Source organism: Equus asinus, chromosome 18, assembly GCF_041296235.1.
Source record: "Equus asinus isolate D_3611 breed Donkey chromosome 18, EquAss-T2T_v2, whole genome shotgun sequence".
Classification (NCBI taxonomy): Eukaryota; Metazoa; Chordata; class Mammalia; order Perissodactyla; family Equidae; genus Equus; species Equus asinus.
In genome coordinates, this window is record NC_091807.1 from 28,256,209 (window position 1) to 28,328,297 (window position 72,089).

Genomic DNA, 72,089 nt, shown 5'->3' on the forward strand with positions numbered 1-72,089 from the left:
TGAGGAAGACAGGACCTGAGCCCATGCCCATCTTCCTCTACTTTATATGTGAGTCACCTGCCACAGCATGGCTTGACAAGGAGTGCATCAGTCCACACCAGGGATCCAAACCAGTGAACCCCAGGCCGCCAAAGCAGAATGTGTGAACTTAATTGCTGTGCCACCGGGCTGGTCCCTACCCATGAGTAATTTTGTTCATATCTTCTAGCTGTCTGTTTAAGAACTTTACTAAGGTAAAGTTCTCCACTATCCATAGGTTATACATGTATTTCTTTGGATTTTCTATTTTGCTTTTTTGATTGTTTTTCTTTTTTTATTTTATTTTTTAATTTTTAATCCTTCCAGAGTATTTTTTAAGTAGTATAATTGAAAGTCCACATTTATTGTTTTCTAGATAGTCAGTTGTATTAGTACTATTTGTTAAACAATCAACTTTTCACTGTATTGTACTACATATCTTATCATCTATTACATTCTCAAATGTACCTTGATATATTTCTAAATTATTATATTTCTTTCCTCTAATAGAAAACATATTCTTCTTTTTTATTATTTTCTTGATGAGTCTTAGGAATGTATTTCCTATACATTTAGAATAATTTTATTCAATGAAAAATCCAGTAGACATCTTAAGTTACATATTACTTTGGGAGATTTACACGTTATGATGTCTTCCCATAGAGACAAGATCTGCATTTCCATTTGTTTAGACTTGCTTTCTATAAGCAAACTATAGAAAGCAATATGTCTATAAGATATTCTATTATAGTATTTTTCAAGTAGGTCTTTGCCTCTTTCTTGTTATTTTTCTGAGAATTTTATAGTTATATCACGTTATAAAAATTACTTTTCCCATTTTCTACAACTAGGTAATTCATAAAATCTTTTTAAACATATTTTTCTGATCTCCATATACTTTATGAATTTTCTGATTAATTTTAGTATTTTTTTACTTTATCTTGAGTTTTCTATATATACAAGGATATAATCATCAAAAACATCTTGTTTTCCCAATGTTTTTGCGTGTTATTTTATTCCTTCTCTATACTTGATGATGATCATAATAGCTGCCAACCCTATTTTCTCCCTAATTTTAACTAAAATTGTTTTATTATTTGGCTGCTGTAGATAAAATACTTTGTTTTTCTTTTTTGTTAAGTTGCTTTATTATATTTAAAAAGTTTTCTTACTTTGCATTTTATTTCAAATATGTTTGGGTAAGAGTTATTTAATTATTTCAAAGACTTTTTCTCATCTATGTATATAATCAGTGCCAATATATCTATAGCTTCTATGTTATTTGCAATTATCTAGCTCTTGAGAAAGTGTGAGACACATATATTTCCAGAAAACAAGCTAGTGCTCTTACAAAGCTCTTCACTTTAATCAAGGATATCTGAGTTTTGTTTGCCACATAATATTGACTTCAGAAAAGATTTGCATTTCCACTGCAGAAGTCTACTCACCTCAAAATAATGCATCTATGACAATTTTTCATGATAAAATATGGAACCCTGTTTTAATGTTTAAATTACGTTGATTTAAATCCTTGTTACATTGCAAGTCTCTGAGAGTAAATTTAACTTTCTCATTACTAGTACTGATTCTCATGTCTTCAAAAGGCCCCCAAGTTGTAATTTTCTGACTTATTTTCAAATCCTCATCTGTCAGTCATTTCCAGAATTTTAAATTTTTTTCATTTAAGGGACACATTATTTTCTATTTTGTAGCTCTTTTTTCTCCTTAGTTACAATCAATTCTCTGGCTCCCATTCCAAGATTGCAAAAAATACGTTTTTCTTCTATTTTCAGGAGTTCTCCTCATAGAGAAGTTCTCAGCTATTACTTCTTTGAATAAGCTCTCTGCTCCTTTCTCCCTTTCTTCTCTGTCTTGAATACCTATCATCCTTATGATGCATTTCCTAATTGAGTTCAATATCTATCTTCAGATGGAGCTTTTTTCCCCTTCTTCTCTTAGTGTCTTGGGCCGGCCACTGCAAGGTCCCACACCCTAGATTGCTGCCACTTGGGGAGGGAGGACAGATCTTACCTCCTTCCACTGGTTCCTGGGTGAGTCCAGCACCTGCACCTTCAGACATATGGCTGCAATGATCTCTCAGATGCTTACTGTGTTGTGTGAATGTCCACTGTTGGTTTATAAATGCCCTCTTCATTGTATCTTAGAGGGGTGAGACTAAGGGAAAAGCTCATTCCACCATGATGCTGATGTCACTCCTGATTCAATGACTATATTTTTGTAGGTGTTGTGACCACTGTAATATATTTATGTTTAATTTTGAATCAAGAAGAAATAGAGAATCTGAATAGACCAATCACAAGTAAAGAGATTGAAACAGTAATCAAAAACTTCCCAAAAATTAAAGCCCAGGACCAGATGTCTTCTCAGGAGAATTCTACCAAACATTCAAAGAAGATTTAACACCTATCCTTCCCAAAAATTGAAGAGATGGAACACTTCCTAACTCATTCTACAAGGCCAACATCACCCTGATCCCAAAGCCAGATAAGGACAACACAAAGAAATAAAATTATAGGCCAAGATGGCTGATGAACATAGATGTAAAATCCTCAAGAAAATATTGGCAAACCAAGTACAGTGATACATTAAAAGGATCATACACCCTGATCAAGTGGGATTTATACCAGGGGTGTGGGGATGGTTCAACATCTGAAAATCTATCAATGCGATACACCATATTAACAAAATGAAGAATAAAAACCACATAATCTTCTCAATGGATGCAGAGAAATCATTTGACAAGATCCAACAGTGATTTATGATAAAAACTCTCAACAAAAATGGAATAGAAGGAAAATACCTCAACAGAATAAAGGCCATATATGACAAACCCACTGCCATCATCATACTCAATGGGGAAAAAACTGAAAGGCATGCTTCTGAGAACAAGAACAAGAAAGTGTTCCCACTCTCACCACTCTTATTCAACATAGCACTGGAGGTTTGGGCCAGAGTAATTAAGCAAGAGAAAGAAATAAAAGATATCCAAATTGGCAAGGAAGAAGTGAAACTCTCACTATTTGCAGACAACATGATTCTATATATAGAAAACCCTAAGGAATCCATCAGAAAACTATTGGCAATAATCAACAACTACAGCAAATTTACAGGTTAGTAAATCAACTTACAAAAATCAGTGGCATTTCTATACTCTAATAACAAACTAACAGAAAGAGAACTCAAGAATACAATCCCATTTACAATCACAACCAAAAGAATAAAATATCTAGGAAGGAATTTAACCAAGGAGGAGAAACATCTATACAATGAAAACTATAAGATGTTGTTGAAAGAAATTGATGATGACATAAAGAAAAGGAATATTCCATGCACATGGATTGGAAGAATAAACATAGTTAAAATGTCCACATTACCTAAAGCAATCTACAGATTCAATGCAATCCCAATGAGAATCCCAATGACACTTTCCACAGAAATACAAGAAAGAATCCTAAAATTCATATTTGGAAAAAAAAAAAAAAAAGACCCCAGTAGCTACAGCAATCCTGAGAAAAAAGAACAAAGCTGGAGGAATTGCAGTCCCTGACTTCAAAGTATACTACAAAGCTATAGTAATCAAAACAGCATGGTACTGGTACAAAAACAGACACACAGATCAATGGAACAGACTTGAAAGCCCAGATATAACCACACATCTACAGACAGCTAATCTTCAACAAAAGAGTCACGACTATTCAATGGAGAAAGAAAAATATTTTCAATAAACAGTGTTGAGAAAACTGGAGAGCCACGTGCAAAAGAATGAAAATAGACCATTATATTTCACCATACACAAAAAGTAACTCAAAATGGATTAAAGACTTGAAGGCAAGATGTTAAAACCATAAAACTCCTAGAAGAAAATAATAGGCAGTACACTATTTGACATTGACCTTAGAAACATCTTTTCAAATACTATGTCTACTCAGGCAAAGGAAATAAAAGGAAAAATAAACAAATGGAAATTCATCATGCTAAAGAGCTTTGGCAAGGCAAAGGAAACCATGAACAAAATGAAAAGACAACCTACCAACTGGGAGAAAATATTTGCAAATCATCTATCTGACAAAGATTTAATCTCCACAATATATAAAGAACTCACACAACTCAACAACGAAACAAGAAACAACCTGATCAAAAAACGGGCAGAGAATATGAACAGATACATTTCCAAAAAAAGATGTACAGATGGCAAATAAGCATATGAAAAGATGTTCAACATCACTAATCATTAAGGAAATGTAAATCAAAACTACCAGGAGATATCACCTTATATCTGTTAGAATGACTATAGTTACCAAGACAAAAAATAACAAATGTTGGAGAGGATATAGAGAAAAGGCAACCCTCTTACGCTGCAAACTGGTGCAGCCATAATGGAAAACAGTGTGGAGATTTATGAAAAAATTAACAATATGGAGATTTCTCAAAAAATAGAAATACCATATGACCCAGCTATCCCACTACTGAGTATTTATCCAAAGAACTTGAACTCAACAATTCAAAAAGATGTATGCTCCCCTATGTTCACCACAGCATTATCCACAATAGCCAAGATGTGAAAGCAACCCAAGTGCCCATCGACTGATGAATGGATAAAGATGTGGAATATATACACAATGGAATACTACTCAGCCAAAAGAAAAATGCAAAATCATCCCATTTGCAACTGCATGGGTGGATCTTGAGGGTATTATGTTAAACGAAATAAGCCAGAAAGAGAAAGACAAACTCCACATGATTTCACTCATATGTGGAAGATTAACAATGGACAAAGAGAAAAGATTAGCGGTTACCAGAGGGGAAGGGTGTTGAGAGGTTGGCATAAGGGGTAAAGGGGTACATAAATATGGTGACTGACAATAGCGTACAATTGAAATTTCACAATGTTATAAACTATTATGACCTTAATAAAATAAAATAAATATATAGTCACTGAAGTACAAGTCCTCATTATGGGTGCCATGCCACTTTCTACACCTGATCTGTAATCAAATTTCTGATGGCCACCAGTCTTTGCTTCTTTTAAAAACTAGATTACATTACTCATTCCCAAGTTAATTCACAAATATTTATAATGTGAAAAGTCTTTTCAAATCAGAGAGACCTGGGTCAGAATCCTGGCTCTACCATTTACAAACTGTACAACCTTAAAAAATGTTTTCAAGCTAATTGGGCATCAACTGAAAATGTGTGTGATAATAATATGTACCCCATGTATTTGTTCAATCTCTATTAATTGAACTTTAATGAAGGAAGCAAATACAACTGAACCCTGAGAAACTTAATTATCCTACTGTTAAACTAATTATAATGAGGTTGAGGCATTTTGTACAACAAATTGTTACTCAGAATACTATGACAATTCACTGGGCTTGGCATCATAACATATGTTCAACACAGTAATTATGAGAAGCATAGATCTTTTACCTGTAAAACTTTTGGCTTGAAAACATTGTATGGTTTCAATATGGAAAACAATTGAGATTCTTATTTCAAATTTTGGTATCACCAAAAGGATTAGCATCATAGGAAAACATATCTGAGAGTGTGACTATTTTTGAATATATTCAGAATTTCATATCTTGCAAGTGGAGACTTAAGTGAATATAAATGTTGATTATAAAACATCTATCACTAATTATAGAGAATATATTTAGAGAGTTGTGTGAATAAATATATTAATTAATCTCTTAAAGCTTTGATTACTGCTTTTCCTTTGCAACCTCCCATAGAGGAGAGAAATTCATTCTGCAAGTTTCCTACAATGGTTCATGTTATGCAAATTGCCTTTGAAAATATTGTTAAATCTGAATCAAGCCACAATATTGGGAATACATTTTACTTGAATTTTCATGTAAGGAAACTGAGTTTTAAGGAGTTGTAATGTTAGTAGACCAAAGTAACAAAGCTAATAAGTAGCAAAGTGCTATGCTTTTCTGCATGCATACTCCTGGTGGATGACCAACTCTTCTGTCCTTAAATGGTTATGATAATGAGACGTTTGTTTCTCAAAGCAACTGAACTATTATCACCACATCATAGCTCATAATCTCTCAGCAACCCATAATGAGGAGATCCCCATATCCCTTCAAGAACTGGACTACACTATTTATCAGCACATTAATTCCTGACGATACCCATGAGTTCTTCTGCAAAGACTTTACTGAATCGGTTCTCTCTCTCTCTCTCTTTCCCATCCTGTGGGGATCATTTTCTGCACAGATTACCACAATTCAGAAATACTGACTCAAAGTAGAGGCCTCAAAGTGTACCTCAAACCAATACTCTTCTTCTTGTCTCTGCAATAGAATGGGGTGTTGTGTTTTTTCTGGCTTTCCAGGCCATATCATCCTTATCCAGGTTGCCTAAACTTTACCTTAAATTATTCTTTACTTACAGAATCATTAAATTTCAAAGTAAAAGTGAATGATATGAATCAATTAATTAAACCTGTGTTCTGAATGCACAGATTTACTCATACTTCTCCAGTAAGTGCAGAGCCAAACTCTTAAGCAACTTCAGGATAATGATACCTACAAGACAGCCAATTCCATTTTCACACTCCTCTAACCATTAGAAAAGTTTCTTATCTTGTGAAGTCTGTTTGTCTTTAAATTCTACCCATTGGACCTAGTTCTCTTCAGTGGAAACACAAAGTAGAATAAACCTAATTCTCTGCCATGAAAAAAAAGCTTTTGAAATATCTGAAGAGACATGATGTAAAGAGAACATGGTAGGGAGTTCAGAGACAGACTCATATATATGTAGAAACAATATACAGTAAATGTGTGCGACCAATCATTGACAAAGGATAGACTGTTTTATAGGTGATGTTGGAGAAACTGGTTAAGTATAGCGAAAAATGAAGCTGAAGCTCAACATATAAAGATAGACTCCATGTGAATTAATTATCTTAATATGAAATATAACACTTTACAGTTATTAAAATAAAATGTAGACTATCTTTGATATAAGTGTAGAGTAGGTCTTAAACAAAACTACAAAATCACAAATCATAGAGTTAAAAATCTTTGTTCAATTATGCACACTATGGACAAAGATAAATAACAATTTAGAAGATGATATTTGTAATATCTAAAAATTACAAAGGAATAATATCAAGAATACATAACAAACTCCTACAAACCAATGAGAAAAAAACAAAAACTCCAATGGAAAAATGGACAAAGGATACGGAAGAAAAAACGTGAAGTTTAACACATATTTGAAGAAATACAAAATATTCAAAATTATTAGTAATCAGGAAAATATAAATTAAAACAAGGTGATAGCACTTTCACTTATCAAACATTAGAAGGTTAGATAATACCAAGTTCTGGTAAAGACATGAGGATGTAAGAACTGCAATTTTAGCGTTTGGACTGGTACAGACATTCTAGAGAGTAACCTGGCAGTGCTTAATAAAATTAACTATATACACACCATCTGTCCCTGCAGTTCAGATCTTGGGTTGATTCTCATGGAACCCCACAAGGGAATGTGTGTCCATTGCAGCAATACTGTGGTGAAGGGGATCTGGGGGCAGTCATGTGTGAATCACTGAGAGAGTGAATAAGAAAAATCTTGTATATAAACCATATGGAGTATCACACAGCAATAAAAACGTTCTAAATGTACACATAAATAGCATAGATGGATCTTTCTACATAAATCATACTTAGTTGAGAAAAAGTTAAAGATATATAATATCATTTATGTAAATTTAAAATATCAAATATAATGACTAACTCTCTTAGAATTTTGCAGGATGAAATGAGATGGTGCATATAAAATAACCTAAATTACAAAATGTCTGCAAATGATGGATGGGCGTGAGAATAGAAATAAAAGAAAAATAAGAGAATAAATATATTAAACAAAAAAATTGAAAAAAACAAAACAGAAAAGATCCCAGTGTGGACAAATGATAAGATGATGCAAACAAGGGAGCATAAGCTCAACCTTCTACACTTGAAGACAAAACATATGTGAAGACATCAATTGTGCCCCTGCCCAAACTCAAATTTCTATAAAGGCTTATGTCCATTTTACTTTTTGCTTCCCAATGTTTTGTCCTTTTCCTCTGAGAGTCAAGACTGATAGGGTTTTGGAACACAATGTTGGCTGACTAGCACAACCTCTGTCTACAACCCCTTTCTCTTGACCCATCTTCAGCTAAGAGTGGCCAAATAACATAATAATGGCCAATGACATGGAGGCAAACATATTTTTATCTCGGAAGTGTTTCCCTTCCCAAATAAGAGATAACGGTTCTTTAAAGGCCTGATGCTGTTCATCGTTTGTTCTTCTGTTTTCCTGTCTGGAATGTGAGCATGACATTGGGCATATACAGCAACCACTTTGAAACTCTGGTGTGAAAGTCACAGAAAGAGTGGAGAACAGGAAGAGAGAATGCTCCTAGCATTCACTGATTTCCTTGAACAATTGTAGTAGCTTTAGTCAGCTGACTCCAAGATCTCTTGTTTCATGTATTTCGAAAAAGCTACCTGTTTAAATTAATATTGTCTCCCCTTCATTACCAAGACTCAAACCCAGGATCAGACAAATCAATTGTGTCCAGGGCTAGTACATTAGCCTCATGACTAGATTCCCCCTTCTCATTGACGTCCCTATTCTAATCCTTTATCCAAACAAGGTATAAAGTTTTTGGTGTTATATTTGTGTTTATGCTTACATACAATATAATAAATAAACATATAAAGGAGTAAGAGATATGTAAAAAAAAAAACACTAATATTTGGATTCAACCAATTAAGAAACATAGTCTTATGCTAAATTGTGATCACCCAGCTTTCCAGAAGGCCACAAACCCTGGAATCAATGATGACTCTGATATAAAGGAAACCAGACTTCTTAATAAATAAAGTCTTTTATTAAGAAACTGCTATTTTTGCTCCATTTCAGTATACTCCAATTGTATAGTCCTCCTGCGCTTGTACAAACAGCCGGAGAAAAAGATCTAAGAATCTACATTTGAAAAATGATCAGAATAAGATCTTCAGTGATATGATGGAACTACTCAGTCTCTACAGTTGCAAACAGCTTCTTTGAAGTTAAATCAGGATCCCAACAGTCAGTAATAATTCTTTACTTTGGTGTGAAGTTAATGGATAGGGTGAATTTCAATTGTACTTGTACTTGGAGTGATCATTTTCAAGGGCACAGTATGATCTGTACTGATGATTAGCTTCAAGAGGAATAGTATCTTCTGTAGTAAAATGGTTGGTAGCCACAGTAGCCAGAGCCGTATCCAGAGCCATATACACCTCCAGAGCCATAGCCACAGCCATAGCGGGAGCCATAGCCACAGCCATATCTGCAGCCAGAGCCATAACCACAGCAGCCAGAGCCAGAGCCACAGCCATAGTGGGAGCCATAGCCACAGCCAGAGCTGTATCCACAGCCATAGCCACAGCCCCCACAGAAGTTTCCATAGTAGTTGCAACACATGGTGTCAGAAAGTAAGGTTTCAGCTGAGGTGTAGGAGGATATTTCTGAAGTCTGAGTATCATCCACTCTTCCAGGACCTTTATATACTTCCAGGGTTGAATGGGTCATAGCTCACATGGGCTCTGTTCTCTCATTTTATAATTATTTGCCTAAAATAAGCTCATTCTGTGTACAAACAATTTTGTTGGGAATGTCGTAATTTATTTACTGCTATCCTAGGAATTTTCTCAAGGCTTAAAATAAAGATACATTTTCTAAGCACCCAAGCTAATGCAACCATAATTTTATCTTCCATAATTGCCTTGCATGACAAGGACATAACACATCACCAAAATATGTTTGACCTATAAATACATGTTTATTATTTTGCTCTTTCAATGTCTTGGAAATCATCTATTAAATACAAAGTTCTACTCCCTGCTATTAATATCCCCTTCATCATCATATCAACTTGGTTCCTTTTTTTTCTTTCCTAAATCACTCTAAAGTACTTTTCATGGATTTGGGACAAGGAATTGAGTATTTCAACATGTTATATTCACTACCTGAAATATTCTCCTTCTCTGAAGGAAAGCTTATCTATTCTCTCTTTTTCCAGTCAGGTTATAACATTCTCTTCTTTCTCTGGGACAAAAATTTTTGTTAAACTCCTAATGGGTAAGTTATGTAAGAATTATTATTTATTATTTGAACAAAAAGGAAAACATTTCCAAAAGTTCTAATTTAAAATGAGAAAAATGCCTCGATTCAACAAGGACTTTAGCTGTTTGTTAAAGTCCAGTTCTTAAATGCAAGTCTTTGTGAGTTTTCTCACACTGCTCCCATATTTGTGCTATATATCCATGCTTCCCACTGAAATGTAATCAAACAATAATTAACACTTCCAGATTCTGCAATAATTTTTTTATTTTATTTTAACCTGTCTTCTACAAACATTATTTCAATAATGATACTTAGCTATACTATTTTGTTGGATACCTTGCAATCATGACACTAATAGACAACTAAAAGTCACCCTTTCCATGGTATTTCTTATTTATCCTTACTTTTAATTTGATAGCATCTTTTCCCATTGTTTCCCTGATGAATGGGCTTTTGGTCCATGACGTCTCTTTCATTGCCAAGTCTTTCGTTACTTTTCCCTAAGTTTTGGGCTTCTTATTGTTACTTTATCCTCCATCATTGCTTTTCACTTTACACACTAACTCCTCATGTCTGCTACCACTGATTCAACTACCAAATATGCACAAATGACTCCGGAAACTAAAAATCTCTGCATCAGTCAGGGTCTAATCAGGAGACAGAAACCACACAGTAGGTTAAACAGGGAAAGTTTAATGCAAAAAGTTATTAAACTATGATAAAAGAGTAATTATAAGATACAACTTCTATGTGGTACCCTATGGATGTGGGAGGGTATTCAAGGAAGAAAAAACTTGGAAGGGTAGTTCAACCCACTGAAAAGCAGAGAAGCTCACTGGTTTGGCCAGGCCAGAGCTGTTCTGCAGTCACTAAGCAAGCAGGAGACAACTTTCTGGAGTGCAGATGATGAAAAGCAATTAGCAACTGGTCTTGTGGGTGTGTAAAGGGTCTGGGAAGCTCTGGGGCACAGGCGGACTATGCAGGGGCCAACTTGTCGAGGGAATCTGGGTGTCTGTGAGAGCAGGCTCATGGACAGGAAGTCTTCAGGATGCTAGTTTCCATTTAGAGAGGGCCAAATAAAAGTTATTGCCCATCTGAAGCTCAAACATCACTGAGGATCTACCACATTCTGGACCCATGGCTGAGTGGAGCTTCATCAGATCTCCTTACATCCACACTGCTAATACCCCCCACTTCCCTCCAGTGCTGCAGCAAACAATGCTAGAAAACTGCTTTCTCTTGCAATGTTCCTCCAGCACCCCCTACTGAGAAAGCTTAATGCCGTGCTCACATTAAAGGAGAAATGCTTGAAGGAATCCCATCTGTTATCACAGAGCATATATTGAAGGATGAATTTGAAGCTGAGACAGTAAATTGATAACTGATACACCTCTCTTCTGAGTTCAGAAACTCGGTAAGAGAAATAGCTTTCCATGGCAAACAGATTGATTCATTTCCTGCCTGAGCCATTTACTAACTATTTGATCATGGAAAATGTCCTCAAATTTATAAACCTCAGTTTCTGCAACTGCTAAATGGGAATAAAAATAACTACATGTATTTAAAAATTTGTCAAAAGGTCTATAAAATATATATAAGAAATACAGAGTGTAGCACAGATCCTGATATAGAGAGAAGACTCAATATATCCTATTTCTTTCCTCCCTTTCTTTTATCCGATTCGAAAATAGCAACAGCTTTTCAAATATCGATATTTACTTGAACTGATATATTTTTTTTTTTTTAAAGACTTTATTTTTTTCCTTTTTCTCCCCAAAGCCCTCCAGTACATAGTTGTATATTCTTCATTGTGGGTCCTTCTAGTTGTGGCATGTGGGACGCTGCCTCAGCGTGGTTTGATGAGCAGTGCCATGTCCGCTCCCAGGATTCGAACCAACGAAACACTGGGCCGCCTGCAGCGGAGCGCGCGAACTTAACCACTCGGCCACGGGGCCAGCCCTGAACTGATATATTTATTATACTAAAAGTTTAAGGTTTACTTTAATGTTTGCTCTGGTTTAAACCATATGTGTGCTAATTAATGTTTTTCATAACGACTTTTCAAAAGCGACCCAACTCCCTTGGAAAATGAACTAACATGTGATTGGCTTCACTGCACCTTGCCTGAAGCATTTTAAATAATACTTTTGGAAAAATGCAGTATCAAGCAATTACATCACAGGGCTTGGCCTCATAGCATATTTTGAAGCTCAGTAATCATGAACATCTATTGAAATTATAAGCACCTACCCTGGGAACACGCCTATATATTTAATAGAGAGAAAGCAAATTTCTGCATTCCAAGATTGTCATCGGATTGCTATGTAAAAGTAAAGTCAGTTGCTGTTTGGAAGTGTGGCTGTATTGCGATTGAAGATTTCAGTACAGGTGAGCAATGTGTCCTTATAAAGGGGCCCCTCCTGATTCATGAGATCACATTCTAAAACTTCAATGAGAATCAGCTGATAGCAAATACACTTTTTCCGTCTTTACCCTATTTCCACTTAGACGTCAATTCAAGCTGAGTCAAAATGTGATTTGGTCCAACGTCTCACACAACTAGGTAGCATTCTCTATCTGTAAAATGCTTTACCAGCCGAAAACATTCCCTTTTCAGATGTCTATTTAAGCCTTGAAGCCATTTGGTGAAAGTAACAAATTTTGAAGTATAAATATCATTTAACAAAGGCTGAGGCTCAGAACGGTTCGATTCCAAGTCAAAATCGCATTTCCAAGTTTTCTTGGTCTAACATACAATATATAATGTTCTCCAGAGATTTACAAGTAAACTCTCCTTGAACAGTTTCAGTGTTGGGGAACTCTCAACTTCTTGTTTTAAATGCTTCCATTTTATTGTGAAATCTCTTTTTGTTAGCAGTTTCTATACAACCCAAATCTCTCAGAATCCATGATAAGGAGTTTCCTAGTGTAACTTAAGATCCTTGCATACACAATATTTCTTTCCCTGATTCCTCCCTGGTATATCCTCCATGAAATCTCTAATACAGCCTTTGGTTAATATAAAGTATTTCTATCTTACCTTCTCCCCAGTTGGAAGTTCTGCCAATACTATAGCCTTACCTTCCAAATATGGTTGCTATTTCTGCACCTCAGCCAGCATCCCTCGTCTCTCTCCTACAGGATAAGATATTAAAAAAATGCTCATCATCTCTAGCCGTCTTCCAAATCTATAAAAAGTTTTTCTTTTCACTTCTTTCCTATTATTTTTAATAATATTACCACTTTTTCTCAGAACATTACAGCTGACGCTATGCCTTGCAGGCATTGTTTAAATTATAGGATCAACTTTTCTTTTTTAATTAGAGTAGAAAGAGGTGTTAAGGGTCAGACAGATCTATCTGGCTCCTTGTGTTTTAATTTCTTCATAACATCCAGAATAAGTAGTAATGTAGCCCATACTCAGACACCCTGAGAGCAGGATAACCCCTTCTGGCACCGAAATCCATTTTGGGCTATTAGGTTTAGAGAACTGTCACATATTGAGAAGTTAGCCTCCTTAAAATTCCAAACATGTTCATCTAATTCTGGCTCCTGGAACCAGGAGACCAATATTAATCTATCTTCCATGTAACAAGTATTTAAAATATGGGGAAAAAATAGTGCCCTCATCGCAAAGTACTATGAGGTACACACTTTAAGTATTCCCTCTTTTAGCCTCCTCTTCCATTCCCCTCATGCTCTGAGCTGCCCTTGCACATTTCCAAGTCCAGACCATGCGATATATCCCCTCAACTATTCCAGTATCCTCTAAAAAAGACACTTTTCTTCTTTTCCTCCATAGTCCGAACTACACACATAGAAATGGTTTGAATTTGTATTGATATGAAATGTGATAAAGAAGCAGAAAAAGAATGAAGAGGTTTCAAACATGAGAACAAATGGCTGTATAAACCAATAAATATCTTAAGATAAAATCCAAGCAAATCTTAACTTATTGTAATACAAGACCCTGTGTGATCTGGCTGCTACCTGCCTCTACAGCCTTGACTCTTTCTGCTCTCCTGTCACATGGACGTCCTTACAGTCCCTAAGCACTAAATTCCTATCACCTTAAAGCCTTTACGCTTGTTGCCTCTGCCTGGATCATCCTTCCTCCAGCTCTGACATCTACCCATTTGTCAAATATCAGCTTAGTTGTCACTTCTTCAGACACTTAACACGATCTTCCTGTCTGAAACAGCACCATATGATTTTTTTTAAACTTTTTAGAGCAGTTTTATGTTCACAGCAAAACTCAGCAGAAGGCACAGAGATTTTTATATGCCCCCATCCTCTTAGCCTCCCTCATTAGCAGCATCTTCCACCAGAGTGGGACATCTGTGCCATTTTTGTATGCTTATTTGCCATTCCCATATCTTCTTTGGTGCGGTGTCTGTTAACACCTTTGGCCCATGTTTTAATTGGGTTATTTGTTTTCTTCTTGTTGAGTTAAGAATTCTTCGTATGTTTTGAATAACTGTCCTTTATCAGATGTGTCTTTTGCAAATATTTGCTCCCAGTCTGTGGCTTGTCTTCTCATTCCCTTGACATTGTCTTTCACAGAGCAGAAGCTTTTACTTTTAATGAAGTCCAGCCTATCGATTCTTTCTTTCATGGATCATGCCTTTGGTTTTGTATCTAAAGAGTGATTGCCAAACACAACATTATTTAGATTTCCTTCTTTGTTATCTTCTGGAAGTTTTATAGTTTTACATTTTACATTTAGGTGTGTGATCCATTTTGAGTTAACTTTTTTGAAAAGTGCAAGGTCTGTTTCTGGATTCATGTTTTGCATGTGAATGTCCAGTTGATCCTGAACCATTTGCTCAAAAGACTATCTTTTCTTTATTGTATTTCCTTTGTGCCTTTCTCTAATATCAGTTGACTACATTTTTGTGAGTCTATTTCTGAGCTCTCTATTCAATTCCTTTGATCAATTTGTCTATTGTTTCACTAATATCACACTGTCTTGCTGACTGTAGCTTTTCGGTAAGTCTTGAAGTCAGGTAGTGTCAGTCCTCCAACTTTGTTCTTCTCCTTCAGTATTGTGTTAACTATTCTGGGGCTTTTCCCTCTCCATATAAACTTTAGAATCAGTTTGTTGATATCCACAAAATAACTTGCTGGGATCTTAATTGGGATTGCACTGAATCTACAGATCAAGTTGGAAAGAACTGATATCTTGACAATATTGAGTCTTCCTATCCATGAACCTGGAATAATACCCCTCAATTTATTTAGTTTTCCTTTGTTTACTTTATGAGGGTTTTGTGGTTTTCCTCATAAATCTTGTACATATTTTTTAAGATTTATGTCTAAGTATTCTGTTTTGGGAGCTGCTACTGTAATTGTTATTATGTTTTTAATTTCACATTCCACATATTTACTGCTGATATGTAGACAAGCAATTGACTTTTGTATGTTAACCTTTTACACTGCAAACCTGCTATAATTTCTTATTTGTTCAAGAAGTTTTTTTGTCAATTTTTTCAGATTTTCTGCGCAGGCAATGATGTCATCTGTGGGAAATACAGTTTTATTTTTTCGTTCCTTATCAGTATATCTTTTGTTTCCTTTTCTTGTCTTGTTGCATCAGCAAAGACTTCCACTATGATGTTGAAAAGGCGGAATGAGAGCAGACATCTTTGCCTTGTTCCTGATCCTGGTGGGAAAGCTTCATTAAGTATGATATTAACTGTAGGTTCTTTGCAGATATTCTTTATCAAGTTGAGGAAGTTTCTCCCTATTCCTCTTTACTCAAAGTCCTTATCATGAATGGGTGCTGGATTTATCAGATGCTTTTTCTGCATTTATTGATATGATCATGTGATTTTTCTTCTTTAGGTTATTGATGTAATGGATTACATTAATTGGGTTTTTTTATTACAATAACATTTGTTTATAACATTATATAAATTTCAAGAACACATCATTATATATTTTGATTTCTGTGTAGATTACAACATGTTCACCACCCAAAGACTAATTACCATCCATCACCACACACGTGCGCGTAATCACCCCTTTCACCCTCCCTCCCCCTTCCCCTCTGGTAACCACCAACCCAATCTCTGTTTCTATGTTTGTTTGTTGTTGTTTTCATCTTCTACTTATGAGTGAGATCATACTGTGTTTGACTTTCCCCCTCTGACTAATTTCACGTAGCATAATACCCTCAAGTTCCATCCATGTTGTCACAAATGGCTGGATTTCATCATTTCTTATGGCTGAGTAGTATTCCGTTATGTATATATACCACATCTTCTTTGTCAATTTGCCCCTTGGTGGGCACCTATGTTGCTTCCAAGCCTTGGCTATTGTGAATAATGCTGCAATGAACATAGGGGTTCATGTATCTTTATGAACTCACAATGTCATGTTCTTTGGAAAAATATCAAGCAGTGGAATAGCTGGATCATATGGTAGCTCTATTCTTAATTTTTTGAGGAATCTCCATACTGTTTTCCATAGTAGCTACACAAGTTTGCACTCCCACCAGCAGTGTATGAGGGTTCCCTTCTCTCCACATCCTCCCCAACACTTATTGTTTCCTCTCTTGTTAATTATAGCCATTCTGATGGGAGTGAGGTGATATCTTATTGTAGTTTTTATTTGCATTTGATAGCTAATGATATTGAACATCTTTTCATGTGCCTGTTGGCCATCTGTATATCTTCCCTAGAGAAATATCTGTTCAGATCTTTGCCCATTTTTAAATTGAGTTGTTAGTTTTTTTGTTGTTGAGATTTCTTTCAACAATGTTTTATAATTTTCAGTGTACAGATCTTTCACTTCTTTGGTTAAGTTTGTTCCTAGATATTTTATTCTTTTTGTTGCAATTGTAAGTGGGATTGTATTCTTAATTTCTCTTTCTGCTACTTCATTGTTAGTATATAAAAACTCAGCTGATTTTGGTATGTTGATTTTGTTTCCTGCAACTTGACCATATTCATTTATTATTTCTAAAAATTTTTTGGTAGATTCTTTAGGGTTTTCTATATATAAAATCATGTCATCTGCAAATAGTAGCAGTTTCACTTCTTCCTTTCCAATTTGGGTCCCTTTTATTTCTTTTTCTTGCCTGATTGCTCTGGCTAAGACTTCCAATATTGTGTTAAATAAGAGTGGTGAAAGTGGGCATGCTTGTCTGGTTCCTGTTCTTAAAGGGATAGCTTTCAGTTTTTCTCCATTGAGCGTGATGTTAGCTGTGGGTTTGTCATTTATGGCTTTTATTATGTTGAGATACTTTCCTTCTATATCCATTTTATTCAGAGTTTTTATCATAAATAGATGCTGTATCTTTTCGAATGCTTTCTCTGCCTTTATTGAGATGATCGTGTGATTTTTATTCTTCATTTTGTTAAGGTGGTGTATCACGTTGATTGATTTGTGGGTGTTGAATGATCCCTGCATCCCAGGAATGAATCCCACTTGATCATGGTGTATCATCTTTTTAATGTATTGTTGTATTCAATTTGCTAGTATTTTGTTGAGAATTTTTTCATCGATGTTCATCAGTGATACTGGCCGGTAATTTTCTTTTTTTGCAATGTTCTCTGGTTTTGGTATCAGGTTTTGGTATCTGGTTTTGGTAATGTTGGCTTGGTAGAATGAGTTAGGAAGCTTCTCCTCCTCTTCAATTTTTTGGAAGAGTTTGTGAAGGATAGGTATTAAATCTTCTTTGAATGTTTGGTAGAATTCACCAGGGAAGCCGTCTGGTGCTGGGCTTTCATTTTGGGGGAAGTTTTTGATTACTGTTTCAATCTCCTTGCTGGTGATTGATCTGTTTAAATTCCCTATTTCTTCTTGATTTAGTTTTGTATGATTTGAAGAATTCATCCATTTCTTCCAGATTATCCAATTTGTTGGTGTATAGCTTTTCATAGTATTCTCCTATAATCTTTTGCATTTCTGAGATGTCTGTTCTAACTTCTCCTCTTTCACTTCTGATTTTATTTATTTGAGCCTTCTCTCTTTTCTTCTTGGTGAGTCTAGCTAAGAGTCTGTCAATGTTGTTTGTCTTTTCAAAGACCAAGCTCTTGGTTTCATTGCTTTTGTCCTTTTTTTTGTTTGTTTTTAGTCTCTATTTCATTTATTTCTGCTCTGTTTTTTATTATTTCCTTCCTTCTACTGATTTGGGGCTTTGTTTGTCCTTCTTTTTACAGTTCCTTTCGGTGCCCTGTTAGATTGTTTATTTTGGATCTTTCTTGTCTGTTGAGGTGGGTCTGAAGCACTATAAACTTCTCTTAGACTGCTTTTGCCACATCCCATAGATTTTTGCATGTCGTGTTTTCATTTTCATTTGTCTCCAGGTAATTTTTGATTTCTTCATTGGCCCAGTCATTGTTCAGTAACATTTTGTTTAATCTCCACATGTTTGTGGTTTTTCTGATTTTCTTCCTGTAGCTGATTTCTAGTTTCATATTTTTGTGGTCAGAAACAATCCTTGGTATCATTTCAATTTTCTTAAAGTTATTGAGACTTGTTTTGTGGCCTAATATGCGATCAATCCTGGAGAATGTTCCATGTGCATTTGGAAAGAAAGTGTATTCTGTAGTTTTTGGATGGAATGTTCTATATATATCTACTAAGTCCATCTGATTTAATGTGTTGTTTAAGACCAGTGTTTCATTATTGATCTTATGTTTGGATGATCTATGCATTGGTGTAAGTGGAGTGTTAAAGTCCCCTATGATTATTATGTTACTATCTATTTCTCCCTTTATGTCTGTTAATAATTGCTTTATATATTTAGGTGTTTCTATGTTGGGTGCATAGATATTTACAAGTGTTATATCCTCTTGTTGGATTTTTCTTTTTATCATTATGTAGTGTCCTTCTCTGTCTCTTGTTCCAGTTTTTGTTTTAAAGTCTATTTTGTCTGATATAAGTATTGCTACCCCAGCTTTCTTTTCTTTGCCATTTGCATGGAGTATCTTTTTCCATCCCTTCACTTTCAGTTCGTGAGTTTCTTTAGGTCTGAAGTGCGTCTCTTGTATGCAGCATATATATGGGCCTTGTTTTTTTATCAAATAAGCCATGCTATGCCTTTTGATTGGAGCATTTAGTCCATTGACATTTAAAGTATCTATTGATAAGTGTGCACTTATTGCCATTTTATTATTTTTCCTCTGGGTCTTTTAGTTGTTCTTCTCCATTTCTTTTTTCTTCTCTTGTTTTCTTCCCTTGCGGTTTGATGACTTTAGTATTATGTTTGGCTCCCTTTCTCTTAATTTTTTGTGTATTTATTTTTATAGCTTTCTGGTTTGCGATTTCCATGAGGTTCATGTATAGTAATCTACGTATATAGCAATCTACATTGAGTTGATGGTCTCTTTAGTTTGAACTCTGTCTAAAAGCTCTACTCTTCCTCCCCTCCTCTCACATTTTATGCTTTTAATTTCATATCTAAACCCCCACTAATTGATTTTTAAGTGTTAAGCCAGCTTTGCATAATTGGGACAAATCACACGTGGTTACGGGGTATAATTCTTTTTGTATATTGCTGGATTCAATCTGTTAATATTTTGTTAACAATCTTTGCATCTATGTTCATTTAAGATATCAGTCTGTAGTTTTCTTTTCTTGTAGTATCCTTATCTGGTTTAATATTAGGGCAAAGCTGGCCTCATAGAATGAGTTAGGAAGTATTCCCTCTGCTTTTATCTTCTGGAAGTGATTGTAGCAAATAGGTATAATTTATTCCAAAAAAGTCTTGTAGAATTTACCAGTGACCTCATATGGGTTTGGTGCTTTTTGAAAGGTTATTAATTATAGATTCAATTTTTTAATAGATATAGTCTTATTAAGATTGTCTATTTCTTCTTGTGTGAGCTTTGGCAGACTATAAGATTTTTCATAACAAATCAAGTTTATTAGTGATTATTAAACTATAACTTTTTACTTATTTATTTTTATTTAGTTATTTAGATGTCTGATTGGTTTTTTAAACTTTTGTCTGTCTCCCCCACTAGAATATATCCTCTGAATACAAAGATAGTCATTCTTGTTCAATGTTGCATTAGAGTCCACCACAGAAATCAAAGAAGACCAAAATATATGCAGAGGTATACCATGTTCATGGATTGGAAAACAACATTGATTGGCTGTCCATTCTCCCAAAATTGACGTATAGATTCAACTCAATCCCAATAAAAGTCTCAGCAGAATATATTTGTAGATATTTACAGGCTGATTTTAATGTTTAGGTGGAAAGCAAAAGAACTAGAATAACCAAAATAATTTTGAAAAATAACAAAGTTGGAGGCTTCACAACACCTAGAATCAAGAGTTACTACAACCCTGCAGTAAACAAAACCATGTGGTACTGGTGAAAGAATGGACACTAAATAAGTAGCAGATGAAGGAATAAATAATCCGAACAGTAAGCTAGCACAGTGGTTGGCCAACTTTCCAGAGAGGCCACAAATACTAATGTTAGTGATGATTCTGTCCCCCTGAAAAAATACAATTACTTGCAGGAACAAATGCAATTTGTTTATTTAAAAGTATGATTTCCTCCAACTATAAAGGATTTATGTTCATGGACAATACTAAAACCATAGAATAGGAGAACCAAGAATTCACATTTTGAACATTATCAGAATCAAATCTTCTGTCTTCTTGTAACATAACAGAAACATTTATAATTCCTTAATAACAAAGAGGTTCTTTGAAGTAAACATAGGTAGTATACAATCCTTACTTGACTGCAGAGATGATAAAATGGGGCATTCCTTGGAGGAAAAGAGTTAATCTTCAAACATTATTTCAGAGGTATAGGATATTCTAGAATGATGTTCTAGCAGCAAGAGGAATAACATCTTCTGTAGCAAAATGGTTGGTAAGTATAGCAACCACAGCCATAGCCAGACCCATATCCACAGCCATATCTGGAACCATAGCCACAGCCATAGCCACAGGCATATCTGGAACCATAGTCACAGCCATAACCACAGCCAGAGCCACAGCTATATCCACAGCCCCCATAGGAATTCTCATAATAGTTGCAACACATGGTGGCAGAGGATGAAGTTTCAGTTGACAGGCAAAAGAATGCTTCTGAAGTTTAAATGTCACCTATGACCCTGGAACCTTTCTATACCTACAGGAAGGGCCAGGGAATACCATCAGTTTTGTGATTCATGCAATAAATATTTACTTAATACCTAGTATGTGCAAATCTCTCCTGTCAATTGATAATGAGAGGACTTGGTCTTTTCACAGAGACAGCATCTGTCTTAAATGAACCCATTATTATAGAGTCTCCAGTTTTATTGGGGAACCATGTTTGTTTTCTACCACTCAAGTGTTCTTTTCAGCCAATTATAAATCTATAAGGAAAATTTCCATCAATTATCCAATAATCTGAACACATGATAACAAAAATAGATTTTGTGAAACAAGGCTCCATGAAAGGTAGGGAAGTTTATGTTTGGAAATGCAACTGTTAGCATGGACTTGACTAATTATCTTGGCCATCTTAATAATTGCTAATTGTTTTATAGGAGATTTCATTAGAGCTCAATGCTGTCCTATACAGAAAACCCTCAATATTTTATGTCATAAAATTTTTATGAATCCAAATACTCATGAATATAGTATTCTGATAACATATCACCCCAATAGCAATTCTTTCGATAAATTTTTATCGACTCTATATGGTCGTTCAGTTCAAACCAGAACAACACACACACGAAAAAAACATCCTTTGTAGTAACACTCTTGAATATTTTTTAAATCACACATTTCCTTTAGACATTTTAATCTGTTTGATCCCAATGAAAATGTGAAAAATGTAGGTAACTAATAGTATGGAAATTGGGCTACAAAGAGGATAGGAAATTTACTGAGAGTCACACAGCTAACATATTACCAAGATCAAGTATTTGTTCTTCTTTGTTATTCTACATAAAGTCTGCCTTTCTAATCACTGGACACTTGAACACTTGCTGTAACAGAGAGCTTATTGCTTCTTATGGTGACCCATTTCTCTGTGAAATTACTCTGTTATAAAATCCCCACATGCTTCAGAGTCTCTCATTATTCCCAATGTCACTTTGGCTCCTAAATAAAGTTTATTTCAGTGTTGTGTTAACAGGCCAGTCCCATCAAGTACAGCTAAGAGTGCCTCTCAGTCTTTCACTTTAACCCAGAGTCCTCTCTCCTTGATACCCATTGGTATGACTTGTCCCTTGATCTCCGCTGATATGCAAAGATGATGTTCACATCATCTAAATCAACCATACCTCCTATACTAGATAATTCAGAGAAGAGTACGGGAAGCCTGTTGTAAGTTACCACAAAAACAGCTGCTTAGAACAACACCTATTTATTATCTTACAGTCTGGGTGGATCAGGAGTCTAAGCACAGCCTAACTGGGATCTCTGCTCAGGGTCTCACAATATTGCAATCAAGGTGTTAGCCAGGACATCTGAAAAATCTCTTTGCTGTATAACTTACCTAGAGTTGCCAGATTTGCAAGTATATCCCAAATATTGCATGAAACATACTAAAAAGTTATCTGATTTTATCTGAAATTCATTTTTATTCATCTTGATTTTTATCTGCCAACCCCAAGCATAACAATCACAAGAGTGATAGCTCATCATCTTTGTCAAGGTTAGAAGCGAGTTACAGGTCCTGCTCACACTGAAGGGGAAGGGACTCTACAAAAGTGTATGTCATGGGAGGTCACCTTAGAGTTCAGCCTACCCAAACCTGTGAATTTATTCCTTAAGCCCAACTAGTGATAACATTTTCTCCAGGATAGATAACACCTATGGCAACAAAGTTTCAGCGCATGGACATTTTCCAAAATATATTTCCTCTTTCTCTCCTGTCCAGAGCCTCTTTCCCTTCTTGTAAGATTAACCAACTCCTATTCATCCTTCATATTTCAGCTAGAAGTTTGTCTCTCTTTCAGAAATATTCCTGACCCTTCTCTCTATTTACTCTTAGTCCTGGGCTCTCTTCTGATTTTTTCCTCTTTATTTCCTTAACAGTCCTGTTACAATTGTATCATAGCAATATTCAGATCTTTGTAGCTTGTGAGGTTTTTTTGTCTTTTCCACACTTTTAGAAAGCAAGGATGAAATATTTTAGTTCTCTATTCATAGAACAAAATAAAATGTCCTTTATTAGTAGCTTAATAAATGTTTGATGAATGAGACTACTTATTCATCTAACTCATAAGAAATAGTTCTTCAAGAATAACAATCTATCCATCCATCATTTTTTGCCCTTCTTTTTCTCAAGCCTACAATATCTTTCAAGATTCAAGGGATTCTCGGAACACCGAATTTATTTAACCCGGGGTGGTCAAATTTTGACTCAAGTTCTGACAGTCTTTCTACATCTCAAATGAAGATAGGATTTCCAAAGCCAAAATATTATAACTTGCCTTCTCCTCCCAGTTATAGAAACATAAAAGATTCCAGTTCTGTATTTTCCCAGTGTCAGCATCACCATTTTTACAATCTGTCTTCGAGGCTCAAATTCATATGTAACGTACAGTATCCTAGAACAAAGTGGAGACAGAAATAGATATGTAAGATTTGTTAATTCCACCCCTCTCCTTGAGTTTATAATTTCCTCCTAAAATCACCCTAGTAGTGGGTGATCCTGCATGGGTTTAGACACACCCGGTGATAGAGCACTTAAAGAGGAAGTCATTCTTCTTTCTGATTTTGTCACATATTAAGAAGGGCTCTTGTGTTGAGATCATCCATTCAATTCACCATATTTAACATCTCTAGAAGGACACAGAGCACATTAACAATACTAGTCTTACTAATTTTGCAATACCAGTCTTTCAGATATATAAATGTATATACTACCCTCAGTTCCCACAATTCTAAGTGCTAAGAAGAAATACATAATCTTTAGAAATTATCTAGTCTAGGCTTTTCTCCCTTCTCCTTCACTGTTGATGTCTAAGATCTTATAGGTTATACCTTCACTGAGTCCCTGATAACCATCTGTTCCTTTTCATTATTGATGCCACCACTCAAATCCAGGCTCATTAACTGTTGAACTTTCCAACACATTTTTTTCACCATTATCATTTTCCCAAAGCAGATTTTTCTGAGGGATTTGTCTGTCTGTATGGGTGCACATGTTGATGAGTATTGTTGATGAGTATATGAGTGCTGATTAATATGGAAAGAAATAAATGGGTAGATCCAGGGTTATGAAACACAAATGCTTAATAACAAACCCTCAAGTAAAATGAATTAAGAACACAAGATTTAGCCAATAAGGAGCCATTTTTTCAGGGATAAAATTCAAGATGTGTAACATTCAGTATGTTACGGGTAGTGACCAATCAGAATGGAAGCTAGATATACACAATTGGAATGAACAGCTGAGCATTAGCCCTGCTGAGGAGGTCACAGAAATAGAATACAAAAATAAGAGTCAATAACATATCTGACACAAAAGATACACAAACTTGTTAGAACCGATGAAACATTTATTTGGAAATAATCACAATATAGAAACATAGACTAAAAAGATAGTGGGTTTACACTTGGACTTTGGCCAAAATGAGGTCTTCTGCCTTCCAGAAACATCATGGAGTAGCTCAGGCCCTCTCAATAACAAACAAGACTTTCAAGAAGACAATCAGTTTTCTGCAGGCTCTGACTACTCTCTATTCAGTGGGATGCAGTATGATTGTGAAAATTTGTAACAGATATGGCCTTAGAATGATCATTTTACAGGAAAAGGTGCACTGCAGTTACATTCTAGCAGCAAGAATAATATCTTCTATAGAAGAAAGGCTGGTAGCCACAGTAGGCAGAGCCATAGCCAGACCTGTATCCACAGCCAGAGAGACAGCCAGAGCCAGAGCCATATCCATAGCCACAACCACAGCCATATCCAGAGCCGTACCCACAGCTATATCCACAGCCGTATCGAGAACCATAGCTACTGCCATAGCTGCAGCTACCACATGAGTTTCTGTAGGAGTTGAAGCACATGATGTCTAGAGGTGGAGGTTCTACAGAGGAGCAAGTGGAGGTTTCTGAAGTTTGAATGTCATCTTTTGCCCTGAGACCTTTATATACTACCAGAAATGGGTGGGACACACAACCTAGACTCTGTCGCCTCATTACCACAGCAATTTTCATTTTTAAAAAGCTCATGATTCTAAGGACAACAATTTTTTTCAGATAGTTGTGTCCAGGATATGGCCTTTAGCTAGTCATAAGAATTATGAATGAACAAGTATATCTTGTGGAATGTACCAAGCCTATTTTAGATTTTCACTCCAGGGAACATCAACTCTCCTGCAATTCCAGGTCAACATACTTGGGCACTGGGAGATGCTCTAGCATCTCACATCTTAGCATCAACAGGAATGGGCCCAGACTGGAAATGAGACGCAAACAGCAAGGGCATAAGGTGAGGCTTTCCTAGGTTATACCCACAAGAAAGTGGATGGATCCCAGGTAGAATGGCCATTGCAGTGGGGGCTGGAGCAGGAAACAGGTGAGATGAAAAAGACCTGAACTCGTGCAACACAAGGGTATGCACCCATGATTTTGTCCAGTGCAATATAATCCACTCTATTTAAGAGTGCTTGGAAATTTTCAGTGTGATAGTTTAGTCTATACCTCATGTAAGAATTCCTGGACATCCATAACATGTATTAGGCAATAATTCCTCTGTTCTTCCATAGCTCCCTGTGCCTAACTCTATTGTGGTAATGAATATGTTGTATTAGCATGCTCTATTTTAAATACCTGATTCCCTCAGTCAATTGTGAGTTATTTAAGGCTGATAATTTTGTGTTTATTTTCTGTGAATCTAAAGAACTAGGCACTAGCTAACTATTGAATGAGAGCCTATAAGATTTCTTCCACCTGTAAAAATCTTTGTGTGTGTGTGTGTGTGTGTGTGTGTGTATGTGTGTGTGAGGAAGATTGGCCCTGAGCTAATATCTGTTGCCAATCCTGCTCTTTTTTCTTGAGGAAGATTGTTGCTGAGCTAACATCTTGTCAATCTTCCTCTATTTTGCATGTGAGATGCCACCACAGTATGGCTTGACAAGCGGTGCTAGGTCTGCTCCTGGGATTGGAATCTGTGAACCCTGGGCCACCAAAGTGGAGCACACCAGGTTAACCACTACACCACCAGGCGGGCCCCTAAAAATCATTATTTTAATGTATGGGAAATTATGTAAGAAAATAATAATAATAATAAATAACAACATTTCTATTTTCCTCTATAGGTTTTGAGGCACACTTACATTTATTACCTCATTTGATTCTTACAAAAACAAAGTAAATTAGGAATTTGTGTTATTTGTATACACATGTTACAGATGAGAATACAAAGGTCAAGGATAGTTAAGTCTTGCTCAAGGACTCTAAGCTGTTTAGTTGTTGAGTTGAACTGTTTCAACTAGTGCTATAACATAAAACATTTGGAGTAGAAATTATGGTAACTTTTCTAGACTTCTCAAATGTTAGTTGATGTAAGGAAGAATCACCCTAGCTCAGCAACTTGCATGCCAAACTAAGACCTCAGATTCCCAGGTTTGTCTTCTAATTATGATTGTCGCACTTTTACAATTTTCTCCACTAAAATATGTTCAGCATTGGCTCCATTCCTGCAAACTCCATGACTCTTTCCACATTTAACATGTCACCTGCTTTCTTCCCAACACAGCTTTAGCATGACTATATTTATTTGCATTGTTCCATTGATTGTTTTTCTAGACAGTGATTGAACAGTACAATTTAATTTTACAAGAATTTTTGAGTACTTACATCATGCAAGTGCTATTCCAGGGCATAGAATATTGAATAAAAAATATGTAGCTAGAGCTCAAGGACAAGCTCTGTGCTTTAGAAACTCTCCAAGGAGAGTGAATCACCATTTCCTTTGGACCAGTCTCTCATTTCACCACAAGCTATTGAAAACTTAGAGTATTTTCAGGCTTTGAATTCCCTCACCCATTCAATCTTCAATTTACTGCAATCAATATTCACTGTTATCATATCCCCCCTACCAAAAACAATTCTTCACTGAAGATCCCATACCTTTTGCCAAATCCAATAGAAACTTCTAAAGTAATTAATACAATTTGATGATAAAGTAAAAAGCAGGAGCAGATCATCAGAAAACAAGCTACTCCTCTGAAACCCACTAATTTGTTACTAAAAATACAATGACAAACATTATGTCAAGTTACTTGGTGTCACAGCATATGTTAGAGTTCATAATTACGAGATACATGTATGATAGATGTACAAAACATCTAACTTGGTAGTGTGCCTATGTATTTGACATGAGAAAATTGACATTATGGATTAAATTCTGAGATTATCAAAATATTGTCAATATTAAGCATAATGTGTAAGGTTGAGCCACATAAAATTGTCATTTTGTATGTTAAAGATGGTTAAATGTCTTTAATTTTATATTAAGCAACCTAATTATAAATATAATACAAAATCTACTGTGTTCTCACAGTGGTAGAACTTTGCATATTTTATTTAATTTGGTACTCGCAACAATCCTGATCTAGCATTATTTTATCATTTTATCCTTGAGTATACTGAGGCTCAGAGGAGTTAAATAATGTGCCCATGATCACACAGCTAATAGCTGATGGAGCCTATACTACAGGGAAAGTGGTGGGACTCTGGAACCCACGCTTTTAATCACTATCTATACAATTTTCTTTTTGTAAGTGTGATCATTTGGATGACCTTGAGGAAATGATATCTCACAGAAGAAGAGAACAGTTAACCACAATGTTTCATGTGCAGGAGAACATGGATATCAACTTAAAGCAGATTCTAAAGACTTCTGGACACAGAGCAATACTGTAGCCTTTCCTCATTAATTTCCATGGATCTTTCCTTTTTCTTTTTCTTCTTTTTCAGACTCATGATTAATACATACATATTGCAAAACTTTCAAAGAAATACATTTCTTCTCAATGACAGGAAGGATATGGGCAGTGGTGTGCTGTTAATCGTTTAATGACCTCTGCTGTGGGTAGGGGGTTTGATTTGCCAATTTCCGTGCGGTAAACACTCCTAGCATGACTAGTTTCAAGTTACTAACTGGCTTATGACATTTCTGAAAGTCTATACCATCTTCTAGTACTTGAATAAATGAACTTTCATGTTTAGAACTTTAATCAGTATGGAATTTCTTTTGTGTATGATGTAAGGCAAGTATGTATCTTTTCTGTATCCTAAACAAATGGCAAATTGATCAATCCCATTTAGTGAATAAACTATCTCAGATGAAAACTTTGTCCTTACTAGGCACTCCCCTGGAGTCTTTAGCACTGGCTACTGTGGTCTTACTGGCTCAGAATGATCTACTCCCTGTATGTTGATAACATGGCTAGATTGCCTGATCTTTGCTGGCGGCCTACACAACCTCTCTTCCTAGCCAGAGTCCTCTCTTGGCCAGCTTGTTATAACCTTCTACAACCACACTGTACAATAGAAATATGTCACAAAACACATACAGAATTTACAATTTTTCACTGGTCACATATGAAAAAGACAGACACAAGTGATTTAATTTTATAGCATATTTTATTTAACCTAATATATCCAAAATGTTATCACAATATATAACAAATATTTTTAATTACTTGATATACTTTTCATTCTTCTTTTATACTGTCTTTGAAATCTGATGTGTACTTTATACTTACAGTGCATTTCCTTTTGGACTAGCCACATCTCAAGTGCTCAGTAGCCACATCTCTCTAGTGGCAACAAGATTGGACAGTGTAGCTTACGAGAAGCTGAGAATTGCTCTATGGATGTATCCACTGATTATCATTTTTCCAATAGAGGTTACTACTGTAGCAATATGCTGCCAGCAATTTTACTTCTTTTTCTAAATTCCTCTGCCTTTCATTTTATTTTCCTTCTCATGTAACTGACCAATTTCAACTCATCCTTTATGGCTCTGCTCATATCTTGTCCTCCCCTGGAATAAATTTCTGTCTCTTGTCTAGCCTTCCCTTTCCACATTCTGACAGATTTAGGTTTCCCCATGAATTCTTCCTCGGCAGCTCCATAACATTTGTAAACACGCCTGCAATAATGTGAACGTATAATTTACTATTTTGTATTCAACTGAATAGTTGAATTCTTGGAAGAAAGAACTATGTGTCTTATATCTCTGTCCTCAGTACGAATCCCAACACCTAGCTGGAACACAGATTTTTAAGATTTGTGAAATGGCTAAAAGAACAAACAACTGACTTTACTATTTAGAGTTTCTAAAGTATTCAATAGCTCATCAAAGGAAAGGATTTTGTGTTTCCTCATGAAGGAGATTTAAAGCTTAAATCATATCCTTCTGTGAAAAGTACTCACTTACATCAATTTTGTTCCATTTCCTCCACAGTGTGATTTGACATGTGAAGCGAAATGTTCGTTTTTGCCAGCCTTCATCAATCCATGCCACACGTGCACACATGCACATGTGCAAACTTTCTCTAATTTTATCAGCCCTGTCTCTCTTAAAATTATCACCATTTTCTCATTTCACTGAAGCTGAAACTCTCAAATTTTCTTTCAGTAAGAGTTACAACATTTCAGATTTTGAAAATATGCTAAACAGTTTCTTAAAACCCTTTTCAGGATATATAAATTATCTTATAAGTGGTTAGTAAGTAATACTCTTCCATTTTTCAAAATGCCTTCAATGACAAGAAACATGATGAAACAATAAGTTAGATTTTTAAGGAGCTATGATGATAAGAATTCCCTTCCCCTGTTTGTAAGGCTAACCTCAGAGTTACTCAGACCACAGTCAGTCCTCAGATCTGACTTACAAATGTTCCAGCTGTGAAAATTGTCCTGCCCTCAAGAGAACTCCTGTTTCTTCATCAGTTGGACAAATTATGCCCTGGGAATAACCTCACTTCAGGGATCGTTTTGATGGCAGGGCCATCTTCCTTGGAATTGGCCATTTTGTGGGGTCTCCTAGCTCCAAGGACCTCAGAGTCAGAGTTTTTGCAGTAACTGCTGTCCTGGAGATGAGACAGTGACACATTTATCACTGCTGGTTAGAACTGAATCTAAAAGGCTCTGTCTGTTGTAGGATCTAAATGTTAGGGGTTGGAAGGTTAGACGAGGGAAGGACAGTAAAGTCAGAACCCAACAAAGTAGTAGGCTCCCCGATGCAGAAAGTAGACCAGAAATTTTAATGCCATTTTTATATCTGTCTCACTGAGGCACTAGACCTTGCTCTTTTCCAGTGGAAAATGTGGCACCCCCTGATCATACCCAAAACCTAATAAACTTCTCTTCCCCTTTTATACTTGCCACTGTCCATTCTGGTCTTCTTAGCAAATGGCATCAGATCATTTATCACAACCTCAAAATACCTTTCTAAACTATCTCTCCAAAACGTCAGCCCTTACTCTATTTCCCATTAAGCTCTTTTATTCCCTGCATAGCAATAAACTGTCTGAATTTATCTTAATTGTTCTTTACTTTTTTTTTTTTTATCTTCATCTTCTGCAATAGAAACACTCTGAGAGCGGGAAAGATATCTATAATTTTCCTACTGTGTCTTCAATGTCTAGCATGGTTCCTTTTCAACAATATTCAGAAATATTTGTCAATTAAGTGACTTAAATCAATTTCCATAACCTCAGCATACAGAAACAAATCTATTTGCACTTCCATCAAATGCAGATGCTATGACAGAATATTATTCTTCTAACTTATCCTTTTCTTAGTTTTTTATTACTCATGTGCTTAACATGTGAGTCTGCTTCTAATATCTCATTAACCCTGGAAATTCTCTCTTTCATTCCAGTAATTCTTTAGGAACTCAGCCAACTCTCCTCTCCCTCAGATTTTTGTCATAACCTCCTGAATAGGTGTCAATCCTCCCCCTTTTTTCCCCTCCAGCTCCATTCTAGAAACATACAATTTCCACAACACAGTTCTGAAATACTCTGTGACTCATGGTTGGGTAGGTGAGTGTCTGAGCATGTGGAACACAAGAAAGAGGTGAAGAACACATTATTTACGATATCAGTATAAGAGTAAATGTCTGTATTTTATCAAGGAAAAACCCAAGTTCAGGCAACCTATTTTTAGTCCAATTTTCAAAAGAGGCCATAAGATCTCAACCAGGAGTAATTCACAAACAAGTACACAGAGAATTGTTACAAACAAAGATCTGTTTTTATTAAGAATAGATGACTTGCCACACTGTAGGATGTTGGAACCATCAAGACAGACATAACAGAGATCACAGACCAAAGGATAAAGGCTAATATTTGGAAAATAGTCAGATGATACATCAGAGCCTGGGACCACAATGATGGCATTATAAAAATGGGTAGTTGGACATCAAAGCCCCCAGCAAGCATGTAATTTCCTGGATATAGAAGTCAGGGGTGCAGATCCCTGTATCAACCTATCTTTAGACATGTCATTTTAGAAGTAAAGGAGGCTTGGATAGTGATGTTCTAACAGCAAGAAGAATAACATCTTCTATAGCAAAGTGGCCTGTAGCCACAGTAGCCAGAGCCAGAGCTGTATCCACAGCCATAGCTGGAGCCATAACCACAGCCATATCCAGTTCCATAACTACAGCCATAACGGGGGCTATATCCACAGCCATATCCGCAGCCATATCTGGTTCCATAACCACAGCCATAGAGGGGGCTGTATCCACAACCATAGCCGGTCCCATAACTGCAGCCATAATGGGGGCCAAATCCACAGCCATAGCCATATGTGCAGCCATAGCTACAGGAGTTGCCATAGTAGTTGCAACACATGTTGTCAGGAGAAGAGAATTCAGGCGGGTTGCAAGAGGAGGTTTCTGAAGTGTGTGTGTCTTCTACTTCTCCTGGCTCTTTATATACTGTCAGTAATTGGCAGAGCGTACCATTCATCCCTGACTTAGCCACAAAATATGTAAACAACTTGTATGTGCCAGTTGCTGTTGACAATCATTAACAATGGTTTGCTTAAAATGAGCTCATTATTTTAGAGTCTCCAGTTTCAATTAAAGAGCATCATTTACATTTACTCTGCCAAAGAATTGTCTCAATAGAATCATGTGCCCAAATGTAAAACTGATACCCATTTTCAAACCCTTCTATTATTAAATAGCTACCTCACACAACTATGTTGTGGGGAGTTATAGGAAAATTTTGTCCTTTTGGTCGCTACTCTTTCCTAAAATGTCTGCCTTGGCCCATAGGGAAAGAAATACTCCCATCTCCTTTCTTGAAGCATTGCAACATCTTGCCAGGCTTCTCAAACTCAGATACCTACTGTCAGATATCTACTAGTTTCTTGTAGCAGAAAACAAGGATGATGCTAACTCTCTAAGGCACAGAACAGCCCCCAACAACCAAGAAACATCTAGGCCAAAGTATCATGGCACTGAGATCAGAAACCTTGGCTTATAGCTCTGCCTCTATAAATAAGCTCTTCTACCTGTAGGTGTCTCAATCCAAACATGCCCTTTCCTCTCATTCTATCCCAAACATCTGAACTTTCCATCACCAAATGTGCAAAGAGTGTGTTTTTTGTTTGTTTGTCTGGGGGAATTCTTTTTGCTCATCTTGCTTCTCTAGGTTTTACTTAAATCACCATTTTTCAGAATCCAGTGGACTCCAAAACTAAATATTGCTTATGTAAAAACTATGAAATCCAACTTAGAAGCGAGTAGGAACTCAGGAAGATCATTCTTTCTACTGGATACTGGAATTTCACAACAAATGAATGAGTGGTGATCCACTACTTTATTAAGTACCTTCAACAGGCATTTTCACAAAACCGCTGATTTCATTTTCTGAGAAATTTCATTATTACACATTTTTCCTTCATTAAGGAATCTTCCTATTTCTTTATATTGATCACAGGTCTAATCTGATCACTGTGTGATGTTTCATTACTAATAGTAAATATTAAGAAAGTACATCCCCATACCAACTTTTCTTTTCCTTTGTCTCCTTTTCTGTCATCCTTGAAAGTCAAAACTATAAATTCTGTTTCACAAATTCCCTGGCATACACACTTTACTTTTTAATACTACTTTCAACACCCACTTTTAGGCCACAATACTCCTGGATTGTTGAAAAACTATTCTATCTTGATTTCATTATTTCTACTATTTTTCCATTCAGATCTCTGGATACTGCTCCATAATGGTGGCAGTGTGTCTATTTTCTGCAGCCCTGAATAACCTGTTCTGAGTTCAATGCCTGGTACATAGTTGACCCTAGATCAATATTTCGCCAATAGAAAATGGTGCATAAAATCAAATACACATTCAGCTGTTGGTCTGCCACTTATGAGCTATAAGATATTTAGATATATTACTGCCATCTTCTCTTTTAACTCAAACTGAAACTCTCAAATGTTCTTTCTCTGAGAGAGTGACAAGATTTCAGACTTTGAGGAGGTGTTAAGTGTAAGTTTGTGAGGACCCATTTTGAGATAATTAAGTTGTCTTAAGAAATGATAGACTCTTTACTGGATACACAAATGATCTTACACATGCTAGTAAGTGATATTCTTCCATTTTGCAGAATGCTTTACATAATAAAAAAACAATGAAATAATAAGTTAGATTTTTAAGGAGCTGTAAGCATTAGAATTCCCTTCCCCTGTTTGTAATGCTAACCTCAGAGTTACTCAGAGCACACTCAGTCCTCAGATCTGACTTACAAATGTTCCAGCTGTGAAAACTGTCCTGCCCTTGAAACAACCCCTCTTTCTTCACCAGTTGGACAAATTATATCCTGGGAATAGCCTCACTCCAGGCTCGCCTTGATGGCAGGGACATCTTTCTTGGAATTGTCCATTTTGTGGGGTCTCCCAGCTCCAAGGACCTCAGAGTCAGAGTTTGTGCAGTGACCCCTGTCATAGAGATGAGACAGTGACACATTTATCACTGCTGGTTACAACTTAGTCTGAAAGGCTTTTTCTGTGGTACGATCTAAATGCTAGAGTTCTGGAAGTTCAGAAAACGAAAGGACACTAAAGTCAGAACCAAACAAAGTAGTAGGCTCTCCAACCCAGCAAATTGACTGTAATTTTTAATTCCATTCTTATGTCTTCCCTAGCCAAAGAGAGCCCCATTAAGGCACTAGACTTTGCTCTTTTCCACTGGAAAATGTGGCAACACCAGATTATACTTGAAACCTCATAAAATTCTCTTTTCCCTTTACACTTGCTACTGTCCTCTCTAGTCTTCATCCAACTGGAATCAACTCGTTTGTCACAACCTCAAATTCCTCCCTGAACTATTTCTCTAATCCTTTAACCCTTTCTTTCTCATTAAGTTGTTTTATTCCCTCTGTGGAAGTTATCTGTCAGAATTCATTTTAATTATTCTTTACTTTTTTTTTAACTTCATCTACTAGAATGTAAACACTCTGAGAGCAGGTCAGATATCTATAATTTTCCCACTGTGTCTTTGGTGTGAGGGATGGTTTCATGTCAAAAATATTTGTCAATTAACAAGTTAAATCAACTTCCACAACCTCTATATATGCAAATCTATTTGCACTTCCATCAAATGAAGATGAGGTGACAGAATATTATTCTTCTAACTTATTCTTTCTTTGTTTTTCTTCCTCATTTGCTTAACACTGAGTCTACTTCTAATTTCCAAATAACCCTGGAAGCAATCTTTTTCATTCCATTAATCCTTTAAGCTCAGAAGCCACATTATCTCTCTCTAGGACTTTTGCCTTGACCTCCTGAAGATGTGTCATCCCTTCTCTTCTTTTCTGTTGTGCTCCGTCTAGACACAATGCGATTTCTAAAGCACAATTCTGCAATACTGTGTGAGTGTTCTTGGGTAAGAGGATGTCTGAGCATGTGGAATATGAGGATTAGGTAAAGAAGATACCATTTATCATGCAGGTATAAGAAGAAATGCTTGTACTATGCCAAAGTAAAATCCCAATTCAGGCAAGCTATTTTTAGCCAAATTTCCAGAGAAGCCATATCATTTCAAAAAAGGAGTTATTGACAAGCAAGCACACAGAGATTTCTTAGAAAGAAAGAACCACTTTTATTGAGAATAAGTGATTTGGCCCATTGTGGGGTATTAGGATCATCAACATAGTCACATCAGAGAATCAGAGACTAAGGAAGTAATGCTAATGTTTGGAAAATAGATGATACCTCAGAACTTCAGACCACAATACTATTCTAAATATGGATAGTTGGAGGTCAAAGCCTCTGTAAAGTTGTAATTTGGGGGTATAGAAATTGTGGGGTCCAGATTGTTGAATCAGCATTATCCTTAGATACACCATTTCAGGAACAAATGAGGCTTGGATAGAGATGTTCTAGCAGCAAGAAGAATAATATCTTCTGTAGAAAAATGGCCTGTGGCCACAGTAACCAGAACCAGAGCCATATCCACAGCCATAGCAGGAACCGTATCCATGGCCATATCTGGTTCCATAACCACAGCCATAATGGGGGCCATAGCCACAGTCAGACCCACAGCCATAATAGGGGCCAAACCCACAGCCATAGCCATATCTGCAGCCATAGCCACAGGAGTTGCCATAGTAGTTGCAACACATGTTGTCAGGAGAAGAGAATTCAGGCGGGTTGCAAGAGGAGGTTTCTGAAGTGTGTGTGTCTTCTACTTCTCCTGGCCCTTTATATACTGTCAGTAATTGGCAGAGCGTACCATTCATCCCTAACTTAGCCACAGAATATGTAAACAACTCGTATGTGCCAATTGCTGTTGACAATCATTAACAATGGTTTGCTTAAAATGAGCTCATTATTTTGGAGACTCCAGTTTCATTTAAAGAGCATCGTTTACATTTACTCTGCCAAAGAATTGTCTCAATAGAATCATGTGCCCAGATGTAAAACTGATACCCATTTTCAAAACCTCCTATTATTAAATAGCTACCTTACACGACTACGTTTTGGAGGATTGCAGGAACATTTTGTCCTTTTTGTCGCTACTCTTTCCTAAAATGTCTACCTCTGCCCATAGGGAAGGAAATGCTCCCATCTCCATTCTTGAGTCATTGCAACTTCTTTCCAGACTTGTCCCACTCAGATACCTACTGTCAGATACCTACTAGTTTCTTATGGTACAAAATAAGGAGGATACTAATTCTCTAGGGCACAGAACAGCCCCCGACAATCAAGAAACATCTTGACCATAGTGTCATGGCACTGTGATCAGTTTGTGAGTGTCTTTAGGTCTGAAGCGTGTTTATTGTATGCAGCATATATATGGGTGTTGTTTTTTGATCCAATTGGCCGCCCTATGCCTTTTGATTGGAGCATTTAGTCTATTAACATTTAAAGTAGCTATTGATAAATATGTATTTATTGCCATTTTGTTACTTTCTTTTTTTCTGGGTGTTCTGGTAGCTCTTCTCTGTTCTTTTCTTTTTCTCTTGCTCTCTTCCTTTGTGTTTTGATGGTTTTCTTTACTAATATGTTTGATTTCTTTAGTCTTACTTATTTGCTTACTTATTATAGGTTTCTAGTTTGTGATTACCATGAGGATCCTATATAATATTCTATGTATAGAGCAGTCTATATTGAGTTTATAGATTCTTTAGCTTGACCTCTTTCTAAAAGCTCTACTTTTTCACTCCCCTCCTCCCACCTTTGATGATTGTGAAATCATATCTAATCTCTTGTTTTTTGTGTGTCTATCCATTACCCTCTTATCACTGAAATAGGTGACTTTAGTTCTTTAGTCTTTTAACCTTCATATTATCTTCACTTGTGGTTGATCTGCTACCTTTACTATATTTTTTCCTTTACCAGTGATTTTATTGCCTGGTTTTTTGGGGGGTTATTTTGAGAATTTTTTTATCCGTATTTGTGGTCATTGCTTTCCCACTTAAATAAGTCCCTGCAGCATTTCTTGTAAACTGGTTTCTTGGTGATAGACTCCTTTAATTTTTGCTTGTCTGGGAAGCTCTTTATCTCTCCTTCCGTTCTGAATGACAACCTGATGGATAGAGTATTCTTGGCTGTAGGTTTTTTTCCTTCTAGCACTTTAAATACATCATGCCATTCTCTTCTTGCCTGTAGGGTTTTGGCTGAGAAGTCTGCTGATAGCCTTATGGACTTTCCTTTGTATGTCACTTGTTGCCTTTGTCTTGCTGCTTTTAGGATTCTCTCTTTATCTTTAATTGTGAACATTTTAATTATAATGTGTCTTGGTGTGGGCCTCTTTGGGCTCATCTTTCTTGGAGCTCTCTGTGCTTCCTGTACTTGGATGTCTATTTCTTTCCTTAGGTTAGGAAAATTTTCAGCTATCATTTCTTCAAACAGATTTTCCACCCCTTTGTTTCTCTCTTCTCCTTCTGGGACACCAATAATATGAATGTTAGTGTACTTGATATTGTCCCGGAGTTCCCTTAGACTGTTCTCATTCTGTCTAATTCTTTTTTCTTTTTTCTGTTGAGCCTGGGTGATTTCCTCTAGTCTTTTGTCTAGCTCACTGATCCATTATTCTGTATCCTCTACTCTGCTATTGAGTCCCTTTAGTGAATTTTTCATTTCCAGTGTTGTATTCTTCATTTCTGATTGGTTCTTTTTTATATTTTCCAATTCTTTGTGATGAGCTCACTGTGTTCATCCAGTCTTCTCCCAATATCTGTGAGCATCCTTATGAGATTTTGTTTGAACTCTTTGTCAGGTAGGTCACTTATTTCTGTTTCATTTAGTCATTTTCCTGGAGTTTTGTCCTGTTCCCTTCCTTGGAATGTATTCCTTTGCCTCCTCATTATGCCTCTTTCTCTGTGCTTATTTCTATGTATTAGAGGAGTTGGCTATGTCCCCTGATCTTGGAGAAGTGGCCTTATGTAAGAGATGCCTTTTGAGGCCCAGCAGTGTGATTTCCTCTTGTCACTAGTCCAAATGATCTGGATGTGACCCCTTTGTGGGCTACTTGTGTCCTTCTGCTGTGGCAGGGTTGTTCCCACTGCAGGTACCCAGGGAGTCTAGTCTTTCTTTCTCTGACCAGCTGTTTGTAAATCTGGTTTGGGGAGCCTTAGCACCATTGGCTACAAGATCTAAGAGCACACTCCTGTTGCATTTTTCCTGTTAATTGGGAGGTACCCAGTGTAGCTGGTGCTAGGCTCAGGGGCTTACAGTTGCTATAGGTCTCAGGCCTACAAGACTGTTGTCAGTTCTTTAGGAGTGCAGCTGAGTGGGGATGGCCCTAGGCATGGGAGCACTCAATTGTTTCAGGCTTTGGAAGGTGGGGCTTATCCTTTCTATGGTGATTTGTGGAGCACAGGTCTTCTGCCACTGATAAGCCTTTGCCCCCACAGGACCACACACACCATCAACACTGTCCTGGTCCATGCACACTTCCCAACCCCATGGTGTATACCCTGATTTCCCACTGCAGAGGCCCCCACCTCTCCACCAATGCCCCCCACAGTTCACCTGGTCCTCACATAGGCCCTGTCCCACAGAGGCAGGCACACTCACTAGCCTGTAGAGGATCAAGGCACCCAGTCAATCCAGGCCAACAAGTAGCCTGAAGGCTTGGTGTTGGGTGGAGCTTGTCCCTAGGGCATGCTGCCTGCCCTGACTAAACTAGATTAAATCTGCAGTCTAGTGGGTGTGCCAGACCCCTGGGCTAATAGGCCAAGGGAAGAACTTCAAAGATGTCTTCCAGGGTCTGTGTCAGCATGCCTGGACTAGGTGACAACAATGGCAACGACCAATGTCTCAGTCTCCCGAGAGGTATCTCCTCTCACCGAGATGCATCCAGAGCCTACCAGGTGAGTCTCTTTTTACCAAAGGACTGTCAGCCTTCTTTCCGGTGATTTTAGGTTGTTGAGACGGGGGAGTTTGTTCATGGGCCCTTTAAGACTTGGGTCTTTTAGGCTTTCATCAAATAGCTTTTCTGGGGGTATCCCTGCTGCAGTTAATAGCCAGAAAAGTCATATAGTAAGACCTTCGTCTCAGTTGTGCTGAGTCTAAAGGATGCTTATAGCAGTATAGGGGCCCCCGGTCAGGAACACACTCCTCCAGGGAGGGCTGCATATCATAGCGTGGCTCCCACCTGGCTGGCTGAGAAACTCCACTGCTCCTGAAGATGGCTTTTTTTTTCCTCTCCAGAAGGAATTTCTGCCTCCTCCACCTTAGTCAGGACTGTCCCTTGTTGTGGGGGTTCTTTTTATCCAATTTTCAGTTTTCTATAAAGGGTAATTTTTCCAAAAATACTTGTAACCTCATTGTACTTGTGGAAGGAGATGAGTTCAGAGTCTGCCTACACCACCATCTTGACATGATCTACACACTCTACTTTTTAATACTACTACCAACATCCACTTTTAAGCCACAATACTCCTGGATTGTTGTAAAAGTGTTTTAACTTTATTGTGTTATTTCTAATACTTTTCCATTTAGGTCTCTGGATACTGCTCCATAATGGTGGCAGTGTGTCTATTTTGTGTATGCCTGAATAACCTGCTCTGAGTTCAGTGCCTGGTACATAAGCGACACTTGATCAATATTTGCCAATAAAAAATAGATGGATTAAATCAAATACAAGTTCAGCTGTTTGTGTGCCACTTATAAGCTATAAGATATTTAGATATATTACTGTCATCTTCTCTTTTCACTCAAACTGAAACTCTCAAATTTTCTTTCACTAAGAGTGTCACAACATTTCAGATTTTGAGGAAGTGTTAAGTGTAAGTGTGTGATGACCCTTTTCTAGATAAATAAATTATCTTAATAAATGACAGACTCTTTACTGGATACCCAAATTATCTTACACATGCATAGTGAATGATATTCTCCCATTTTACAGAATGCCTTCTATGACAAGAACCATATGAACAATAAGCTAGATTTCCAAGTAGCTGTAAGAATTAGAATTCCCTTCCCCTGTTGGTAAGGCTAACCTCAGAGTTACCCAGAGCACAGTCAGTCCTCAGATCTAACTTAAGAATATTCCAGCTGTGGGCACTGTCCTGCCCTTGAAGGAACCCCTGTTTCTTCATCAGTTGGACAAATTATATCCTGGGAATAGCTTCACTCCAGGCTCACCTTGATGGCAGGGCCATCTTTCTTGGAATTGACCTTTTTATGGGGTCTCCTAGCTCCAAGGACCTCAGAGTCAGAGTCTGTGCAGTGACCCCTGTTATAGAGATGAGATAGTGACACATTTATCACTGCTGGTTACAACTTAGTCTGAAAGGCTTTTTCTGTGGTAGGATCTAAATGCTAGAGTTCTGGAAGTTCAGAAAAGGAAAGGACACTAAAGTCAGAACCAACAAAATAGTAGGCTTTCCAAATCAGAAAATTGACTGGAATTTTAAATTCCATTCTTATGTCTTCCCCAGCCAAAGAGAGCCCCAGTAAGGCACTAGATCTTGCTCTTTTCCACTGGAAAATGTGGCGACACCTGATCATACTTGAAACCTAATGAACTTCTCTTTTCCTTTTACACTCTCTACTGTCCTCTCTAGTCTTCTTTGCAACTGGCATCAGCTCATTTGTCACAACCTCAAAATACCTCCCTGAACCCTCTCTCTAATACTTCAACCTTTACTCTCTTCTCATTAAACTGTCTTCTTCTCTTTGTGGCAATTATCTGTCTGAATTCATCTTAATTATACTTTGCTGCTTTTTATGTTTTTTTTTCTTTTGAGGAAGATTAGCCCTCAGCTCACTACTGCCAATCTCCCTCTTTTTGCTGAGGAAGACTGGCCCTGAGCTAACATCCATGCCCATCTTCCTCCATTCTATAAGTGGGATGCCTACTACAGCATGGCTTTTGCCAAGCAGTGCCATGTCCGCACCCGGGATCAGAACCAGCGAACCCCAGGCCACCGAGAAGTGGGACTTGAGAACTCAACCACTGCGCCACCAGGCCGGACCCTGTTTTTTTTTTTAAAGATTGGCACCTGAGTTAACAACTTTTGCCAATCTTCTTTTTTTGTTCTGCTTTTTCTCCCCAAATCTTCCTAGTACATAGTTGTATATTTTGTTGTGTGTCCTTCTAGTTGTGCCATGTGAGACACTGTTTCCATGTGGCCTAGTGAGTGGTGCCATGTCCGTGCCCAGGATCTGAACCGGTGAAACACTGGGTGGCAGAAGCAAAGCACCTGAACTTAACCACGCCATTATGGCTCAGGCCCTTTTACTGTTTTTTTGTTTTTTTTTTTTAACTTCATCTACTAGAATGTAAGCACTGCGAGCAGGAAAGATATCTATAATTTTCCTACTGTGTCTTCCATGTCAGGCATGATTTCCTTTCAAATTATTTATCAATTAAGTGACTCAAATCAGTTTCCACAACCTCAATATACACATATCTATTTGCACTTCCGATAAATGCAGATGACATGATAGAATATTATTCATCCAACTTATTCTTTCCTTAAGCTTTTATTCCTCATGTGTTTAACACATGAGTCTGCTTTAATTTCTCAATAACCCTCGAAATAATGTTTTCCCTTCCATTAATCCTTTAAGCTTTCAGGCCACACCTTTCCTCTCTGGGACTTTTGACTTACCCTCTTGAGGATATGTCATTCCTTCTCGTCTTTTGCCTCCTACTGCATTCTAGACACAACGGGACTTCAGAGCAGAATTCTGCAATACTGTATGAGTGTTCTTGGGTGAGTGAGGGTCTCAGCATGTAGAATATGAGGAATAGGCAAAGAAGACATCATTTATGATGCACTTATAAGAAGAAATGCTGGTGCTATATCAAAGAAAAACCCAAGTTCAGGCAAACTATTTTTAGACAAATTTCAAGAGAGGCCACAGCATTTCATAAAAGGAAGAATTGACAAACAAGAACACGGAGATTTCTTAAAAACAAAGAACCATGTTTATTGAGAATAAGCGATTTGGCCCACTGTAGGATGTTAGGATCATCAACACAGTCATAAGAGAGACCCCAGACTAAGGAAGTAATGCTAATATTTGGAAAATAGTCAGATGATACCTCAGGACCTCAGGCCACAATGATGCCATTCTGAAAATGGGTATTGGAGGTCAAAAACTCTGTCAAGTTATAATTTCTTGGGTATAGGAATCATGGGGTCCACATCCTTCAATCAGCATTATCCTTAGATACGCCATTTCAGGAGCAAATGAGGCTTGGATAGTGATGTTCTAGCAGCAAGAAGAGTAACATCTTCTATAGCAAAATGGCCTGTAGCCACAGTAGCCAGAGCCGTACCCACAGCCATAGCTGGAGCCATAACCACAGCCATATCCAGTTCCATAACTGCAGCCATAACGGGGGCTATATCCACAGCCATATCCGCAGCCATATCTGGTTCCATAACCACAGCCATAAAGGGGGCTGTATCCACAGCCATAGCCAGTCCCATAACTGCAGCCATAATGGGGGCCAAACCCACAGCCATAGCCATATGTGCAGCCATAGCCACAGGAGTTGCCATAGTAGTTGCAACACATGTTGTCAGGAGAAGAGAATTCAGGCGGGTTGGAAGAGGAGGTTTCTGAAGTGTGTGTGTCTTCTACTTCTCCTGGCCCTTTATATACTGTCAGTAATTGGCAGAGCATACCATTCATCCCTGACTTAGCCACAAAATATGTAAACAACTCATATGTGCCAGTCACTGTTGACAATCGTTAACAACGGTTTGCTTAAAATGAGGTCATTATTTTGGAGTCACCACTTTCAATTCAAGAGCATCCTTTACATTTACCCTGCCAAAGATTGTCTCAATAGAATCATGTGCCCAGATGTAAAACTGATACCGATTTTCAAAATCTCCTGTCATCAAATAGCTACCTTACACAACTACGTTTTGAGGGGTTGTAGGAAAATTTTGTCCTTTTTGTCGCTACTCTTTCCTAAAATGTCTGCCTTGGCCCATAGGGAAGGAAATACTCCCATCTCCTTTCTTGAATCATTGCAACTTCTTTCCAGACTTGTCCCACTCACATACCTACTGTCAGATACCTACTAGTTCCTTGGGGTAGAAAACAAGGATGATGCTAATTCTCTAGGGCACAGAAGAGCCCCCAACAACCTAGAAACATCTTGGCCAAAATGTGATGGCTCTGAGATCAGAAATCTTGGTTTATATCTCTGCCTCTATAAATCAGCTCTTCTACCCATAGGTGTCTTAATCCAGACATGCCCTTTCCTCTCATTCTATCCCAAACCTCCGACCTCTCCATCACTAAATGTGCAGTCAGAGAAAGATTTTTTTTGCTTGTTTATTTGTCTGGGGGGATTCCTTTTGTTTATCTTGCTTCTCTAGGTTTTACTTAAAACACCATTTTCAGAGTCCAGTGGACTCCACAAATAAATATTTCTTCCTGAAACAACCATGAAAGCCAAGTTGGAAGGGAGTAGAAACTCAGGAAGATCATTCTTTCTACTGGATAGTCACATTTCAACAACAAAGGAATGGGTGATAATCCACTACTTTATTAAGTACCTTCAACAGGCATTTTCACAAACCTGCTGATTTCATTTACTGGGAAATTTCATTATTACACATTTTTCCTTCCTTAAGAAATCTTCCTATTTTTTTTATATTGGTCACAGGTCTAATCTGATCAATCTGTGATGTTTCATTCCTAATAGCAAAAAGGAAGAAAATATATCCCCACCCCAACTTTTATTTTCCTTTGTTTTGTCTCCTTTTCTGTCATCTTTGAAATTCTAAACTATAAATTCTAATTCACAAATTCCCTGGCATAGACACTTTACTTTTTAATACTGCTGCCAACACCCACTTTTAGGCCACAATACTCCTGGATTGTTGAAAAAGTATTCAACTTTTATTCCATTATTTCTAATACTTTTCCATTCAGGTCTCTGGATACTGCTCCATAATGGTGGCGGTGTGTCTATTTTGTGCAGCTCTGAATTACCTGCTCTGAGTTCAGTGCCTGGTACATAGTTGACACTTGATCAATATTTGCCAATAAAAAATAGATGGGTTAAATCAAATACACATTCAGCTGTTGGTGTGCCACTTATAAGCTATAAGATATTTAGATATATTACTGCCATCTTCTCTTTTAACTTAAAGTTAAACTCTCAAGTTCCCTTTGACTAAGAGAGTGACAAGATTTCAGACTTGGGGGAAGTGTTAAGTGAAAGTTTGTCAGGACCCTTTTCTAGATAAATAAATTATCTTAGTAAATGATAGGCTCTTTACTGGATACATAAATTATCTTACACAAGCCTACCGATATTCTTCCATTTGGCTGAATGCTTTCCATAATAAAAAAACATAATGAAACAATAAGTTAGATTTTTAAAGAGCTGTGATGATAAGAATTCCCTTCCCCTGTTTGTAAAGCTAACCTCAGAGTTACCCAGAGCACAGTCAGTCCTCAGATCTGACTTAACGAATGTTCAAGCTGTGAAAACTGTCCTGCATTTGAAAGAACTCCTGTTTCTTCATCAGTTGGACAAATTATATCTTGTGAATAGCTTCATTGCAGGCTCACTTTGATGGCAGGGCCATCTCTGTTGGATTTGGTCATTTTGTGGGGTCTCCTAGCTCCAAGGACCTCAGAGTCAGAGTTTGTGCAGTGACCCTGTCTTGGAAATGAGACAGTGACACATTTGTCATCGCTGGTTACAGCTGAGTCTGAAGGGCTTTTTCTGTGGTAGGATCTAAATGTTAGAGTTCTGGAAGTTCAGAAAAGGAAAGGGCACTAAAGTCAGTACCAAAAAAGTCATAGACCCTCTAACTGAGAACATTGACTGGAATTTTAAATTCCATTCTTATGTCTTCCCCAGCCAAAGAGAGCCCCATTAAGGCACTAGACTTTGCTCTTTTCCACTGGAAAATGTGGCAACATCTGATCGTGCTTGAAACCTAATAAAATTCTCTCCCCCCTTAACACTTGCTACCGTCCTCTCTAGTCTTCTTTGCAACTGGCATCAGCTCATTTGTCACAACCTCAAAATACTTCCCTGAACTCTCTCTAATACTTTAACTCTTACTTTCTTTCTCATTAAACTGTTTCATTCCCTCTGAGGTAATTATCTGTCTGAATTCATCTTAAGTATTCTTTATTTTTTAACTTCATCTACTAGAATGTAAACACTCTGAGAGCAGGTCATATGTCTATAATTTTCCTACTGTGTCTTCAGTGTCGGGGATGGTTTCATGTGAAAAATATTTGTCAATTAACCACTTAAACCAACCTCCACAACCTCAATATATGCAAATCTATTTTTACTTCCTTGAAATGAAGATGATGTGATAGAATATTATTCTTCTAACTTATTCATTCTTTAAGTTTTTATTCCTCGTGTGCTTAACAATGAGTCTGCTTCTAATTTCTCAATAACGCTAGAAATGATCTTTTTCATTCCATTAATCCTTTAAGCTCAGAGGCCACATAGTCTCTCTCCAGAACTGTTGTTCTGACCTATTGAAGATGTGTCATCCCTTCTCTTCTTTCCCCTCCTGCTGCCTTCTAGAAACAATGCAATTTCACAGCACCACTCTGCAGTACTGTGTGAGTGTTCCTGGGTAAGGAAAGGTCTGAGCATATGGAATATGAGGATTAGGTGAAGAAGACATCATTTATGATGCAGGGATAAGAAGAAATGCTTGTACTATGCTGAAGAAAAATCCAAATTCAGGCAAGCTATTTTTAGACAAATTTCCAGACAGGCCATATCATTTCAAAAAACGAGTTGACAAACAAGTATACAGAGATTTCTTAGAAACAAAGAACCATTTTTATTGAAAATAAGCGATTTGGCCCATTGTAGGATGTTAGGATCATCAACACAGTCGTAACAGAGAACCCGAGTCTAAGGAAGTAATGCTAATATTTGGAAAATAGTCAGATGATACCTCAGGACCTCAGGCCACAATGATGCCATTCTGAAAATGGGTATTGGAGGTCAAAAACTCTGTCAAGTTATAATTTTTTGGGTATAGGAATCATGGGGTCCACATCCTTCAATCAGCATTATCCTTAGATACGCCATTTCAGGAGCAAATGAGGCTTGGATAGTGATGTTCTAGCAGCAAGAAGAATAACAGCTTCTATAGCAAAGTGGCCTGTAGCCACAGTAGCCAGAGCCGTACCCACAGCCATAGCTGGAGCCATAACCACAGCCATATCTGGTTCCATAACCACAGCCATAAAGGGGGCTGTATCCACAGCCATAGCCAGTCCCATAACTGCAGCCATAATGGGGGCCAAACCCACAGCCATAGCCATATGTGCAGCCATAGCCACAGGAGTTGCCATAGTAGTTGCAACACATGTTGTCAGGAGAAGAGAATTCAGGCGGGTTGCAAGAGGAGGTTTCTGAAGTGTGTGTGTCTTCTACTTCTCCTGGCCCTTTATATACTGTCAGTAATTGGCAGAGCATACCATTCATCTCTGACTTAGCCACAAAATATGTAAACACCTTTTATTTGCCAGTTGCTGTCGACAATCATTAACAATGGTTTGCTTAAAATGAGGTCATTATTTTGGAGTCACCACTTTCAATTCAAGAGCCTCATGTATATTTACTCTGCCAAAGATTGTCTCAATAGAATCATGTGCCCAGATGTAAAACTGATACCCATTTTCAAACCCTCCTATTATTAAATAGCTACATTACACAACTATCTTGTGGGGGGCTGTAGGAAATCTTGTTCTTTTGCTCGCTACTCTACCCTAAGATGTCTACTTTGGCCCATAGGGAAGGAAATATTCCCATCTCCTTTCATGAATCATTGCAACTTCTTGCCAGGCTTCTCTAACTGAGATACCTGCTGTCAGATGCCTACTAATCTCTTGTGGTAGAAAACAAGGATGATGCTAATTCTACAGGGCACAGAACAGCCCTCAACAACCAAGAAACATCTTGGCCAAAATGTCATGGCACTGAGATCAGAAATCTTGGTTTATATCTCTGCCTCTATAAATAAGCTCTTCTGTCCATAGGTGTCTAAATCCAAAGATCCCCTTTCCTCTCATTCTATCTCAAACCTCCGACCTCTCCATCACTAAATGTGCAGTCAGAGAAAGTTTTTTTTGCTTGTTTATTTCTCTGGGGGGGATTCTTTTTGCTCATCTTGCTTCTCTAGGTTTTACTTAAATCACCATTTTTAGAATCTAGTGGACTCCAAAAATAAATATTTCTTGCTGGAACAACTATGAAATCCAAGTTGGAAGGGAGTAGAAACTCAGGAAGATCATTCTTTCTACTGGATAGTCACATTTCAACAACAAAGGAATGGGTGATAATCCACTACTTTATTAAGTACCTTCAACAGGCATTTTCACAAACCTGCTGATTTCATTTTCTGAGAAATTTCATTATTACACATTTTTCCTTCCTTAAGAAATCTTCCTATTTTTTTTATATTGGTCACAGGTCTAATCTGATCAATCTGTGATGTTTCATTCCTAATAGCAAAAAGGAAGAAAATATATCCCCACCCCAACTTTTCTTTTCCTTTGTTTTGTCTCCTTTTCTGTCATCTTTGAAATTCTAAACTATAAATTCTAATTCACAAATTCCCTGGCATAGACACTACTTTTTAATACTGCTGCCAACACCCACTTTTAGGCCACAATACTCCTGGATTGTTGAAAAAGTATTCAACCTTTATTGCAATATTTCAAATACTTTTCCATTCAGATCTCTGGATACTGCTCCATAATGGTGGCAGTGTGTCTATTTTGTGCAACCCTGAATAACCTGCTCTGAGTTCAGTGCCTGGTACATAGTTGACACTTGATCAATATTTGCCAATAAAAAATAGATGGATTAAATCAAATACACGTTCAGCTGTTTGTGTGACACTTATAAGCTATAAGATATTTAGATATACTGCAGCCATCTTCTCTTTCCACTCAAACTGAAACTCTCAAATTTTCTTTGACTAAGAGAGTGACAAGATTTCAGACTTGGAGGAGGTGTTAAGTGTAAGTTTGTCAGGACCCTTTTCTAGATAAAAAAATTATCTTAATAAATGATAGACTCTTTACTGAATACACAAATTATCTTACACATGCCTAGTAAGTGATATCCTTCCATTTTGCAGAATGCTTTCCATAATTAAAAAAGACAATGAAATAATAAGTTAGATTTCTAAGGAACTGTAAGTATTAGAACTCCCTTCCTCCTGTTTGTAAAGCTAACCTCAGAGTTACCCAGAGCATGGTCAGTCCTCAGATCTGACTTAACGAATGTTCAAGCTGTGAAAACTGTCCTGCCCTTGAAAGAACCCCTGTTTCTTCATCAGTTGGACAAATTATATCCTGGGAATAGCTTCATTGCAGGCTCACCTTGATGGCAGGTCCATCTCTGTTGGATTTGGCCATTTTGTGGGGTCTCCTAGCTCCAAGGACCTCAGAGTCAGAGTTTTTGCCGTGACCCCTGTTATAGAGATGAGACAGTGACACATTTATCACTGCTGGTTACAACTGAGTCTGAAGGGCTTTTTCTGTGGTAGGATCTAAATGTTAGAGTTCTGGAAGTTCAGAAAAGGAAAGGACACTAAAGTCAGAACCAACAAAGTCGTAGGCTCTCTAATTGGGAATATTGACTGGAATTTTAAATTCCATTCTTATGTCTTCCCCAGCCAAAGAGAGCCCCATTAAGGCACTAGATCTTGCTCTTTTCCACCAGAAAATGTGGCAACACCTGATCATACTTGAAACCTAATGAACTTCTCTTTTGCTTTTACACTCTCTACTGTCCTCTCTAGTCTTCTTTGCAACTGGCATCAGCTCATTTGTCACAACCTCAGAATACCTCCCTAAACTCTCTCTTTAGTACTTCAACCCTTACTCTCTTTTTCATTTTGCTGTTTTATTCCCTCTGTAGCAATTAGCTGTCTAAATTCATCTTTATTATACTTTTCTGGGTTTTTGTCTTTTTTTTTAAAGATTGGCACCTGAGCTAACTGTTACCAATCTTCTTTTTTTTTCTGTTTTTTCTCCCCAAATCCCCCCAGTACATAGTTGCATATTTCAGTTGTGGGTCCTTCTAGTTGTGGCATGTTGATGCCGCCTCAGTGTGGCCTGATGAGCAGTGCCATGTCCGGGTCCAGGATCCAAACCAGCGAGACCCTGGGCCGCCGAAGCAGCACGCGTGAACTTGGCCACGGGCCAGCCCCTTTACTGTGTGTGTGTTTTTTTTTTTAACTTCATCTACTAGAATGTAAATGCTGAGAGCAGGAAAGATGCGTATAATTTTCCTACTGTGTCTTCAGTATCAGGGATGATTTCCTTTCCAAAATATTTATCAATTAAGTGATTCAAATCAGTTTCCAAAACCTCAATATATGCATATGTATTTGAACTTCCATTTAATGCAGATGACATGTAGAATACTACTATTCTAACATTCTTTCCTTAAGTTTTTATTCTTCATGTGCTTAACACCTGAGTTTGCTTTAATTTCTCAATAACCCTGGAAAAATGTTCTCCCTTCCATTAATCCCCTAAGCTTTCAGGCCACACCTTTTCTCTCTGGGACTTTTGACTTACTCTCTTGAGGATATGTCATTACTTCTCTTCTTTCCCCTTGTGCCCCACCTAGACGCAATGCGATTTCAGCACAATTCTGAAATACTGTATGAGTGTTCTTGGGTAAGTGAGAGTCTGAGCAAGTGGAATATGAGAAATAGGTGAAGAAGACATCATTTATGATGCAGGTATAAGAAGAAATGCTTGTACTGTATCAAAGAAAAATCCAAATTCAGGCAAGCTATTTTTAGCCAAATTTCAAGAGAGGCCATAACGTCTCATAAAAGGAGTAATTGACAGGCAAGGATACAGAGATTTCTTAGAAACAAAGAACCATTTTTATTGAGAATAAGTGATTTGGCCAACTGTAGGATGTTAGGATCATCAACACAGTCATAACAGAGAACCCGAGACTAAGGACGTAATGCTAATATTTGGAGAATAGTCAGACGACACCTCAGAGGCTCAGGCCACAATGATGCCATTCTAAAAATGGGTAATTGGAGGTCAAAGCCTTTTTCAAGTTGTAATTTCTTGGGTTTAGAAATCGTGGAGTCCAGATCCATGAATCAGCATTATCTTTAGATACGCCATTTCAGGAGCAAATGAGCCTTTGATAGGGATGTTCTAGCAGCAAGAAGAGTAACATCTTCTATAGCAAAATGGCCTGTAGCCACAGTAGCCAGAGCCAGAGCCATATCCACAGCCATAGTAGGAACCATATCCATGGCAGTATCCAGTTCCATAGCCACAGCCGTAACGGGGCCCATAGCCACAGCCATAACCAGAGCCATACCCACAGCCATAATGGGGGCCAAATCCACAGCCATAGCCATATCTGCAGCCATAGCCACAGGAGTTGCCATAGTAGTTGCAACACATGTTGTCAGGAGAAGAGAATTCAGGCGGGTTGCAAGAGGAGGTTTCTGAAGTATGTGTATCTTCCGCTTTTCCAGGACCTTTACATACTGTCAGTAATTGGCAGAGCATACCATTCATCCCTGACTTAGCCACAAAATATGTAAACAACTCGTATGTGCCAGTTGCTGTCGACAATCATTAACAATGGTTTGCTTAAAATGAGCTCATTATTTTGGAGACTCCAGTTTCATTTAAAGAGCATCGTTTACATTTACTCTGCCAAAGAATTGTCTCAATAGAATCATGTGCCTGAAAGTAAAACTGATACCCATTTTCAAACCCTCCTATTATTAAATAGCTACCTCACACAACTAGGTTTTGGGCAGATTGTAGGAAAATTTTGCCCTTTTGCTCTCTATTCTTTCCCAAAATGTCTACCTTTCCCCATAGGGAAGGAAGTATTCCCATCTCCTTTCTTGAATCATTGCAACTTCTTGCCAGGCTTCTCCCACTCAGCTACCTACTGTCTGATACCTACTAGCTTCTTGTGGTAGAAAACAGGGATGATGCTAATTCTCTAAGGCACAGAACAGCTCCCAACAACCAGGAAACATCTTGGTCAAATGTCATAGCACTGACATCTGGAAACCTTGGCTTATAGCTCTGCCTCTATAAATAAGCTCTTCTATCTATAGGTGTCTCAATCCAAACATGCCCTTTCCTCTCATTCTATCCCAAACCTCCGACCTTTCCATCACCAAATGTGCAGTCAAAGAAAGTGTTTTTGTTTGTTTGTTTATCTAGTGGGGGGGGATTTTTTTTTGCTTATCTTAATTCTCTAGGTTTTACTTAAATCACCATTTTCAGAATCAGGCTGACTCCAAACCTAATTTTTTTTTTTACTGTAACAACTATGAGTCCATGTTGGAAGGGACTATAAACTCAGGATGATCATTCCTTCTACTAGATACTTGAATTTCAACTACAAAGGAATGAGCGGCAATACACTACTTTATTAAATGCTTTAATAGAGATTTACAAACCTGTCAATTTCATTTTCTCAGCAATTTCCTTAGCAGACAGTTAATCTTCCTACCTATTTTCTTCTGATATTGGTCACTCATCTAATCTGATCACAGTTATGTTTCATCCTTAACAATAAGCATACAGAAAACACATCTCCATTCCAATTCTTTTTCCCTTTGTTTTCTCTCTTTTTCCATCCTCCCTGAAATTCAAAACTATAAATTCTGTTCCTACAAATTCCCTGGCATAGACACTTTACTGTTTAATACTACTACCAATACCCACTTTCAGGCCCCAATACTCCTGGATTATTGAATAAGTATTTTATCTTATTGCATTATTTCTACTACTTTTCAATTCAGATCTCTAGATACTGATCCATAACAGTGGAAACAGTCTTTATTTTGTGCATCTCCGAATAACCAGCTCTGAGTTCAGTGCCTGGCACATGATTTACAATCACTATTTTGCCGATAAAATATAGATGGATTAAATAAAAATATGTTTAAATGTTGGTGTGCCATTTATAAGCTATAAGATATCTAGATAGATTACCAACATTTTCTCATTTCATTCAAACTGAAAGTCTCAAATTTTCTTTGACTAAGAGAGTCACCACTTGTCAGATTTTGAAGATATGTTAGGCGTTAGTTTGTGAAGACCATTTTCTTATATATAAATTATCTTGCACATGCCTAATAAATGATAGACACTTTACTGCATGCATGCTATCTTATACATGCCTAATAAATAATATTCTTACATTTCTCAGAATGCCTTTTATGACAAGAAACATAATGAAACAATAAATTAGATTTTTAAAGAGCTGTGATGATAAGAATTCCCTTCCCCTGTTTGTAAGGCTAACCTCAGAGTTACTCAGACCACAGTCAGTCCTCAGATCTGACTTACGAAAGTTCCAGCTGTGAACACTGTCCTGCCCTTGAAAGAACCCCTGTTTCTTCACCAGTTAGACAAATTGTATCCTGGGAATAGCCTCACTTCAGGGCTCACTTTGATGACAGGGCCATCTTCCTTAGAATTGGCCACTTTGTGGGGTCTTCTAGCTCCAGGGACCTCAGGGTCAGACTGTGTACCACGACCCCTGTCATGAAGCTAAGACAGTGACACATTTATCATTGCTGGTTAGAACTTAGTCTGAAAGGCTTTTTCTGTGGTAGGATCTAAGTGTTAGAGTTCTGGAAGTTCAGAAAAGGAAAGGACACTAAAGTCAGAACCCAAGAAAGTTGCAGGCTCTCCAACTCAGAAAATTGACTGGAATATTTAATTCCATCCTTATGTCTTCCCCAGCCAAAGAGAGCCCCATTAAGGCACTAGACCTCGCTGTTTTGTTTTGTTTTGTTTTGTTTTGAGGAAGATTAGCACTGAGCTAACATTTGCCACCAATCCTCCTCTTTTTGCTGAGGAAAACTGGGCCTGAGCTAACATCCGTGCCCATCTTCTTCTATGTTATATGTGGGACACCTGCCACAGCATGGTTTGATAAGCGGTGCCTAGGTCCATGCCTGGGATCCGCACCAGCAAACCCCAGGCTGCCAAAGGGGAACGTGAGAACTTAACCGCTGTGCAACCAGGCTGACCCCTAGACCTTGCTCCTTTCCACTGGAAAATGTGGCACCACCTGATCATACTTGAAAGCTAATGAACTTCTCTTCCCTGTTTATGCTGCTGATGTCCTCGCTGGTCTTCTTTGCAACTGGTATCAGCTCATTTGTCACAACCTCAAAACACCTTCCTGAACTCTCTCTCTAAAACTTCAACCCCTACTCTCTTTCCCTTAGGCTGTTTTATTTCCTCCGCAGCAATTTGTCTGAATTTATCTTAATTCTTACTTGGCTTTTTTTTATCTTCACCTACCACAATGTAAACACTCTGAGAGGAGGAAATTTGTCAATAATTTTCCTACTGTGCCTTCAGTGTCTAGAATGGTTCCCTTTCCAAAAGAGTCAAAAGTACTTGTCGGTTAAGTGGCTCACATCAATTTCCACTACCTCAGTATATGCAAATCCACACGTATTTCCATCAAATACAGATGATATGATAGAAGACTATTCTTCTAACTTTTCCTTTCTTTAGGTTTGTATTCTTCATGCTTAACACCTGAGTCTGCTTGTAATTTCTCTTTGACCCTGGAAACTTTCTCTTGCATTGTATTACTACTTTAAGCACTCAGGCCACATCGCTTCTCCTTGGGATTTTTGTCATGACCTCCTGAATAGGTGTCAATCCTCCGCTCCTTTCCCCTCCAGCTCCATTCTAGACTCCAGTATGATTTCCAAGGCACGGTTCTGAAATCCTGTGTGAGTTTTGCCTGAGTATGTGGGTATCTGAGCATGTGGAATATGAGAAACAGATGAAGGAGGCGTTGTTTATGATGCAGGTATAAGAAGAAATGCTTGTATTATATCAAAGAAGATCCCAAGGTTTAGGCAACACGTTGTCAACCCAGTTTTCAAGAGGAGCCATAACACCTCAAAAAAGAAGTAATTCACAAGAAAGTACACAGAGATTTGTTAGAAACAAAGCATCATTTTTATTGAGAATAAATGATTTGCCACACTGTAGGATGTTAGGATCATCAACACAGTCATAACGGAGAATTTCGGATTAAGGGAGTGAAGGCTAACATTTGGAAAATAGTCAGATGACACCTCAGAGCCTCGGACCACTAAGATACCGTTCTAAAAACGGGTAGTTGGAGGTCAAAGCCTCTGCAAAGCATGTAATTTCTTGAATCTAGAAATCATGGGGTACAGATCCCTGGGTGAACATTATCTTTAGACATGTCATCTCAGAAGCAAACAAGGTTTGGATAGGGATGTTCTAGCAGCAAGAAGAATAATATCTTCTATAGCAAAATGGCCTGTACCCACAGTAGCCAGAGCCAGAGCCGTATCCACAGCCATAGCTGGAGCCATAACCACAGCCATATCTGGTTCCATAACCACAGCCATATCCAGTCCCATAACTGCAGCCATAATGGGGGCCATAGCCACAGCCATAGCCACAGCCATAGCCGGTCCCATAACTGCAGCCATAATGGGGGCCAAACCCACAGCCATAGTCATATCTGCAGCCATAGCCACAGGAGTTGCCATAGTAGTTGCAACACATGTTGTCAGGAGAAGAGAATTTAGACGGGTTGCAAGAGGAGGTTTCTGAAGTGTCTGTGTCTTCAACTTCTCCGGGACCTTTATATACTGTCAGTAATTGGCAGAGCATACCAGAGCATACTCTGACTTACTCAAAAAATATATTAAAAACTCTTTTATGAGCCAGTCACTGTTAACATTCAATAACGGTTTGCTGAAAATGAGCTCATTATTTTGAAAACTCTAGTTTTATTTAAAGAACATCATTTAAATTTTCCCTGCCAAAGAATTGTCTCAATAGTATCATGTGCCCAAAAGTAAAACTGGTACCCATTATCAAAACCTGATACAGATACCTGTAATTAGCATTTGATATATATATATATATCTCAGGTCCAATATATATAGTTATATTTTATATATATATTATATGTGTATAACCTCAATACTGTCCATATATTACCTCAATTGCAAAATTCCATGTGCAATGCAACTCAGCACTCCGCTGCAACATAGCCTTCTCATATGCTAAAAATGGCTTGGGATAAGCAAAGAATTAATGGAAAAAATATATTTTTCACTGAACTTCAACTTTGCATTCCTATCACTAAAAGATTAGAAAATTTATCCACATCCATAATAGAGTAGACTAGGGTTCAACATCACCTACCAGAATTTCTCAAACTTTTATCATGAGTGGTTTTCCTTGCAATGATCTAGGTGGGTTAGATTATTGGGAAGTGATCATAAAGACATCTGCTCCACCTCTTGATATTTTGGAAAAGCCTTAGAACTTAGGAGAAACGGAAGTGCTATGTGGAGCTGGGCATCATGCCTTGCCCTGCCTTTTCCCTCTCACCTTGGTTCTTCCATGGGGTACACCACTGCCAATAGCACTTTTCGTGCAGTAAGGTCCCACTGGAATCAAGTAATGAGAAAAACCCCACTCTACTCCTTCCTTTTCCACGTGTATTTACATCAGCATCTTGGAAGGACTTACACTTAAACTCTATGAACTTCCATTTAAGAGAAGATTTATAAACTCTAAAGATGAATGGTTTTGAAACAAACACCTTTCTCATGGGTATAGAAACAATGTCAGGGCCCCAGTGCCCTGGTTTCTGTAATCAATACGTCCTCCCAGCTTTCTAGTGTCCCAGAAAGTCTATAGCCATAAAATCTACTTTTGGAATTCTAATACCTCATTTAATCCAAAGAATGGGACCACAAATCCATTTAACTGCATCCCCTCTTCCAATAAAAATATGTTGTTTTCATTTGAACTACCCAGAATCCATTATTTTCCTAATAGAAATTTCTCATCTTCACTTATAGTCTTAAAATGATAACATATACTTATACATTTTGTCGATTGCTTTGCTTTCTAGGCATTTCTTCAGCAACTCAGCTGAATTCCACAGACACTAAGCACACGCCACAGGCAAGGTGCTGTCCTGGGAACTGTAAGGTTGCAAAGAGAGATCACACGTGGTTCTTGTCCCAGGATCAAGCATCTGCATGCATAAAGAGACTCCCTAAAAGAAGGAGTTCTAGTGTTCCTCTCAGGGCCACCCTGCTTTTTCACAGCGTCTACTTTAGGGCTCATCTTCTTTCTGCACTACAGGAAAGACAGAAACAGAAAGAATGAAACTATCAACACAGCTATGTCAGTAGTTCTCAGCTGGTGGTGATTTCACCCTCTTGGACTCTTGGAGACAGTTGACACTGTCCAGAGACATTTTCAATTGTCAAGACTTTGGGGCTGGGAGATGATCTTGGCATCTAGTGGTAGAAACCAAGGATGCTGCTGATTCTACAGGGCACAGAACAACCCTCAACAACAAAGAAACATCTGTTCCAAAATGTCAATAGTGCTGAGATCTAGAAATTCTGGCTAACAGCTATGCATCTATAAATAAACTTCTATGCCTGTAAGTTTATAAATCCAAATATAGCCTTTCTTCTCACTCTATACCAAATATCTGACTTTTCTATCACCAAACATGCAGTCACAAAAAAGTGCCGATTTCACTTGTTTGTTTAGGGGGGATTTTTTTGCTTGTCTTACTTGTCTAGGTTTTGCTTAAATCACCACTTTGAGAATGAGACAGACTCCAAAATTTAAATTATTTTTTACTGTAACAACCATGAAATCTAAGTTGGAAAGGAGTATAAACCCAAGAAGATCATTCCTTCTACTGGATACTGAAATTTCAACGGCAAAGGAATGAGGGGAGATCTACTGCTTTTTTAGATGACTCCAACAGGGGTCTTCACAAACCTACCAAATTCATTTTCTGAGAGAGCTCATTAGTAGACATTTTTCCTTCAGGTGATAAATCATTCTACCTATTTTTTTTTTTTCTGATTTTGGTCACAGGTCTAATCTGATCACTCTGCTATGTTTCATCACTAACAATAAGCATACAGAAAATATATCCCCCGGGCAGAGTGGTTATGAGTGCTCTGCTTCGGTGGCCCAGGGTTTCGCAGTTTTGGATCCTGGGTGCAGACGTGGCACCACTCATCAAGCCAGCTGAGGTGGCATCCCACAAAGCACAACTAGAAGGACCTGCAACTAGAATATGCAAGTATATACTAGGGAGCTTTGAGGAGAAGAAAAGGAAGAAGAAGAAGAGTCACAACAGATGTTAACTCAGGTGCCAATCTTTAAAAAAAAAAAAAAAAAGAAAGAAAGAAAGAAAATATATCCCCATCCTAATTTTTCTTTTCCTTTAGTGTCTTTCCTTTTCTGTCATCCTTGAAATTTAAAACTATAAAATCTACCTCAAAAATTCCCTGGAATAGACACTTTGCTTTTCAATGCTATTGCCAACACCTACTTTCAGGCCATAATACCCCTGAATTATTGAAAAAGTCTTCTACCTATATTGCATTATTTCTAATGCCTTTCCATTCAGGTCCCTGGATACTGGTCCATAAAGGCAGGAACAATCTCCATTATGTGCATCCCTGAATCACCAGCTCTGAGTACAGTGCCTGACACACAATTTGCACTCAATCAGTATTTCTCCAATAAAAAATGGATGGATTAAAGCAAACACGTGTTCACACATTTGGATACCACATATAAGCTATAAGATATTTGCATATATGCTTAAATTCTCTGAACACTACTTTCTTCTTTCTAAAATTGGGTCTAAGCATTTTACATAAGTGTTTTTCACATGTTTCATGCCTATTCAGTGCTTTGGGGCAGGAATTGTACTCAATAAATTTTATTCCCTTCATCTCATTTATCTTACACCATAGTTTTAAATTCTCATCCAATAGCTTTTCAAATATTCATATTTACTTGTACTGAAATGCTGACTTTGTCTGAATTTAATGTAATAACTTTGTAGTTTAAAGGAGATTATTCTATTTATACATATATATGCTCTAATTAAAAACATTTTTATGATGAAAAAGCAAAACTCCTCAGAAAATAAATTACTCTCTTTGTGGCCTTTTAATGACCTGACTGAGCCATTTTGTATAGTAATTTGTTACTAAAAATACAATGTCAGCATTATGTCATTGGATATGGTGTGCATATTTTCAAGTTCAGCAATTAGAGGATGACTTTATGTTGTATTTATAAAGCATATCACTTAGGAACATATTTAAGTACATATCATAGAAAAAGTCGATGTGATTCTTTTGAAATTCCAGAAAAGTCAAAAGATCAGTCCATAGTAGAAATGTATTTTTAGGGCTGTGTCTTTTTCCATAGCTTGATTAAGTGTCCTTTTATAATAAGAGATTTAGCCAAGATCAAAGATTTATTAACTAGTAAATCCTTAATCTCCACGTGAAATATGTTCTAGACATTCTCACAATTTGGGATGTACATAAATTTCCCCCTTATGGTATAACATTTTTTTCTAGCTTCCAATCCCAAGTAATTTTATAGTCTAAACTTTCATTAAAGGATGAAAAAATTTCTTCTAACCAGTCCATATTCACTGTATTTTGTAAAGTGTCTTTACACATATTCTCTCAATTTATTCTCACAAACTTGTGAGATGAAGAGAGCAGATACTTGACAAACAGGCGTTTGGAGAAAGAAGCTGAGGCTCAGAGCAATCAAGTCTCTAGCCTGAAGTCACACAGTGGATGAGTGTCAGAGCCAAGTCTCCTTAGTCTTCTGCTGCTGGGCTCATTGGCATATGTTCCTCCTGGCCCGGCCATCTCCTGGTCATGGAGGAGGTATGTGCTACTCTCTAGATTCTCTTATGAGAGTAGGGAAAGACAGGAAATTACTCTCCAGATCTGGTTAGTGATTACAGCTCTCCCAGCAGAGGTCATAAATGCACACAGAGACGTATTGTCTCACTCTCCTATCTTACTATCCAATTCCTATTCATGCCTCAGGCCACAACCCAAGTGCCCCCTCTTCTTGAAACTCTTTCATCACTCTTACACCACTAAATAACCCCTCTGTATTTTATAATTCCAATAACATATCACGGTAAAAATAATCTCTTTCTAATTTTAATCTTATTATATTCCTCCTACATGAGATTATGAATTTGTTGAGAACCAGGCCCATTTAGATAGATAGATGGATAGATAGATGGACAGATAGATAGATAGATGATAGATGGATGGATAGATAGATAGATAGATAAATTGTCCACAACATCTACCATAACACAAGCTTTTCCTCTCTTAGCCTCTAAATTGGATAACAACTCATTTCTACACTGCTGAATATCCAGAAGACCTGATTTTATTTGAAGAAAGAATGATTTAAATTCATACCAGCCATGATATTCTTCCTATTTTTCTACAAGACTCTGTTGACTACCCTTCATCCACAGTCTCTACTCCTGCTATAAATACAGAAGACACAAATCAAAGAGAGAGAATATCCTCCTTTACTTTCTTGTCTCTGTGAGTACCAAGATCGTTTTCTCTGCCAATCAGGCTCAACACTTCTGAGTTATTTCTAATGAACAGTTCGCAGAATCTCACGGCCAGATGTACACTGGGTCACCACCTATCCTGCAGTTCTCACTGTGCTGACGCTCCTGCATCGCCAGTGGTTGGGCGCCTTTCATCACATGAATTCCCATAGAATACATAATTTGACTCTCACAGCTATAGTTATTGGAAAGATGTCTTACATTTAGAAGTCATTCTACCTGTAACTATTATTCTTTGGTTCCAACTGTGATCTCTGGGATACAAGAAGCAAATAAAACCCTGTTGCCACATAAGACTTTAAATATGTCTTGATAACCCATGTCACTTCCTTCCTCACAAGTCTAGATATGGTAAGATACATATCTACTAAGTTTCTCTTTCTTAGACATCTCCTCATGGCCAGAGTTTGGAGATTTTCCCTCCAGATGGGTTCAGAAATCTATCACTTCTTTCCTTTCATTGGTGCCAATGCTCAATTTAGGTCCATATCACATCTTCCCTGAGTTCTCCTAGACTCATGTCTCTTCCTCTTCCAATCCATTCTACGAGACATTACTAGTTTCATTCCCAGTAAACGTTATTCTTATTTCTGTCCGTATGCATATACGAGTGTGTGTTTTTGTTATTTTAGGTGCGAGTAATGACTAAGGAAATTACTGAAGAAAAATGTTTGGAAAACCAATGAAGTCACAGGGAAGCAGAAAAAATTTAAAAACAAAAAAAAGGAAGTTACAAAACCTGTAGTCATTGATGACAAAGTAATATTGATGACACAGACTTGACAGATTCAAAGAAGCATTTCAGCAGAAACCTGATTTACCTCAATGTGCAGCACTGATGCTCATGGCCATGGCCACAGCATAGAAAGAAACCATGAGATGTAAGGGTTGCATTTCAGAAAACAATTGGAATTTTATCCTTTAGCTAACAGCAGGAGAAATAGCATGTCCTGTAGCAAAACGAATGGTATCCGTGGTAACCACAGCCAGAACCAGAGCTTGACCCATATGGCCTCAGTCACAGTCGTATCCACAGCCATACCCCAGTTCTTGGGAATGCCTTCATCCACGAACATAGCCATAGCCAGAGCTGTATCCACCCCCCCCCCCACAGGAATTTCCATAGCAGTAGCAACTCATGGTGTTTAGGATGTGAAAGCATCAATGAGTCCTAAGATATATGTGAGGACGAGGGGCTCTGGAGAGGTTCTGCAGGTCTGAATGTTCCCCAGTCTCAGACATCCACATGCAGTCAGGAGTGGGTGGGAAACACTGAGTCTGCCTACTCAGTCACTTAACAATTTGCTTCAAATGAGCTCATTTTACTAGGCACTACAATTTTGTTAGGAAGTCTCTTTTTAATTTGCTCTCATCCAGGGTTTATCTCTAGTTAATCATGAGCCTGGAATAAAACTGGCTTCATTTTTATCACCCCTATTCTACTGAAAACATATCTCTCATATGACTCATAAGCTTACATAGACCAAAATATGTGTTTTGTCCTCTAATTAAATTCAGTGGCTTTGAAATTGTATGTGCGTATGTGTGCATATAATATTGTATGTGTGTATATGTTTATCATTGTTAGGCAAGACTAGTATTATTATTATCATTATTCTCACTTTATAGAAGACAATGCTACAGTTCTGAGATTAAAAAATAATTAAGTAATTTGGTCAAAATCGCACAGCTCTATAGTAACAGAGATTTGACTCCAAATTCCATGTTCTTTATGTTTGACCTCAAAAGAAAGGCAAAATCTAATAAATTGGCTTTCATTAAAAACGTCAAAATGCCAATATTCACAATTCACAAATTGTCAACCTCTATGCCTTAATTTTTATATTAGTAGATCATTTCTTACATTTCACTTTGACTTTCGTAAGTTTGTATAAACCAAATGCAAGCTGATACTTTTATCTATGCTTCTGTGAGTTCCAAGCAGCCCTTCAGGGGCAAAGTACCATTATGACCTGCTCCTCCAGTCATACTGCTCCAGGCCTGTCCCTTGAGGTCAGGATTGCCTACCATTCTTCTTTCTGAAAGAAGAGGTAAGTAAAGATAGGTTTAAGAGAGAATTGATATGGCTGTTTATATGTGCTTTAATTCTGGATCTAAGCCTGTGTAAAAGTATATTACCTTCGATCAGGATCATATAAAATTAAGCCATAAACTAAAAGTCATCTGGAGGCTTAAACCTCCATCGTTATTACCTTACCCATTGCCTGTCCCCCCAAAAAATCCCCGATACACATGCAATCCTTTAAAATTCCGTGATTCCATTTAGATAGTAAATTCTTCCCTGACTTCTCCCCAGACAAGTTTAGAATGATGATATTTACTTGCACAAGTTTAATTGGATTCTATGCTAGATAGTCAATAAATAAATCAATTCAATTTATTCAGCAAATTTACGCTGTACTGAGTACACACAGTATATGAGGCACAATCAGAGCCAGCTGCCTGGATGTGCAATCAGTGCAGTTGCACAAGGCTCAGTGTTCAGAGAGGGTCCTGTACTTGGTGTTTAACGCTCTGCAGTCACCATCTGTAAGTTATTAATACTGTTTGAATTTATGCTAGGGACTTGGGGTGTCATCTCCCATGCAGTCCCACTTCCTACCACCTACTCCACCTACCCAGAGTGAGTCCTCAGTTTCCCCCGGCCCATCCCCGAGAGGTGACTGCTGCCATCTTATCCCCCCGCTGGTCACGAGAACCTGAGCACAGGCATGAGGAGGGTCGGGATCCAGCACCTGTGAGGGTCTGGACTGACTCAGCCTGCACCCAAGTGCACACAGCATTAAATAGCCAGCAAGAAGCACCGCGATATGTCAAAAGAGATCGTGGAATATAGGAAAAAAAATGTTTTTCCTGCTTTTTTAACAATGGGTATCACATTTTTGGTTTGCACTAGACCCTGCAGATTATGTAGCTGGCCCTGCACACAATGCCAAGGATTGGGAGGTTGCAAGTAGGAAGAACATGTGTTCTCAGACCTTCAAGATTCCATCAATATTTTAGGAATTAGTCCTTGACCCTGCATGTGGTCCAGCACTTACTCCACCTCACTGCTTCCTTTCACAAACAACCTTCTTCAAAGAGTAGGCTATGCCGAGAGTGAGCCTTTCCTCTTATGCATTAATTTCTCAATTCATTGCAATTTGCATTCCCTCCTCCACCATCCCTCTAAAGCTAGTTTTAAGTCGTCACCAAGGATGGCCCCACTGCCTGTTTGCTGAACGGAACTTGCCATTGCTTAACCTCCCTGGAAATTTAACAGCATAAACCTCCATCGCCTTATTGAATTTTAATTCCTTACCTCACAATTTTCCCCTCAAAATACATAAGTGCCCCCCAAAAAACAACTAATCAAATATCTATATTTGCTGGCAACAGCTCTACTTATCTTGCCACAAAATATTCTTAAACATATTCTTAAGTTGATCTATATTAAAGTCTGGTTATTCTATTGGAAATATGTCTTAATTAATATTTTGATAAAGAATAAAAAAAATAAGACCAAACACTCAGATAATAAACTAGCCTTAGAAGTTTTACTACATGTTGCCTGGAGCATTTTGTACCATAATTTATTACCAAAAATAAGTGGTAGACAGTCTGCTACTAGGCTTGGCATCATGACATAGTTTGGAGTTCATTATCTTTGATGGCAATAGGTGTTGCCTGCTAAATACTTCTGACCTAGGAACATTACGTACTGTATACATGAAAGGAATCATTGTACTGACACTAAAGACACTCTTTTCCTCATGGCAACTCACCAAAAGCCATCAATGCTAAGTCAAGGAACTGTTGAGTCATTCTGTCCCATGAAGAAAAAACATCTTCCAATAGAAATATCTATGAATGCTTAATAAATTAAACAGTGACTTTAAAAATAACAAACAAAATTATTTGATCCCAGCAAAAATATTATGAAAGAGATAGCACAGTTATTTTAATCCCAGTTTTACAGAGAGGATAAAAATGACACTGAAGAAGAATGGGGTTTTCCCCCTTCTCCCAGCTCATAAGCGGCTACACACCAGCTTTCAGATGCAGAGCTCATTCTCCTGAGCCATGTCACAGAAGGGGATTTCCCAGTCTTTTGTCCCCAATGTTCTTAGGATCCTGGTGGAAATCTCATTGTCTACAATGGGTTTCTCTCAGAGTGACCTTCATGCATCATGATGCAACATCCTTGCCTAATGTGGTCTTTCTCTGTTCCCAGTTCCTGGGTGACATAGTGGGCCTTGCTGACTGCTGTGAATAAGCTGATATGACATCTCCTAGCGAGGCCTCCCAAGATACCCAGACTCTGAGAATATTTACAAGAGCAGCCTGGGACTGCCTCTCCTCATCTGGCTCTTGCAGTAACGGCCAGACTTCTCTCAATAAGATGACACCTTATTGATTCCTTCTCCCTTCTTTGGCCTATAAGGTCATTTCCCCAATCATCTGACCATCTACCTCCCATTCATCCTTCAAGAATTAGCTTGAGTGTGCTGAGCTTCTCACTGCCCATCATGTCTGCTTTTGATGCTTCTCTTTTGATTTTTTCCCAAAATACCCTGTGTGTAACCATTAGCACAAAGATGTCATCTGTATCATAAGTTGCCAGTGGGGTGGTGGTAAATTGAATCACTAGAAAAAAAATTAAATAAATGTTTCCATCTCGGCCAATTTCAAACTACCAAAATGATGTCACTGATGTGGAAGTGGGAAGAGACTGACAGAGTGAGCCCCCATAAGCTGGCGCAGGCTGGCTCCAGCACACGTCTACAAGAGAGGCCTCTTGGCATGGCACTTTAAAAACATAGATTCTGGCTTCAAATTCTGTCTCTGCCACTTACTAGCTCTAGCATTTAGGGCAATTCACTTAACTTTTCTGTGCCTCAGTTTCCTCATCTATACAACGAGTGTAATGAAAGAATCTACCTGTTAAAGCTGTTGAGAAAATTTGAGTTAATATCTGTGAATCACTTAAAATAACATCTGGCCTCTAGTAAGTGCTTTATAAGAGGTTTTATTTTGATATAAAATGGAATTGTGATCTTGTTATCTCTCCTTTACACAGAGTAGGAACTCCTTGGAGTCTAGAACTTTTGTCTTGTACCATTAAATCCACAAACCCTAGTAAAGTCCAACACATCATATTTCATAAACTTTTGATGAATGAATGTTCATAGCTCAGGACCTAAAATAGAGATTGGCCCATAAAAAGTGAATTTTTGTCTTTCCTCAGAACATCCATCATAGCAAATCATCATACACATACACACACACTCACAAACATTCACTCACATTTTATTTGTCCCCGACTTTGGATCTCAAATCTATTCAGCGCTAGAAGATGTTGCTCGAAATGTGATGAGGTTTCTAAAACTAATACTATTTCATCTCTCCTTCCATTACAGAAACTTGTACAAAACTATGCTATTTTTTCGCTTTCTATGCTTAGCATCATCCTTCTTCTCAAGCCTCTGTATTTCAATAGCACTGTTTGTTTACAGAATCCCGGAGTATTACAGTAAAAAAAGACTTGAAGGGGCAATTAGTTCTGACTCTCTCCCAGGGGCCAGAATTCCATCCACAACATGTCCACAAATTAGTGGCCTGAACTGCTTTACTACCCAGAGACAGGGAGGCAGGCAGATTGCCAACCCACTTTTCAGACAGAACTAATTTGTAGAGGAATTTCTCTAACCCCTAGAATCTTCTATTTATTCATTATAATTATGGCCTTCAGTTGGACAAAGCAAATAAAATACAGTTACCTAATACTCTTCAAATATGCAAGATATGGACAATGTTTCCTGCCCGCATTCCTGTCATTTTAAATATTATGAAAGCAGGGGCCGGCCCAGTGACACAGTGGTTAATTTCACATGTTCTGCTTCAGCAGCCCAGGTTCATGGGTTCGGATCCCAGGTGCAGACATGGCACCACTTGGCGAGCCATGCTGTGGTAGGCGTCCCACATATAAAGTAGAGGAAGATGGACACGGATGTTAGCTCAGGGCCAGTCTTCCTCAGCAAGAAGAGGAGGATTGGTGGCAGATGTTAGCTCAGGGCTAATCTTCCTCAAAAAAAAAAATATATATATATATTATGAAAGCAGGCTTCTTTTCTTTCTAATGCGGGCAATCCTCGTGCTTCCATTTTCAAGTGCTAATCATCAACACATCTGATAACTTAATACTAAATTCTTTCCTGGTATTCCCCATACCTTGTTTTTCTATTATTTTTATCTTTACAGATTTAGGCATGGTTTGTTTTGCAAGCAGATCACTGTGACTAGCTCACAAACCTATTGTATATCTTCTCTGAGGACAGAATATCATTATCACTGCTGTTCTCTTATGACAGTTAAATTAAGGTGGAACAGAGACAGAAAGAGTAGGATCATTCAAGAGGTTTCCTTTTTTTTTTCTTATAGTAAAGCAAAGTATAGTAACAAAGATCAAAAATACTCATGTTAAAAGCTAAACCTCTAGTTCTCAGCTATTTGTAGAAACTCTTTCTTATTCAGTCACTATTGGCAAACTTTGATAATTTTTATTCATTAAAAAGTAGCCATCCTACCTCCGTTCTTCCTGAAGCCAGGCATTTTTCTGTATTTGTTTCTCACATTTCTTCTCTCTCAAGTAGTTTTACGATGTCAATACGTTTCATTAATTTTGTTGGTTGTCTTAATAAGCAACAGCTCTTATTAAACACAGACAGCATGTAAGATGTGCCATGGTCAGCAGAATTCTAAGAGGCTTTATGATTCCCAAACGCTGGTATCCATGCTTTTTGTAATCCCCTCACCCTGAGTATAGGGCACCTGTAACATCCTTCTAATCAGTAGAATATCTTTAGGGTGATGGGGTATCGTTCCCAAGATCATGTTACCCCATATAGCAAAAATGAAGGGATTTTGCTGACTTAATTATGGTCCATAATCACCTGATTTTAAGAGATATTATCCCAGGTCTTCCTGACTTCATCCAGCAAGGAATTCAAAGTAGTATATTCTTTCTCTCTCTCTCTCTCTCTCTCTCTCCACCCACCCTCCCCCTCCATTGCGGGCTTTGAAGAACCAAATGAAACAAATGAATTCTATAGCACCAAGGAAATTAAGTCTGCCCAAAACCGCGAGAAACTTGAAGTAAATCCTTTTAGTTCAGCCTCTAGTTGAGAATTCAACCTAGCCAGAGATCCAGTTAAGTTTTCCCAGCCTTCTGACCTACTGGCAGATAATAAATGCCTGTTGTTTTAAGCTATTAAGTTTGTAGTCATTTGTTACACAGCAATAAATAATTAATATGCATGCAAAGCCCTGGGGAGTTACAAAATTGAATATATATTCTTAGTCTCATGTTTTCAGATATAAAGTTTTGGAAGTTCCTCCTTTACCCTACATCATCAATGACCATTAATCTCCCTCCTTCTCCTGACCATGAAGCTTCTTAAAACAGTAGCCTAGGGACTGGCCCGGCGGTGTAGTGGTTAAGTTAGCACACTCCACTTTTGGGGGTTTTCAGGTTCGGATCATGGGTGCAGACCTACACACTGCTCATCAAGCCATGCTGTAGTGACATCCCACATGCAAGGGAGAGAAAGATTGGCACAGGTGCTAGCTCAGAGACAATCTTCCTCAGGCAAAAAGAGGAGGAGTAGCAACAGAATTAGCTCAGGGACAATCTTCCTCACCAAAAATAAAATAAAATAAAATAGCCAATACTCATTTTGTTCACTTCTTTACTATTCATTCACTACCAAGTTAAGCAAACTGTAATCACTCTCACCACTCTGCTAAAGTATTCAATATTCTCATTAAGATGACAGTAATTAAACTAATAGTTAAACCTAGCTGATGTTTTGAAATAATTACTGCATTATTTTATGAAGAATCAGAAAATAAAAAGGGCCAAACCATAGGAATATAAGCTCTTACTTTTAGAGGTCTTATTACACTTTGCCTGAAGTGCTTTATATAATAATTTATTATTAAAATGTAGGGGCTGGCCTGGTGGCGTGGTGGTTAAGTTGTGCACTCTGCTTCGGCAACCCAGGGTTTGCCGGTTCAGATCCTGGGCACCGACTTACAGATTGCTTATCAAGCCATGCTATGGCAGGCATCCCACATACAAAATAGAGGAAGATGGGCACAAATGTTAGCTCAGGGCCAATCTCCCTCAGCAAAAAGAGGAGGATTGGTGGCGGATGTTAGCTCGGGGCTAATCTTCCTCAAAAAAGAAAAAATGTAACGAAAGCAATCTGGTATCATAGGATACTTTGGAGTTCAGTAATTAAAGTATAAACAACTTTTATCATTACATAGCATCCTATTTGGAGATATTTCTATATGTTTAATTATAAATAGTTGCAATTCTTGCCTGAAATTCTATTACTGTCAAATGATTTTGATGACATTTAAATGATTAATTCTTAAAATGTAATAAGCCCTACTCTAAAAGCTATTTTTAATCCTCACAACACTCTTAGGAGACAGACACTATTACTACCTATAATTTATTTTTAAAAATACAGTTTAGAAAGAAGTCAAATTTTCCAATATCACAAATCAAGTAAATGACAGAGAGAAGATTAGAACTTCGAAATCAGGAATTTTCATGCTAGATCCTGAAATTTTAATCACTATATGCTATTAAGTTTAGACTTAGAAATATCCAATTTTAATGAACTGAAATCATTATTTTTTGTAACAGGAGATTTTAATGGTAATCAATGTTTTCTTCGATATTCATCTAGAAGACAGAGGTTCCCACGAATCAGAGTATAACAAATATCACACAACTATAACTATGTCATTTTTTCTTATACCCTCCTCATTGCTCTCCACAGCATCTTGTTTTCATGCACATCAATACCGATTTAATTTAAATAATTGTATCATGAATCTTTCTAAGTAAAAATAAAAATCTTGCCTATACCCTTGCTGAACGCTACTTCTCAAAGGTAACTACAATTGAAAATGTGGTGTAATTAATTCCAGACCTCTTGGAGAAGCATGAGTGGAGAGAAATCATCTCCAGGAAATAAAGAGTTCCTTAATTTAGGAATGCAACTTTGTAGATTATCTTTGTTTCTAGTGGAGAAAAGTAAAATCCCAGAAGCATAACCTGAATGATGGCTACAAAGAGAACTAAATTACTCGGCATATTAAAAGAGAGAGAGAAAGAGAGAGGATTAGGAAATGGAGGTCAAAGGTGACATGATGAATGGTGGTCAATGAGGAGAGAGTTGGCTAGAGAGAAATCCTCTATGAGGCAGATGGCAGAATATTTATAAAGCTTCGTCCCAGTATAACATACATGCAGAAAAGTACAAATCTGAACTGAGTTGCTCAATAAATTTCCACAGTGAGCACAATGGGATAACCACCACCTAGATCAAGAAATAAAACATGAGTTTCTCTGAAACATCCTCATTCCTCCTCCTAGTTACTGTCCCAATTCTCTTTCCAAAAAGCAGAACCAAAAGTACACCCAATACCATGACTTTTAATACCTTGAATCAGTTTTGCCTGTTTTTGAACTTTACACAGACAGAATCCTGACCATCCATTATTTTGTGTCTGACTTCTTTTGTCCATCATTGTATTTGTACAATTCTTTCCCATTTTGCATATATCAAAGTAATGTGTTCTTTCTCATTTCTTCGTAGTATTTAACTTTATGAAAATACCACATTTCCTTTATGCATTTTACTATTGATGATCATTAGAGTTGTTTTAGGTTTTGACTATTAAAAATAATGCTACCAGGAATATTCTTGTGTATGTCCTTTGATAAACATATGTATGCATTTCTTTCAGAAACAGTCTTAAGAGTAGTATTACTTGATCATAGGGTAAGCATAAGTTCATTTTAAAAGATACTGCCAAGCAATTTTCTAAAATTGTACCAATATAGATCACTGTAGCAGTAAGTGCAAGTGCCATTTATCCATGTCTTTAGTAACCCTTGATGTTGTCTTTTACACTTTTCCCTTTCTGGTGGGTATGTAATAATATCACATGTAGATTCAATTTGTATATCCCTAATGACTAGTGAAAATAAAAACTTTTAAAAATGTTTGTTGGCTATGTGAATATCCTCTTTAGTGAAGTGTCCAAGTCATGCCCATTTTTCTACTGGGTTGTCTTTCCTTCCTGATAAACTTATAATTCTTTATGTGTTTTGGATACAGGTCCTTCATCACCCATAAATATCAAGTGTAAATACATTCTTCCAACCTATGGCTTGCCTTTCACTCTTTTAATGGGTGTTTTTGATTAAACAAAAGTTCTTAATTCTAATACACTCCCATATATTCATTTTTCCTTGATGTTTTACACTTCTTGTGTCTTTAGGAAATCTTTGCCTACTCCCAAATCCTGAAGATATTCTCCTATGTTTTTGTCAAAAACCTGTCTTGTTTTACCTTTCACACTTAGATCTATGCTTCATTTTAAGATTTTGTGTGTAGTGTAAGGTAGGAGTTAATTTCTTTTTTAAAAATATGGATATTCAATGACCAGTACAATTTATTGGAAAAAAATATCTTTATACTACTGCATGTAGAGTCATCTTTGTCATAAAACAGGAAGCCATGTTATATGAGGGCTGCTTCTGAGCTCTCTGTCTTCTTTCATTTGTCTATTTCTCTATATTTGAGTCCATTTTGCACTCAGATCATATAGTTATTAATTACTCTAAGTACATATTAAGTCTTGATCATCTGTGGAGATGTAAGTGCTCCGTGTTGCTCCGGTTCAAAATTGCTTTAGATTCTGAATATCACTCCTGTGTCCTCTTTCAATACTCCTGTATCCCATAATATCCCTAAAGGTAGGAGAAATTTGCTGTTCTAAGTTTGGGCTACCTGTTCTCTCTCAGATTATTCCCCGAGCTTCTGGTCTCTTTTTTCTTTCCTTTTTTTTTTTTTTTTTGAGGCAGATTAGTCCCAAGCTAACTACTGCCAGTCCTCCTCTTTTTGCTGAGGAAGCCTGGCCCTGAGCTAACATCTGTGCCCATCTTCCTCTACTTTAATGTGGGACGCCTACCACAGCATGGCGTGCCAAGTGGCGTCATGTCCGCACCCGGGATCTGAACCGGCACACCCCGGGCTGCCGAGAAGCAAAACGTGTGCAATTAACCACTGCACCACTGGGCCAGCCCCTCTTTTTTCTTTAATGCTATTTTTTAACTGAGGTATAATTGACATAAAACATTATGTTAATGTCAGGTGTAGAACATAATGATATGATGTTTACATATATTGCAAAATGACCACCACAATAAGTCTAGTTAAGATTTTCTTCTTAATATTCACTCCACACTTCATTACCAAAATAAATTTCCCTGTCAGTGTGCAAGTATGTTGATATGGAATATGAAAAAGAACCAAGCACAAATTACTAAAAAGCATTTGGATTGAACCAATGGAAAAACATAAGATTCACCTATTATTTCTGTTGCCCAATATTGCAGGGAGCTCATGAAGCCTCATGATAGTAATGATTCAGACAAAAAGGATACACAGAGGCCGACCGCATGGCCAAGGGGTTAAAGTTCTGCACGCTGCACTTTGGTGACCTGGGTTCATGGGTTTGGATCCCTGACCCAGACCTACTCTACTCATCAGTCATGCTGTGAAGGCATCCTATGTACAAAATAGAGGAAGATTGGCACAGATGTTAGCTCAGGGTTAATCTTCCTCAAGTGAAAAAAGAGGAAGATTGGCAATGGATGTTAGCTCAGGGACATTCTTCCTTACAAAAAAAGAAGGATACACAAACCGATTAGATCCAAAGAAGCATATTTATTGGGTGGAGACGTGATTTTCTCCAACCAGATAGAATTCATAATACAGAATCAGAAAATATGAAGAGGTTATAGTTTCTTTTGAAAAATAATCCAAGGCAGACCTTCAATTTTCAGCTCATTATGGAACTACTGCTCACTCAGGCTCTATTAAGCCTAAGTGGTTTCAAGCAGGTGGTGACCTTGTTCTAAGCTGAACATAGCCTTTCAGATGAAGACCTTGAAGTAGATTTGATCTTGGAAGAATTGCTTCAGGGAGAAAGGTTGTGCTTGTTCTAGAAGCAAGAGAAATAACATCTTCTGTAGCAAATTGGACCATAGCCATAGCCGGAACCATATCCACAGCCATATCTGGATCCAAATCCACAACCATAGCCACAGCCATATCTGGAACCATAGCCACAGTTCAGTCCTCTGTAGCTCTTGCATCCATAGCCATAGCCATAGCCATAGCCAGGGCCATATCCACAGCCATAACTGGGGACATAGCCACAGTCTCCGTAGGAGTTTCCATAATAGTAGCAGCTCATGGTTTCAGGATTAGTGGGTTGTAGTAGGAAGTTTCTAAAGTCTGAATGTCACCCACATACCTGGGACTCTTATATACTGTGAGGAATGGGTGGGGCTTACTTCAGTAGAACTCTGCTTCTCGTCATCATAGTAATTTACATAAAATTAGCTCATTATTTTGGTGACTCCAAACTTGTTGTAAAGTTTCTGTTTAATTTGTTGTTACTGAAA

General features: G+C 37.6%; 7 protein-coding genes across 7 annotated transcripts; all 7 read right to left on the reverse strand.

Annotated features, from left to right (window-relative positions):
• Positions 1-20,956: 20,956 nt before the first annotated feature.
• On the reverse strand, positions 20,957-21,172 carry LOC123278331 (keratin-associated protein 21-1-like). Its single transcript, XM_044751034.2, has one exon. The coding sequence runs from the start codon at positions 21,170-21,172 to the stop codon at positions 20,957-20,959; it is 216 nt and encodes a 71-aa protein (XP_044606969.2).
• Positions 21,173-31,332: 10,160 nt separating this feature from the next.
• LOC123278329 (keratin-associated protein 21-1-like) lies at positions 31,333-32,003 on the reverse strand. Its single transcript, XM_070488660.1, has one exon. It carries the CDS (start codon positions 31,947-31,949, stop codon positions 31,635-31,637), a length of 315 nt encoding a protein of 104 aa, XP_070344761.1. The 5' UTR covers positions 31,950-32,003; the 3' UTR covers positions 31,333-31,634.
• A 3,191-nt stretch (positions 32,004-35,194) lies between these two features.
• LOC106847099 (keratin-associated protein 21-1-like) lies at positions 35,195-35,780 on the reverse strand. The gene has a single exon (XM_014866241.3). It carries the CDS (start codon positions 35,727-35,729, stop codon positions 35,487-35,489), a length of 243 nt encoding a protein of 80 aa, XP_014721727.2. The 5' UTR covers positions 35,730-35,780; the 3' UTR covers positions 35,195-35,486.
• Positions 35,781-41,981: 6,201 nt separating this feature from the next.
• On the reverse strand, positions 41,982-42,642 carry LOC106847093 (keratin-associated protein 21-1-like). The gene has a single exon (XM_014866228.3). It carries the CDS (start codon positions 42,586-42,588, stop codon positions 42,280-42,282), a length of 309 nt encoding a protein of 102 aa, XP_014721714.3. The 5' UTR covers positions 42,589-42,642; the 3' UTR covers positions 41,982-42,279.
• A 3,190-nt stretch (positions 42,643-45,832) lies between these two features.
• Positions 45,833-46,446, reverse strand: LOC123278327 (keratin-associated protein 21-1-like). Its single transcript, XM_044751031.2, has one exon. It carries the CDS (start codon positions 46,391-46,393, stop codon positions 46,145-46,147), a length of 249 nt encoding a protein of 82 aa, XP_044606966.2. The 5' UTR covers positions 46,394-46,446; the 3' UTR covers positions 45,833-46,144.
• A 3,759-nt stretch (positions 46,447-50,205) lies between these two features.
• LOC123278328 (keratin-associated protein 21-1-like) lies at positions 50,206-50,481 on the reverse strand. The gene has a single exon (XM_044751032.2). The coding sequence runs from the start codon at positions 50,479-50,481 to the stop codon at positions 50,227-50,229; it is 255 nt and encodes an 84-aa protein (XP_044606967.1). The 3' UTR covers positions 50,206-50,226.
• Positions 50,482-54,028: 3,547 nt separating this feature from the next.
• Positions 54,029-54,672, reverse strand: LOC123278325 (keratin-associated protein 21-1-like). The gene has a single exon (XM_044751029.2). It carries the CDS (start codon positions 54,619-54,621, stop codon positions 54,331-54,333), a length of 291 nt encoding a protein of 96 aa, XP_044606964.1. The 5' UTR covers positions 54,622-54,672; the 3' UTR covers positions 54,029-54,330.
• Positions 54,673-72,089: the final 17,417 nt, after the last annotated feature.

Bases quoted from the DNA above. Each gene is read 5' to 3' on its own strand.
- LOC123278331 (XM_044751034.2), bottom strand. From the start codon at position 21,172: ATGTGTTGCAACTATTATGAGAATTCCTATGGGGGCTGTGGATATAGC.
- LOC123278329 (XM_070488660.1), bottom strand. From the start codon at position 31,949: ATGTGTTGCAACTACTATGGCAACTCCTGTAGCTATGGCTGCACATAT.
- LOC106847099 (XM_014866241.3), bottom strand. From the start codon at position 35,729: ATGTGTTGCAACTACTATGGCAACTCCTGTGGCTATGGCTGCAGATAT.
- LOC106847093 (XM_014866228.3), bottom strand. From the start codon at position 42,588: ATGTGTTGCAACTACTATGGCAACTCCTGTGGCTATGGCTGCACATAT.
- LOC123278327 (XM_044751031.2), bottom strand. From the start codon at position 46,393: ATGTGTTGCAACTACTATGGCAACTCCTGTGGCTATGGCTGCACATAT.
- LOC123278328 (XM_044751032.2), bottom strand. From the start codon at position 50,481: ATGTGTTGCAACTACTATGGCAACTCCTGTGGCTATGGCTGCAGATAT.
- LOC123278325 (XM_044751029.2), bottom strand. From the start codon at position 54,621: ATGTGTTGCAACTACTATGGCAACTCCTGTGGCTATGGCTGCAGATAT.